The sequence below is a fragment of the Amblyomma mixtum genome, chromosome 9 (assembly GCF_055824585.1).
Source record: "Amblyomma mixtum isolate Tamu chromosome 9, ASM5582458v1, whole genome shotgun sequence".
Lineage (NCBI taxonomy): Eukaryota > Metazoa > Arthropoda > Arachnida > Ixodida > Ixodidae > Amblyomma > Amblyomma mixtum.
The window spans coordinates 65,812,679-65,884,209 of NC_143020.1; the positions used below are offsets into that span (position 1 = coordinate 65,812,679).

The following is a 71,531-nucleotide window of genomic DNA, read 5'->3' on the forward strand; positions in this document are numbered from 1 at the left end:
AGATGGTGCCACGCATTTTGTTTTTTTGTTCGTAACTCATTGGGAAAGGCCTTAATGCAGCCGAAGAATTACTAGCAAGCTATATGTTATTGAATGCAACAGTAATCTGCCTAGAATACAACAAGTTCGGCTTCCAGAATCAAGCTGACTGAGGCTGCATTCAAACTAACCACTGCACCTAGTCCGTCTCCTGCTTACAACAGTTACGGCTTTCCCTCATAATTTGGATGCTTGGGGAAGCATAATGGCGGACCTGCGCGCAACTGCAGGTACTATACAGTAACTCTAGCAAGACCGAATGCAAGCTACCATGGAGGAAGAAAAACTCCATGCAAGCTACCCCCTGATCAGCAGTCATGGAGGAAGACAGCAGTAAAGGAGTGAGCATGCCGAGAATACAAATAGGCGACCGTTGTGATCCATCGGCATTTAGCGACCTATGAATTTGGAAGTGTGCGTGCTGTGCCCGATAGCCTGCGAAACGATCGAACGCAAAAATTCAATAAAACTTTGGAGGACCGCCGAATAGCAAGAAATCACAAAAATGTAGATGGAGGAGGCTTACTATTACATGGCTTAACGTGAACAACACTTGCTTTCGCCATTTAACGAATTTCAAGCTCTATGGGACTTCCTCGGAAACCATGCAAGAACGGGAGCATCTATGACAGTGCCCATGTACACCATATCCTTGTCCTATATATAGTCGTACAGGTCAAAGCATTGTGAAAGAGAAAATTTATACAGTTTGCTGTGAACGGCTCCATCAGACAAATTTTTGTTTCCTTTTAGCAACTATGTTCTAAGCGTGTGAAATATTTCACGTGGTTTGAAGTTCAACGCAAAAGTGAGAATTTGTTTTTCAGTGAGGGCTAGTTGTTTCCCTTCATATCGCTTTTACCTGTACACATATTCTGGGTGAATTAAAAGAGCAGCATATATCAACCCCAGAAAGAAGAAACGTAACAGTATATTTAAAAGAATACTAAAACGATTCTTTCTTTGCAGTCGGAGAGCAGTGGTTAGCGTTCGCCAGCATCTGCTCTTTGGTCACCTCAAGCATCGACACCTCCTTCTTGGGGACGTTGATGACAATGGACACCTCTGGTGTACCTTCGCCTTTTTTCGGGGGAGACGCGGTGGCCCTCTGTGCTTTTCTCAGGAGCGATCTTTTGCCGGCCCAAAGCGTGTCGTGAAGCATCGCCTTCTCACCTCCTTTCTCCGCAGCCTTATGTCCAGCTCTCTTCGTCTGCGGAGTGGTGTCTCGCGCTTTAGAGCCTTCGACCTTCTCAGACTCCATTGGCGTCTTGAAGCCGGGACTGCCTTCAGTTACCTTCTCAGACATGGTCGGATCTTTGCTGCTCCTTGAGGCCCGCTCGCTCTTTCGTTCAACAGCGGTCGAGATTTGGGCTGGTCTAACTCTGCAACTGGCTCCGTCCAAGGTGTCCTGGTACGGCGGAGAGGATCCTTCAAATTGTTGCACTGTGTTGAAAGTACCTTCAGATGCAACAACAGGGCTTTCAGGACTAGATGCGATTCGCGACGATGGCTGGACACAGGAATCCGTAGCTGGCGACTTTTGTTGACTCTTCGTGCCGGTATCTGAAGTGATGTCACTCTTCTGTCCAGTCTGCTTGCAGCGCAAGTCCGGTCGGTCAGATTCCGAGTCTCCGTGTTGGTCTTCGGAAACAGCCCTGGTCGTGTCAGTGTCCTTTCCAGATGGTGTACCAGAGTCCGACGGAAACGTTGCTGTCCTCGGTGCCTTGTTGCGGCTGTCGTCCAGCTGTGTGCCTTCGGCTCCAGCAGCATTCTTGACGTCTGCGCCCGCAGTGGTGCGCCTCCGGACGGAGTCCGTGCCAGGCGCCGGACAAGAAACGTCCATCGCCGTAGTCATTGCGGTGTCTTCGCAGCTAAACAGATCCACCTTGGAGATCCTCCTCTGCAAGCTCTCGGTCACCGGTGGCCGCCGGAAGATTTCGTCCTCGTAGCAGGCCTTTAGAGGGGACGTGGCGTAGGAGGTCCCTCGTCCCGTCAGTGCCCCGACGGCGTCGGCAGAGGTCGGTGAGCTGCGTGTGCTTTCAGCCGATTGGAAGATTGTGCTGGGGATCACGGACTGCTTCGCGACGTTGGCGTCAACTTCGGCAGCCGGGGTGAGCACCCGGGGCCCACTGTCGGTGGCCCGGGGACCAGAAGGCATCGTCGTCGTCGTCGCCGTCGTCGGGATGGTGGAGAGGGAACTCTTGACGGCCCGCGAAGAGTCGATGGTGTCGGCGACGGTGGCGACCGACTTGACAGCCTGGATGCTCTTGTCGGAACCGAAGCGACTCCGAACGCACCAGCAGCACCATGAGACGGCGACGGCAACTATCGCAAAGCTTGCAACAACCACAATCAGGGCTAGCACCTTGCCAGCGGACATTGCCCGCTGCCGACGCCGCCGGCCTGGTTGGACCGGACTCTGTAGGGGAGACAAAAAATTGGTAGGGGTTGAACGTAGTTAAACCGAGTATATATGCGAAAACAAATGCTCATTATTCTTTAATTTTGAAGGGGCACTTTAGCACCGCCTTAAGGGTCCGACGCGATATCTCTGGTTGTCAATGCCCATATTCAGAGTTGGCCATTTTCTACTGAATATTCATAGACGGCAACGAGTCCTCATATCGCTACCAGCGCAGTGGCGCAGTGGCGCAGCGGTTAAGAGAAGCAGCTGGCGCGACGCTCCTCTGCTCGTACCCGAGTTACTTGGGCACAGATTACACATTACAAGTACACATTACAATTACACATTACACATACTACTGCGGCGAAACCGCTTACCCGACAGGAACTCCGCTATGAAACCGCTGCACCAGAATAGAGCGGAGATGTGAAGTAGGGGCGAGGCGACGTGTTTTATCCTAAAGTTCCGCTCCGCAGCAAGCGAAGGAAGGCCCCGAGCACTGCGCTCACCTTGTGCAATGGTCGGCTTTCCGAGCTCTTCACAGCAGCCGTGCTTCGCGGTCCGGCTTCGCTTCTTCTTCTGCCTCCTCTTACTAGGGTACGGTGCGGGTCATTGCCTTCGTCTTTCTCAGTAATCCCTCCATTTAATGTTAGCCATAGGTTTAAACTGAACAGCTGCTTGTTGCACGGATGGAAAAGTCGCTTTACCAAAGCCTCTCGAAAGACGTTTTTCATGTAGGCCTGACCCTTGGCGTCTATCAAACAACCATCAAGATGCTGCGAATGCAAGCGATAGCTGGTTGATTCAAAGGATCATCATCATAACCGTGAAACGATAGTTACTGAAGTTAAAAAAGCGAACTAGCAACCGGTATTTTAGTGCTCATCACTCCATGGCAAAACAATTTTTAAACTAGGTTCATTCCCGCTGAAGATATCGGCGATTGAAAATGATGCTCTTTCTCTTTCCCCCAAACTCTTAAACGCCGGCGCGCCAGAATAAAAAAAAAAAAACAGGTTGGAAGGACTCCTCGCCCCGTCCCGCCCACACCACTTGAGTACGCCTAATGAGAAGGCTTGCCCAGATTCCCCACTTTGATTTAAAGGGAAATGGGCGGCTTAGAACGCGCGGAGAGGTGTCGCCCTAATCGGTTGCGAGCAGAAATTAAAAACAAATTATTTGTAAAAAATAAGGCTCACGAAGAACTTTTAAATTTGATTCGTATACTCGGAAGGACCACCTCCAGGATTTATTGCATTAGAACATGAGCATCAAACTCGTTTGAGGGTCCCTTTAACACTGCCTCGCAGTTATGTCACTGAAAAAGGCAGTTAAACGTGATACTCCCTGAAATTTGCAGCATCTATCAGTGTCTGTCGCTGTCTAAACACAAAAAGTCGACCGAGTCGGCGTTGAACTGACGCTCAAAAGACTAAGTGCCACCATATTGGTTCGCGCATCTCTGGCAGTTTTGACTGGGCGGGCACGCACCAACCTTATGTCTCGTTGATGTCTCGGGATGTCTGGTCTTGTAATAGCAAGATTACATGCCGTTGGTGCTTTGCTGCGCTTCACCAATGTGCAACCTCGCATTCACGTAATCGACGCTTGCACACGTGCTGGTGTTCGTTAGGTTTTTCCAAATACGCTTATGGGAACTCTTCTCCGCCACTGCACCGAGCCATTGAGTGACGGGGCGCCAGAGAACCACGTGCCACACGATGCTGACGTCATAAAACCACACGGCTAGCCGGACAACCGGCGATCTCGACGTCCTACTAGAAATGACGCAAAGATTTAATTTAGCGTTGCGTGTGTTCTCAGTAACGCGTTCGCAGCCCTGCGCTTGGAAACACAAACAAGAAGTTTAAGTTTTCAAATTCTTATGGGAGGTTCCATGGGAAATTCTTCTCAGATAGTGGCGCCTTCGTAGTTTTGAGCACTATACCCAGACTCCCTACAGGTTGCGAACTCAAGTGAACCAAGAGGGACATAATACTTCAACTTAGTATCCAGAAGTTTATGCTCAGCCTTTTGCCTTCACTCTGCTTAAAAATCAGAATTCAATGTTACCATTTTACAGGGCGGCAAGCAACAGCAATTCTCTCGGTTGCAAACTACACCATGAGAGGTAATACGTAAGGGGCATCAAAACTTGAGTTGTACCATGAAGCTAGTACCATGAAGCATGTGATTACCTAATTTCCTTACTCTGTACGCCTGTCTGCCTTTCACTTAGTATTCTCAGCATGGTAGACTTGTATTGCATGCTTTTGAAAGAGCGGTCACACGCTGCCAATGAATTGTTTGTTTCCAAGCATGCCGTTCTTCTAGCTCACATTTTCGGGAAACTCGGGAAAATATTTAGAGGTACAGAAATTTTATTGCGCTACAGTATTAAGTAATGTAATACCCCCGATACAAGGGGGCCTTTAAGGTAAATAAACTGAACTGAACTGAACTGTTGAAGACATCCTGTGCCAACTTCTCCAACAGCTGGTCTGAGGCTAGGCCCAACACATTATGGGAAAGGGGTGCATGTAATAGGGAGTTTAACAGTAAAGGGGCAGAAGAAGAGATAACGCTTCATAGGTTTCATTTCATATGATACGGTTCGGGGCAATCGGGGCATACAGAATAGGGTCGGAGACGGCAGGGGAAAGAACAGGCAGAGGAAAGTAGTGTATTTAAGTGGAAGCACGGAAGAATGCTTAATTGGGGATGATGAGACAGTTCGAGGGAACTGGAAGCGACAACTTTTTGTATGTGACCTTCGATACTTCGCTATAACAGCGTCACATTTTATTCGCAAAATAGGCTGAGCCACGAGGGTTGTTGCGCTGCCAAAGTCCACCCCCCCCCCCCAAAAAAAAAATAATAATAAAAAATAAAAAACTGGAGGGGTCATTTAAGTTCCGCCTAATTAATGGAATGACCCGAGAGCGTCACTGGGTTCATGCCCATGTATGCGGAATTGTTAATTCGTTTTGCATTCATATATGCCCGGGAGTCCTCGCACCACTCCTGGCGCAGTGGTGCAGCGGTTAAGCCATGCGCCACTGCCCTGGGAGGGCAGGTGCTGCTGCCACCGGTGGGGCTTGTACGATCCAGGTTGCTCTTCCCGAGCAACCACTGACGACCATTCATTCATTTAACTGCCACCTGCCACGGCCGTCATTGTTCTCAAAATCCGGTGGGCAGGTTGTGATGACGCCCCAAAGTCACGTGCCCGACGCATTTATCAGTGACCACCGCAGAACCATTTAATGGCTGTGTTCTAGATTGTCAGGTCATGTGTGAATGACTGTCATGCGCATGGGTTCATCGCTATATAGCGTGTGCTTTTCGATCATGAATAAGAGTTGGAAGACTTGCACCTGTGTTGTCGTTTTCGATCATCTTTCACCTGACCTGTCCCATTGGCACAGTCCTACCTTGTATTCATATTAGAATTTTGTGACGACAGAAACTTTTGTATGTTTCGACTGGGAAGTGATCTTGTAAACACTTTATCTCCGTACTTTATTACGACTGTGAAGTACTTTCGCGACAGGCACATTTAGCAGCTGCGTTTCCATCTGTGCTTAACAGGACTCAACCATCACAAATTTCTTCTCTGCCCCTCATTTTGCCCGTCTTGTGCTTCTCCAATCACACATTTTCAGTACCGTTTACAACGCCATAACGGTTGCTGCAGTGAACTCGGAACATTTACTAGTACTTACGGCGGAAATGGGACGACCTTGAAATAACAAAAGTCCCATCCACAAACTTTGCTAAAAAAATTACCGATTTGAACCAGGGAATGGTTGAGTCTGGGAATTTCCTTTTTTCTTCCTGCTCGATGTATCGCTTATAGAGCTACCGCGTTGCAGGTGACCGCGAAGTACATGCTGCTGAAATGAGTTTGCAGAAGCTTCAAATTTTATTCACGAATGATATATATTTCAGTGCAACGTATATACGTGTGAGAGATTGGAAAAATGCCTGCGTGCAGACTGCACATTCACAAAAGTGTTTAAGGCATGAACAAGCCCGAAGGTCTAACGTCATATCCGAACAAAATCATTAATAAGCGAAATATAAAAGGGAAGCGGAAGACTGCAGTGAACAATTATGCACCTGCGCTACAAGGCACTATGCTGAACAAGATAGGAAGAAAATGCTGCATTTGCGACTTTTTGTGCGCTTTAAGCAAATGTCATAACCTTCACTTCATTCAAGCAATTCAATTTTTAAGCGTTCTAATTTTCATTTAAGCTATTTTGCACATAGGCAACAGGGGCTACCTTACGGCAACTAAAAGTGTCAAGACAGAAAAATGCTGCGTTACAAACAACAAATTTCTCGCATATCCCATCTGCGAGAAATCCGAACTACTTGATCTGAGAAGTATTCAATCGCAGAAAGTTTGAAGCAACTGGTTGTACACAGCTATAAATTAGCAGCTGCTTTCTCCTTTCTGGGCGATGTATACACACCTACTACATCATCGGAGGAGTGAAATTCGCCGTTCGTTCTCGCTACAGCACAGACCTGCTCACTCTCCAAGTAAAAGACGCGTTAGAGAACTACACACCGGCTAATACCTCTGAAATGTAGCAGCATTCAAAATACCTCCACGAAAAAAGCTTTGACACGAGTTGCGGAAAAGTCGAACCTAAAACAAATTTCGGCCATGCCACACACAAAGTTTGTCAAAAAAAATTTTCCGTACCCTAATATCGATATGTGAGCTCGCCTGAAGGCCCTTGCTAAGAGGGTAAACGAGGCGGACAAGGCATATCTTAGCATGAATCGGTGAAATAATGTGTCATTTCAGAGAGAAATGCACAATAAAATAGCGTCCGAGCGCTCTAGTTCGGTGGTTGCCCACAACAGCACGCCTGTGGCTACCACAGGAGAAAGAGTATTCACGCTTTAGCCACGTATCGAAATATTTCACCCAGGCAAATATTGTCGCCTAGGCGAATGTAGGCATGTCCCTCACGCATGATGTTTTGCGTCGCCTACAAAAATTGCCTTGAATCAGGGTTCAACTCGTCGAAACTACGTGAAAGGAGTTGAAAAACTTCCAGCAGTCATTCTGACATGCTGGGACGTCGTAGCGTGCTTGAATCACTATGCCACCGTAGCGGTGGCCGTAGTTCCTGCTTTGAGCCAGGTGAAGTTGGTCATCAGTCGATGGTGCGGGCGGCACTGGAAGGCACTCTTGAAGTCTTCCACGGACGGCATGGCGATGTTGCAGATAGCCCTCTGGAGAGCGAATAGCGATAAAAGACATTCAGCATAACCATGCCTCCTAGCAGATTAACTCGGTAGATGTTGAGGACGATCTAAAACATCATAAAAAAATGCCATGCTCCGAAGCGGGCGTTTTGCAACTCAGCCTGTCCTTAAAGGGCAACTGCACCACTTTTTGAGAATTTCACTACATTAAACGATTAAAACCTATACAGGCTGTAGGTAAAGCATGGGAAGTGTTTTTACACTAGCATTCAAAAAATAGTGACGTAATCGATTATTGAATTTTGCGCTCCTCTTCAATGCCCCGGAGAAATGCGGGGAAGTTCATTGTGACGTCATGGAAGGTATGATTTCAAATTACCGCTGCCGTCAACTACACCCTGCCATGCCTCTTTGGATGCGGCCAAACGACGCTCGGTGGGTTTTGACTTCGGTGCCTTTAGTATTTTTCCTTCAAAACAGTTGTTTATGCCTTGTAAATGTGCCGATACCTTCGATGACGTCATCATGTGCCCCCCACTTGACGTTGGGCGCTGCGGAGAAGCTTGAAGGCCGTCGCAATTTTAATCAGCGATTTCGTCACCATTTCAAATGCCAGCCCAAAATGACTTCATATGCTTTAACTACAAATTTCACACATTCGACCTTCTTAAGCTCGTCGATTTCTAAAAACCTAGGCAGCTGCCCCTTAAGTTCCACATCGCTAGCGTTCCACAATGGGAGAAAGACGGGTAGGGTAAGAGGATGCAAAACGAACACAATTAGGCGGCAACGGAAAGTAGACGCAGGAGAGGATGTAACGTTTTAGAAAACGAGGGACGCAGGACACTAGGAACGGGAACGGTACCGGGGAGTACGAATGCGAACAGGCTTGTCTAGAGCGCTCGAGCTGTGCCATGTGGAGCAACAAGCAGCGGTTCTCACGGGTAAAGCTTGCGCTAGCGCTCAGCCACATAACTATATGAACGATAAAGGCACAAGTACCAGGCCTCCTGTAGTCTACTTAGTATTATGCAATCTCTGGAGCTTAGCTCTTTCCTGTCTGGAACGGGCAGCCTTCTATCCTCCCTTTGCTTGGCCATCTTCTTCCTTGAAGGAGAGTATTCCCCTTCCACTATCTTGCTTGCTCCATCGCCGTAGAGCGCTGGTCTTGATAATACTAGACGAGCAGTTCTGTCTGCGGCTTCATTGCCTCGATCCCCAGTATGTGCTGGGGTCCATGTTATTCTAACATGTCCATCTAAAACTGCACCTTCTATTAGTTCAGCCGCTTTCTTGCCGGAGGCCTGCGTGCCGTGCCGGAGATGGTCGGAACGGGGGCTGGTTGAAACAATAAAGTTATTCTGAACTCTAAACACCAGGCCTACTGTCAAGCAGCTGCGCTATGATTTCACCTTATTTGACCCGCAGCACATGGCTCCAGCTCTAAAGACAAGCTTCGTCATGTCTCCTCTGGAGTGTTGTTCCAGGTCGTAACCGCTCATGACAACCCCATCATCACACTTCGAATCACGCGTTTTCTGCACTCTAGGTTACTGTAATGAGCTGATACAGGATCAAGTAAACTGTTTCTTCAAGCTGAACCCACAAAAGGGCAGAGATGATTTGCCTCATGATGGCGGTAAGTTCATAAAACAGCCACGAACAAGGCTACAGGAACGGCTTTACTAAGCCATTCCTTTGTTCATTGCCAATGATAGTTACTAGTCTCAAGCTTTGGTTATTGCCAATGATAGTAGAGTCACTAGTCTCAAGATTTTGTTATTGCCAATGATTGTATAGCTGCTAGACTCAAGCTTCAGTCATTGCCAATGATAGTATAGCCACTAGTCTCAATCTTTGGTCAAGGCCAGTGACAGTAGAGTCACTAGTCTCAAGCTTTGGTCATGGTCAACAATAGTAGGGTCACTGTCTCAAGCTTCGGTCATTGCCAATGATAGTATCACTAGTCTCAAGCTCTGGTCATTGCCAATGATAGTCTGAAGTTTTGATCATTGCCAATGATAGCAGAGTCACTAGTCTCAAGCTTTGATCATTGCCAATGATAGTAGTCACTAGTCTCAAGCTTTGATCATTGCTAATGATAGTAGAGTCACTAGTCTCAAGCTTTGGTCATGGCCAATGATAGACAGTCACCAGCGAGTCCTGGGAATCGCCACTCTCGCCACGAACCTGGACTTTGAGCGTGCGGCCCGTATCACCGCAGTGGATGAAGCAGTTGAGGAGGAAGTACAGCTGTTCAGCGGGGACGCCGCGGAAAGTCTGCCTCTCGGTGCTAGTGCCCATGGCTAGGGCTTCGGGCAAACGCGGAATGGTGCTGGCCAGCCGCGCTGCCCACCCGGAGGCCATCAGCTCCCGAGTCTCTCGCCGAGTCTGGTCCGGCAGGAAGCCGCTCGCGTTGGCCATGGTCTCGTAGCGCACCAGGTCGGAGACCAGCAGTTCCAAGTCATGGTAGACCGCTTTTGTGGGATCGTGCTGGAGGTCACATGTAGCAATCGTACCCGGTGAATCATCAGTGGCATTTTTCAGTTAAAAAAAAAATGTCGACACTGCCTCAGTGCTCGACCTAAGAGCGTTCGTTAGCTACGGGATTCAAGTGTTTACATCGGTGTGCTCAGCAAACCTGTAGAAGACAGGAACCAAACATCCGCGGATGTTTCCTTTCCGGAAACATCCCTCTAAGTAGGGTGCCTCGATGGCCAGGAACGCGGACATCAAGGCACCCTACCTCTTAAGACACAAGTAGCACCATCTGACTAAATGATTTTGCACTATTATTGCGATTTACAGCCACCTTCTCTATAACGATATAACGATATTGTGATGCACACAGTTAATAACAGTTAATAACGATATAACGTTAATAAATGGACTAAGCACATTCCATTATTCCATTATTCCATAACGATGGAATAAGCACATTAATTATATTGCGAATAAGGCAGCATCACGTTTGTGTTTTCTACGGCGGAATTTTAGCCATTTACCAAGTAACTTAAAAACACAGCTGTATTTCAGTCATGTACGCTCCATACTTGAATATGGATGTGTTAGCTGGGACCCACACACATCTGAATGCGTAGGAAAATTAGAGAAAATTCAGAATAGGGCTTTTAGATTTGTTCTTGGTAATTATAATCGGCAAGTTAGTATGACGGAAAGCAAACGAAAACTTAACTGGCAAGAGATGAAGGACCGTAGAAGGTACATCAGATTGAAATTTTTCCATGAGATTTATTATTCAAAAACTGGCATAAACCGCGAACAATATATCCAGGCACCTCATTATATATCAAAGCGACTGGACCACTGCTTGAAGGTCAGGGAATTTTCTTGCAAGGGTGACGTCTTGCGTTATTCTTTTTTTGTTAGAACTGTTCGGGACTGGAACAGTTTGCCATCGAGCATTGTATGTATTACATCTAATGAAGCATTTTTCTATGCACTGCAATAATTGTTTTATACCTATAATGAAGTCTGTACCCCCCTGCTGTAATGCCCTGCGGGGCGATGCAGGTAACTAATAAATAAATAAATAAATAAATAAATAAATAAATAAATAAATAAATAAATAAATAAATAAATAAATAAATAAATAAATAAAGATATAAAGATAACAGTTAATAACGATAACGATTAACGTTAACGTTAACGATTAACGAATAACGATAATAACAGTTAACAACGATATAACGATATTGTGATGCACATAGGGGAAACGTGTGCATCACAAGATGAATCGTTTGACACCACCCGGAACCCCCTGCGACAAACGGTTAGACCGTAATGGTAGCCTGAAGGTCCTCGGAATGAACGGCATGGGGACGTAAAGGTCGTCGTTGCGAATCCCACACATACTTTGGGCTTCATCTCAATTACTATTTTATCCTCAGGAACATGCCATCATCTGACACCACTTCGACCATTCTGCGTCAAATGGGCGACCCCCCAAATTTTATGCAGATGATGGTCCCAGAAACAGCGCTTGTGTTTTCTCCTTTCTTCGTCTGTGGCTGCATGCTTTGACGCTGCTCCTTTTCTTAGGTTCAAAAAGAAACCGATCAGTGACTCTAAAGACCGACAGCCTATGGCGCAATCTAACGAAGCGTGCAATGATATCTGAATCAACGTTACTAGAACAAACTCAGTCTCACAGCTCCGCCCGGAGACTCGAGAGCTGTCCCAAGTGGCGGTCGCGCGAACTAGTGGCGCTGCGATCGAGTCTTGCTCCCTCGTCGCTAGCCCTGCTGCGCCCTTTTTAAACGCGCGCTCGCGGCAGCCGCTTTGTGTCGTCTGCTTCGCAGTTAATTTTTGTTTGCATTTTGCGACATCGGGCCTCTTCATACCGACCTGCCTGGCACCGAGGTGCAGTAGCGGATATCGCAACGATGACTCAACGGTGGTGGTGTAAAACATTTATTTATACTATATACAGAGGTATTGCTTGGACCGTGCCTGAAGGGCCCGGCCCTCACAATCACTAGGAGGGATCCCTAGTCCGGGACCCCTGTGGCCTCCGCGGCGGCCCGGGCTCTTGTCACCAAGGCTCGTTGGTCCTGGAGAGTTGAGCAGCCGAGCAGGGCAGCCTCCCAGTCCTCTCGGGTGGGGTGGGGGTGGGGTGGGAAAGCCGGATTGGCAAGGCATGCCCACACCATGTGATACGTGTCCGCAAACACTGCCCCACAGTGTGGACACTCGCCCGAAAAGGCCGAATTGAAATATTTGAGCACTGCCGGGCACAGTACCGTGTTGGTGCAGAGGCGAAGTAGCCAACGCTCCTCTGCCTTATTGAGGCCTTTACAGGGAGGTGGGTATCGGCCGTGAGCGTTTTGATACAGGAGAGAGATCTCCCGAAAAGTAATAGCCGGATTAAAACCAGTAGCCGGATCAGGCGGCGAGAGAGGCGATGCCCGGTGGTTAAGCGCGCGGGCGGTAGTGTCCGCTACCTTATTTCCCTCTATCCCCGCATGTGCTGGGGCCCAGATGATGGTGCGCCGGGTTGGGAAATCCCGGTACTGACATCTGTGTAAAATTTGGAAAGCACGATCTGGAATTTGGCCCTGTTCAAAATTGCGGCAAGCTTCTCTTGAGTCGGTGATAATGACTCGGGACGCTGGATCCGCAGCTGCAAGTGCGATAGCAACTTCCTCCGCGAATGTAATGTTGGGGGCACGGAAGGTGAGGCCCTGAACTGGGTTGTTTTGGTGGACAACGGCAGCCATGTACCAACCCCCATGGTGTGGACTTGCCGCGTCCGTGTAAAATACCCCTGGTCGAGCACCATACTGCTTGGAAATGGCCTCCGCTCGCGCGAGGCGGCGGCCATCATGGGCGTCTTTTGTCATGTTATTGGGGAGGGGGCGAACCTTTAGTGCGAAGCGCCAGGCCTCGGGCATGGATACCCGCTTCTCCTCTTGGGTTGTGTAATTTATGTGGAGGCGGGTCAGTAGGCGGCTACCCGCACGTGTTTTGCTTAACCGCAACGGACCGTCATTTCTTCGGGCCGCCGAAAGATCACATCGAGTTTAAAAAATGGGAGCGTGCACTTCACAGAAAGGATCGCAAATTGACTTCGAAATGCAAAGTTTGTGATATGCATTTCGAAGAAGAAGACCTTCTAAAGCTCTATCGCCATGTAGTTCAAGGTAAGGAAGTGCTTTTGGAGAGAGGGAAATGGATGCTGGTTCCAGGAGCTCTCCCGAGGCTGTTTCCATCATTGCCGGCGCATATTTCGAAGCCGAAATGCACTACGCCGAAGAGAAAGCCTCCAATGGATCGCGTTGCCCAGTGTGTCGCGACAGCAGTGCTACGAGGTAACTTGGAGGATTCCGAGAGCGCATCAGTGCATTCCGAACCGGACAGCTACGCTGCAGAAAGTGATTTTAATCTTGACCGTCTGGAGTCCGCAGCATTACCGACAACGCAGTGGCAATTTGAATATTTTCGTGCTGACAAAACCGACGAAAGATGCGGCATATTTTACACTCGCCGTCTAGTGCAGGGGAACTTTCTTGTTGAGAAGACCATTGTGATTGATGAGCGGATATCATGTACTGTGAACGCGTATAGCAAGCTGCACAAGAAGGTCTCATATCACGTTAAGAGTGTTTCTGACGTAGAAGCTCTTTTGAAACAGGTCGATGAAAGGAAATTGTGTGAGCGAGCCACAAGTCAAAGCTCATGCGGAGATACGAGATATCACTTGAACTGCTCTGTCATAACGTCGCGGCGAGTTTGTCCTTATTGCTTAAGGCTGCGCAGACGAATTCGGGAAGTAAAAAATTGAGAAAAAATACAACATGTTTTAGACAACCTGGAGGAATCGGGTGTCCCTCCTTCGGGGTGCTCCGATCACCACGAAGAGGTGACAGCCAGAGTTGTGAAGTTTTATGTTGTGATGCGAATGCACTTCTATTGCAGAAAAAAAGAACCGCGACATGGAGCTTACAGAAAAAGTCAGAGTTACAAGGAAAAAGGCCAAGTTACTTTGATCGATTTCATTTCCTCCTTATGTGCAGGTTTGACCATCAATTTTGGTTTTAAATATTATTTCTGTGTATAGATTGTTTTGCATATGCGAATTATATTGCTTAAATGCTTCTGTCACATGTGCAATCATGCGACACATGTGACCCGTTATTATATAATAATGGGTGTCTAAAAAATGACTGATGGATTTTGAAAATCAATAAAAAAAGACGAAATGAGATAGAATTGTAAAATCAGGGAATTTCATCCCTTCAAAATTCAAATTTAGTTTACAGTTCCACCAACAAGTGGTGAGTATTTTCTTTGGAAACTGCGCCTCGTTTCAACAAAACTGTGTTCCAGACGGTGGAACTCTAACACAATAAACACCCACTGTTCAACGGAGTAAACAGTATTGGTACAGCGGAATTGAAATCTCAATAGCACACGCTATCAGCTTGACGGCAAACTACGGAATGACGAGCTCAAATATGCTCCGTTTTAGCTATACACGTTACAGATCGCCTGCAGCGCCACCTGTTGGTGGAAATGTAAACTAAATATGAATTTTGAAGGGATAAAATTTCATGATGTCCTAAGCGTAAGGCCGCAAACAATACAATTCTATCTCATTCCATTTTTTTTATTGATTTTCAAAATCCATCAGTCATTTTTGGGGCAGCCGTTGCATGCCCTTTGCGATGTTTATGTGTGCAATGTTTATATGTAAATAAGGATGTAATAAATTATATAGAGTTTGTTCTAGTAGCGTTGATCAGAATGTGGCGCCATCTAACGAAGAGTGCAACAGTACTTACCGAAAACCGTTCGTTGTAGAAGAAAACAAAACGCGCCAGAATGGCTAACTGCTTGCAGATCATGGTGCCTAGAATAGCCGCATGTACGGCCAGCGGATGCCTTGCGTCGTACAGCGGCGGTGTCGCGACGAAGTTCTGGACGATGACCTCTCTAGCCACAAGTATGCGGTACTCGTGAAAGCTGGAAATGCCCGGAGCGTGGAGTAGGACTGGCTCCGGCTTTCGCATGAGCTTCTTCAATGCATCGGCTCCACTGCTGAGGGCACCCAGGAACGCGTCGAAGAAGCCAGCGCTGGCGTCGACCCGTACGTAGGCATACGCCCTGTCCAGGAACTCCCAGGTGATGGTCATGTTGTAGGCGTTGGAGGAAACGCGCTGCGCGACGACGGAGAAAAGTCGGTGGAAAGCGGCGCCGTAAACGCGTTGCATATCGTTGGCGGCTAGCACCGATAGCCGCAGCATCCTCCACGTGTTAATCGGGTCTCGTTGGGTGTCGTGCTCGATCTTCCATTTGGCCAGTGGCATCAACAACTCCAGCGCTTCCAGGCACTTGTCGTAGTGGTGGATTAGCTCCGCGTTCCCCCAGCCTATATCGTCTAGCATGCTGGCCGTGAGATAGCGGGAGACGAAAGGTGACAGAACCCAAACCACGTACGCACCCAGGAATAGCTTGAAGCCCTCAGTGAATTTGGCGTTGCTGAGGTGAGTCGCGTTGAGCTCATCGAACAGTTTGGGCTGCATGTTTACGATCTCGTCATCGGGCCACCTCTGCGTGTCGTCCGGGAGATGGGCATTTATGGCTTGCCGGAGTTCGGGGTCGTTGAGCTTGTGGAAGGCGGGAACGTCGTAGGGGTCCCACAGAAGGTGCACCTGTCGGGCTATTCTCCGGTGTGCGACCGTCACCTCCTCGATCATGGTCGAGTACGACTGTCCGGTGCCCCCGACGATCTCCGCGCATCGCCTCAAGTAATCGTCGTGTCTGCCTCGGGCTATGAGCAGCTCGAAGTCCCGGATCCACTCGGTGCAGCGCTGGTCTAAGGTCGTGTAGATGGTGCTCTCGTACGTGCGCGTCGGATGGGGGCCGATGTAGAAGGCCCAGAACACGTGTATGCCAAAGTGAAGGGAGGACTTCACCAGGATGTGGAGGAGTGCTGCTCGCGTGGCCGTGGACTTCTGAGGCCAGGGAAGACCCAGCTCGAGCAGCACCTTGCGTAGGGACCACGTGTTCTTGTGGCCCCTCTGTTGTCAGAAATAAATTAAAGAGCAAAACAATGAGGCAGCGTATGAGTATCCAGCGTTAGTAATATGGAACGAATATTGCGTCATTAGCCATCTTCGCTCTATCCGGTAAAACTTTTTCCTTATATCCGGAAATCTACTTTTTGCAAGACGACAAATCGTGTGACACCACTTCGAATGCCCATGTCAATTAGTTTGGCCGTAATGGATTTGAAGTTTCAAGAAGTCACGGTTTGGGAAACCAAAGGTCGTCGGTGGAAATCCCTGTGATGGGCTACGCTTCGATTCGACTAGTGATCTTATGCTCCGCAACGCGCTGAATCGTTTGCTACCACTCCGAACATTGTACACTGATTATGTGGTCCACAATCTCTGCACCAATGGTGCCACCTACTAGTCCCACTAAATGACCTTGTGTTTCAAGTTAACGCGACCATGAGTTGTGATGGTGTTAGAGCCAACGCTCTGAAATTCTACGCGACAGGCTTCAGGCAAGCAGCTTGCGAACGCTAACGGCCGCGTGTCGTGTAAACGTTCGGATGCGCCAGTCGATCGCGCTGCTTGCATCATACTGTGGGTGCTGAAATTCCCTGGAAAGCGATTGCAAACTGGAAAGTGATTGCTAAGTTTTTTTCCAAGGTAACTGTACGTTTCAGCACCAGGCTTCGATTGAAAGCGGAGTAAAAATTCAACGTACTGTGCCCAATAGAATCGGTGGAATGTATTTTGCAAATTTTTGGCTAAGGGTAGTTCATTTGTGCAGCACTGCCCTTCCATAGCGACTAAAAATATTTCTGCACTGACCTAAACAAAAGTTCCTCGTAGGCTTCTTTGTAAAGGGTACAGGAAATATGATGATGAACGCCTTAATTCACCGGTGACCATAAGGCTGCTTACGTGTGGAGATGCGAAATCATTACTGTCCCTGGGTGCATTGCTTGCGCGTAATGTTTGTACATGCATTAAGATGCTTTTTTACGAGTTTGTGTTTGCGTGCTGGTCGAGCACTAGGGCCAAGTGTGGAAATAAAATCAAAGTTTTCCTATTTGTGCAAGCTTAGTGTTCCCTCTCAAACTGCAGTCACCCTTGCCCCTGCGTAACATAGTTGATGCCGTATAGACGACATTAAACGCCACCATGCCACCAGGATGAATTGGAATGACAAAAAAGACACTTTTACTAGCTGAGGCTGATATATTACATTAACCCTGCAGCATTAATGAGGTGTAGCAGGCGAATGACAGAAATAAGACTAATACAATAAGACAGCAATAAGACTAAGCAATAAGACAATAAGGCGAACGACAGCAGTAATAAATATATAACAAACTTTCAGTGCGTTCCGCTTGCTATTAGCTTACATGCTGGATTTTTCTTTAAAAGGACGGTTGGTGATTAGGGGGACCCGCCGCGGTGGCTCAGTGATTAGGTCGCTCGGCTGCTGAGCCGGAGTAGCCGGGTTCGAACCAGACTACGCGTTAGCATTAGTGCATGCGGGTGGCATGATGCATCCCATCAATCACTGTGGGACACTTCCCTCTCCACTCGTCTGACCCAATACAGCAATCAGAGCGCACCACGTCGTACCGCTTCGTCCTCCTCCCGACCCCTCAACTGTGATTGGTGTCAGTGGTTTTTCTCCCACCGCACGTCGCGCCCCACAAACTGACCATACATTCTCTGTTCCGTGTGCCTTCTCTCTCCCTCCTTTCTTCGTTCTCTCACTCTCTCCCCTAAGGCTCTCTCACCGGGCTGTTTTCTGCTCCCCACCCGATCAGGAACCCAATCCTAATGCGATCTATACCTTTAAAGATTTTACAACGTATTATCAAGACAGTCATCTCCTTTACCCGCGCCCATGTAAAGGCCTCAAGAAGGCGGATGGGCGGCTCCTTCTCCGCGTTCTCTGCAACACATTGCTGTGCCCGGCTGAACTAAATATTTTGACTCCTTCTTTAGCTGCAGCTGCCCGCACTGTAGTGCGGTGTCTTCAGACACCTATCACATGGTGTGGGCCTGCCCCTCCAACCCGGCTATTCCCCCATCCCCAAGCCAACCCGGGAGGACTGGGAGGCGATCCTGCTCGGCTGCCGTAACTTACAGGCCCAACAAGCCTTAGTCGGGCGCGTCCGGGCGGCTGGCACCGCCACTGGGGTCTCAAACTAGGTACCTCCACCTAGAGTTTGTAAGGATCGGTCCCTTACGTGCTGATCCAAGCATACCCCTGTCCCTTTGCAGCCTAATAATTTTTTTCACCACCCACCCCCGAGTGTTCACACGCCACCACGCCGGGCAAATTTCTCGCTAGCGCAATAAAAAAAGACGGTTATCTCACCCGACTGAGACACTTCAGCAGCATGGCCGAGGCCTTGTCCCGAACCTTGACCGAGCGCTTGGGCACCGGGCGCAGCAGCAGGTTCTTGAAGACGTGGCCTTCGAAGGCGCTCTTGTACTTGTCCAGCGGCGATCTGTAGCGGCGCTTCAGGCTCGTGTCCCAGCGTCCGCAGACATGCCTGCATACGAGTGACGGGACGGGCCAAGACTCACACCCTGCATACGTTTCGCTGAATCGATGAACGTGTAGCGGTTCACTGTCATGCAGCTTACAGAGAAGACCTACCAGACGGAAACTGCTTCAAACTTGTGCCTCGAGATACTAATCCGTACTGCGGCATCACAGTTAATTACATAATGGGCTATTGCCAAATGCTTTGAAGCTCGTCAACTCACACTAGTATTCCGTTCACAGCCCTCGTCTTTGCTTGCTTTCCGTTTCATCTTTTGTGCCGGAGGCTTGTCTTTTCAGTCATCCCCCCATCCGGCCTCTTTCTCTATCGCTATCGATCGGACCCTTCCTGTCCAAACTGCCCCTGTATCTATGCGGACCTGGCCCACTGCCTCTTCTATTGCCCAGCTGCTCAGCAGTCGGGTTCCTACCCTCCACCTTCTCTATCCATCACCACCTGGCTCGACTGGCTTGGCGCTGAAAGGGAGGAAGAACAGCGACTTGTGGTCACCCAGGCGGTCGACATGCTCGACCTGTAAATTGTGGCCGAATAAAGGTCTACTACTACTACTTTTTTCAATAAGGTTTATAGACTGTCTATTGACAAATTCTAAAGAATGGTCTGTAAGCAATACAAATCCTATACATAGACGGATTACAGACAATCTGTAGATTTACAGCTATGCATTTTAGTACACGTTTTTCTATAGACAGTCTATAGACTACGAATTGACCAAAATAAGTATCTACAGGAAGGCAATATAGTCTATAAAAAGTCTATAGACTGTATACAGACCATTTTTACATGGGATTAAGTTGTCAGATTACGCACCTGTCTTTACCGCAGCTGTACCTTACCTAGGACCTTATTACTTAAGGAAGAAGAACTGCCGATTGATTAGAGATATTTCGAATCCCTTGTGCTACATATTGCCACATTCCTGGACATTCTCGTGGCGCCGTCTCCTGGCCGAACTGTCTTAACCGCCATCCTGGCTAGCCTTAGCCATGGTGGCGGGCGGGGCTTCTTCGTCGTCTCTTCTTCGGGTTCCGCTCGGGAGTTCGCTGCTACCTGGCGCTGTTCAGTAAAACGTGACCTGGCTGTCCCGACTGTATAGCCGTGACAATATAAAACCAAATAACCTCGCACTGCATCGGTAGGATGCATATATGCGGGGCCCTCAAGAAAGCTCCGACAACAAGCATCCGTAGGGATGGGCAGGAAATAATAAGGTACGTTAAAGAAATCAGTTACGAAAAAAACCGGCTCATTTTGTTATGCGCCATACTGCGTTACAAACGGACAATTTGTGGTGCTTGAAGGTCCCTTCGGAGATGCGGTACAAAACACACCTAAGGATCTTCCAAATACTTTCAAGTCATGAGGTGCTTCTAGTTTCGAATTGCGGCAAGGCCCTTATTTCTTAACTTTTCATTCTGTTTTCATTTCATTTCGTCCTGACGTCAATCGGGACAGAATCAACAGGCTGGAAAGCAAACGATGATTCACACAGGCATGGCCATGATGCAGACTGCAGTCTGTTTTCGGTGCCGCCGCGCTATAGCCACCCTACAGTCGCAGTATGCAATCCGGCAAGAAACGGGACAAGGTTCCGCCAGTTAGTCACATAACCAACGCATAGTTTCTCTCCTGAGATGGAATTAACACCGATAATGCTCGTCAGACATGTCAAGCATCCCAAGCAGCGCAGCTAATCGGCCAAATACTGGAAATATATTGGTAGAGGCCAGTTCTACAAAGGACCACAATAAAACCATTCATTTGAAATACTGAGTCGATTATGTTGCCTGGGATGTTGTCCTGTTCCTTCGTCGGCGCAGATCACAGTACAGTACAGTACAGTACAGAGTACAGTATGTGCATTTGTGTAAGGCATCATCATCATCATCACCATCAGCCTGACTACGCCCACTGCAGGGCAAAGGCCTCTCCCGTGTCTCTCCAGTTAATCCCGTTCTTTGCCAGTTGCGGCCCCTGTGTCCCCGCAAACTTCTTAATCTCATCCGCCCAACTAACTTTCTGCCCTTCCCTGCTACGTTTGCCTTCTCTTGGAACCACTCCGTTACCCTTAAGGACTAGCAGTTATCTTGCCTTCGCATTACATACCCTGCCCAAGCTCATTTCTTCCTCTTGATTTCGACTAGGATGTCATTAACCCGCATTTGTTCCCCCCCCCCCCCCCACTCCGCCCTCTTCCGATCTCTTTATGTTGCACCTATCATTTTGCTTTCCATAGCTCGCTGCGTTGTCCTCAACTTAAGCTTAACCCGCCTTGTTAGCCTCCACGTTTCTGCCCCATATATCGGTGAGTATCGGTAAGATACAGCTGTTGTATACTTTTGTATGTTGTAAGGCATCATAGGCGTGCTTTACCACGACTAGTGTTACATCACCTCCATAGCATGCGTCACACATCTCCATGAATACTAGCTCCCGTTCACCCCGCGACCTGTGGCCAGGGGTAGGAATCTTCCATATGCGCCATTCTGCGGCAAATACAGACGTCAGCGCCATATTCCTCCCATAGCGGCCGGATGGAAGTCAACTGGAGCGTCATATCGTCGTCATGACAACGGTATCCAGCAGAAAAAGAGTTCATCCCTGAGCGTGATTCGAACCACCGCTGTCAAAAACAGAGCAACTTCGTATCCTGGTCGCTTAGTCAATTCGACCGTGGCCGGAGCCTCATCGCACTACGTGCGTATGCAGGAATCATTCAAATTTAAGCATTCCAAGCATCAGTTTACCTCCGGTTCGCCAGGTGCGCTGAAGTAGTTGAAACCGAAACTAGGCGGAGTTTCCGACCCTTGCTGTGGCCTCTGGAGGCGATGCCCAAACCTTCCCATGGAGAGTGCTGTGGACGTAACCAAAAACTTCAAGGTCACTGCGGCGACCCAAATTGGAGCAATGCGACAGCAAAACGTCTACACACTATATCGACGTCCGTGGCTGTTCTGTCGTCCATGTACTATACTGACGTTCATTTCGATTTTGAAGTCTAAGCGTGTTTTTTCGCGTTGTTTCACGTTTAGTTAATTCCCCAATTACACCTCATGAACCGAATTTTTCCCACGGCAGCATTTTATCACACACACTGTTTGCCACAATCACTCTTTCAGACATTTATCTTCAGAGAAAGACGTAATCATGCGGACAAAATTCGCGGAAAAAAATTTGCGGTCAAGTTTTGCGGGCACATTTTGTGTACAATTTTTTCTGACGCCCCAGAGTTAAGTAATGCTTTCGCATTAATAAGAACAGAATAAGAATCGGGCTCACTGGTAGAAGTCGTCGCACGGGTGCACGCTGGTGTCGCGGGAGCGTTCCAGGTCTTCGTCTAGCGAGAAGTGGCGCCTCTTCAAGTCCTCCACTCGCTGCAGCAGCAGCGCCGGGGCCGCCAAGAGCGTCGCTGACGTCACGAGGACACCGGCGAGCACGAAGAAAGAGTAGCGCACGCAGGACGCGGCGTGGGACTTGTCCACGGGAGGCGCCCGAGGGATGGCCCTCACCACCGACTCCTGCTGGGTAGCACGACAGTGTCGACGTGGAGGCGGCCAAGGCATATGCACGGCACTCGCGTCACGCCGCATGGCAGGCCCCGGATGGAATCTCAAGGTGTCCGCGTGCCACCGGTTCGGCTAGCACTGCTCCGTTAGGCTTATGCTCTCAAGAGGACCGAAGAAAGCGAGGGTCCGAACCGGCCGCCGTACAACGCTTCTTCTTCTCCTCATGCTCTCGTGCACTCGCGAAGCGCTTGACACCAGTAAAGGCGCCATCTGCAGCTCGTAAAGCGGGATAGTTGTTGTTCTTGTAGCCTTTGACAGAATGGCACATACCCACACTGGGGGATCGGCGAGGAATCGGGAGGTAAAGGTTGGCATTCACCTGTACGTAGTAAAGGCTAAAGAAAAGCACACGGGAGAGGAACACCAGGCGAGTCTACCACAAGAAGGGCAGGGAAAGGATGAAAAAAAAATAATAATCATTTTGTTTGCGCCAAGGCTTTTCACGACCGAGCAAAAGAGGAGGACGAGCGATGAATGAGGTAGAGTCCATGCTAATATTTTCTTTTCGTTTTTTTTACTTTTTATTTTTTTATTATTATTATTTTTATTTTTTATTTTTTTATTTGTTTCCATTTTTCTGATTATCAAACTTTTAATTTATTATTATTATTATTATTTTTTCTGTCTCTCTTTCAGTCAATACAAAATTGAACCATTCCAGATGTTGCATTCAAATTTGCACATAATGCCGTCCTCCCATCTTCGATCTCCCTGCTAACCGGTCCCCTTTCGTTGCGTCGTCCAATCTGTCAGCCTATACCCTATTAATACTCCTTTTCCTCTAAAACTGCTAATCTTTCCAACAGTTCACCGCCTGTGTCTTGGCCACTCCCCCGTAGTGGGTATGTGCCATTCTACTTGAGGCCAACCAACCAACCAATATGCTTCACTCTCCAAGTCAGACTTCTCGGAGAAGGTAATTAATATGGAGAGGAAAACGGAAAAAAATTTGCAGGAGGCACTTAAGCTCCACCTTAAAGGTATGACGCGAGAGCTTCAGGTGGTGAACGCCTGTATGAAACATCGCTTAACCAAGCCATAAAATTGTGCCTGCGTGGCATATAAGGAGCATGTATGACTCGGACTGAAACGGAGCTGTGTCACGGTATTGTGGACGGCTTGATGTTTCATTGGTGTCGAAGTTATATTTAATCGGGCCAACCTGCCCACCACTGCACTCTCCGTAAGTTCGGAGGGGGAGGAGCGACAAACTTCTCCACCCCGCGTGCCAAAGATGAGGTTGGACTGCTGACTGGATATAGGAGCCACGCCTGATTAGCCGTTGACCGCGTCGCGACATGCTTGCGAACAACCGGCGCCGTGGCCACCTCGCCCGCAAGAGAAAAAGAAACGCAAGGCATGCACGAACTTTGTGACAAGCAGGAGGGTTCGATTCCCCTCAGCATTTCATCTCAGTTGAGAAGCTCGAGTTGGAAACTTCTCCCAAATCGGCCATGTCACGTGACTTCGCACAACCCTACGACCAATCTCTGCCCGGCCAAGTCAGCTGCCAGCTAGCCCTTGCCAGAGCCATGCTAGTGATTTTTCGCTCACAGCGTCGACGTCGACAACATCTACACCGGGTTTTCTGGAAAAAGGGGGCGCTTTTAGCGCTGTCGCCTTAATATTTTGATAGAGTGACACATAGAACCAACTTTCAACAAGAAGCCGCACCTATGGCTGTAGGGAAATATTGCGAATCCATGCCCAATAGGTGCTGGCGGAGTGAATCACCCCAGGAGGGTGTTTAAGGGAGGCGTAGCGCGAAATAAGACAGAGACGAGAGAGACACAAGACACAGGACCAGCGCTGGTCCTGTGTCTTGTGTTTCTCTCGTCCCTGTCTTATTTCGCGCTACGCCTCCCTTAAACATGCTTTACCAACTGGCTCAGAACACCACTATGCCCAGGAAGGCGTGTTTGGTGGTGTGCGATGTGCGCTGAGAGCGGAACAGCTTAGTTGGACAATCATCCGCCGAAATCAGGACACCCTCAATAACCGTTTCCATTCGCATGTCTCTTCCAAATCTGCTTGAACATTGCATTCGCTCTGTGTAGAAACTAAATGAGATTTCTGAGCTACTTTGGTTCAGGAGAAGTGACCGCGGCCTGTTATTTTTCTTGAAGCTGGAAGGGTGGCGGTTGAGTGAATCGCTACAGTAAAGGTTTGTTTGCATTATCATGCAACGGGAGCCAGAAGTGGGTAACACTGGCACAAGACAAACCGAATTCAATACCACCGCGCTTTCTGTCCTACGTGACTTTGCTTTCGAGCACAAGTCCTCTACATGTTTTGTTTTCGAAAGGGGGACCTGGACTAGAATATCAGGAAGGTACAATTAGCTCAGGTTAATCGTTGTCAAAAACGTGAGAATAAATGCCTTCGTGATTTATTTATTTTCTATTTTTGATAAAACCACTGCACAATGCATTTCGCTCGGAACCGAGGTATCATATGCAAAGTATATTTCATGGCCGATAATGAAGAACTGCTCCACCTGAAAAAAAAACAAACAAAAAAACAAAGTGACAGCCCTTGGACCTAGACAGAGTGAGAGAGGGAATGAGAAAGAGAGAATTTGATTACAAGAAAGGCGGAGAAGCTAGCTAGACGAAATGTGATTCCATGGTGCTATCGTTATAATTAATTCGCTATTCTATTTTACTCCATTTTTGTTGTTTCGCTTGTCTGTCTTACACTTAATAAACCAGCCCCCCCCCCCCCCTATTCGATAACTACGTCGAAGTCTAAAATGGAAGGCTCAAGAACTTACGAACGAACAACTCGAGCAGTCGGGAGGCCTGACGGCACTACAACACTACAAGATTCCCTGGCACAAACTATTCAAAACTGGAGAAAACACTTAAGCTCCGCCTTAAGGGTATGTACGCAATATCGTCAACGGTTAATTGCAATATATGCAGAAGGTCATTCTTCACTTTACATTCATAGGTCCTGGTAGTCCCCATACCACTCCTGGCGCCACGGTGGCTCAGTGGTTAAGGCGTTCGTCTATGGAGCCGGAGTACCCGGGTTCGAACCCGACCGCGGCGGCCGCGTTTCGATGGAGGCGAAACGCAAAGGCTCCCGTGTGCTATGGGATGTCAGTACACGTTAAAGATCCCCAGGTGGTAGAAATTATTCCGGAGACCTCCACTGCGGCGCCTTTTTCTCTCTTTCTTCTTTCACTCCCACCCTCCTCCCTTCTCTTACGGCGTGGTTCAGGTGTCCGCCGAGATGTGAGACAATTACTCCACAAAATTTCCACAAAAATTAATTTTCCAATTTTAAACTGTCAGTGGGACAGCGATTAAGCGATGCGCCACTGCCCTGCAATGGCAGGTGCTGCAACCAGTAGGGCTTGTGCGAACCAGGTTGCCCTTCCCGAGCAATCACTTACGGCCAATCATTGGCTGCCACCTGCCACGGTTGTCAGTGTGGAAATAATCCGGTGGGGAGGTGGTGGTGACTCCACAAGGTCACGTGACATAGGTGGTCCCCCTAGGTGGGTTGCTCTGACCACTCCGATTGCGAGACTTTTAACGGTCGCCGACGCCGGACATTTTTTTTTCACTCTCGAATTGAAATGACTCATGGGAGGATACTAATGAAACCGAGCAGTCCAAACAGCTGACGTACGCTAACGTACGCTTTGTAGTATAAAATAGGATTATTTGACCAGAAAGACTGACCTACCATCTCAGAAATAACAGTCAGTGTTTTACTGGGAGCAAGTGAAGGGTATCAAAAGCATTAAAAAGAAATTGGTAAATTGGCTTTCGAGGTAAGGAAATGGCGCGGTATCTGTCTCGCATATCTCGGTGGACACCCGAAACGCGCCGTTAGGAAAGGGAGGAAGGTGGGGGTGAAAGAAGAAAGAGGTGCCGTAGTGGAGGTCTCCGGATAATTTCGACCACCTGGGGAACTTTTACGTGCACTGACATTGCACAGCACACGGGCGGCTTTTGCGTTTCGCCTCCATCGAAACACGGCCACCGCGGCGGGGTTCGAACCGGGGAGCTCCAGCTCTAGCCGAGCGCCCTAGCCACTGAGAAACCGCGGCGGGTTTGGGTTCCCTACGTGACTTTGGCAGTCTGTTACGCTTCAGAACTGGCGCTTATTTTTTATTCCTCTTACGAGGGAGTTGAACCCCTGCAAGAACGCAATGAGACTCTGCGACAGCGGTTGTGGTATTTTCATTTCGTGATATATGGACACCTGAAAACATGCATACTTATAGAGCACTATTTTTATCTTCCCACACGTACGCGTTCATCGGCAAGCAGTCATCTTCAGACCGCCGCTACAGGCGCGTGGGGCAATCTCCGCTGGATCTTTCCTCGGGCGGGGGGCGTTTCCGCAGCTGCTGTCACAAACGAGCGCCAAATGGCTACGATTACGATATACCCTTCATCCGGTTCTCGACAAGCGCCCTCCGTGTTATTCCCGTTGCAAAACCCTTTCCGGCTGCGCACTGCTCTCGCCATATCCTTCTTCGTTGGCATCGGCGACAACACGAAAGGAGCATCGCCTGAAGGCTGCTGGCTCTTGAGCAGATTGAACCCTGGAAGCCCGCTGGATGAACGTAACGCACGTGCCTGCTCAAGCGACGGGTAAAGACCACCAAAGCACTGAAAACCGCAATCTGCAGCATCAGTCCTGACGTCACTGCACCGGAACGAGCATCTCCTGAACACTGTTTGCTTTTGTGCAGGTTAGTGGTCGTAAAAACTTTTCTAAATCGTTTATCGTGATTTTAGCAGTCGCAACTGCCGAGCTGTTTACAGTTGTGTACATCCTTGTTCGCCGAAAGGAAACCCACACCAAGGGAGAAAGACCTTGAAAAGTTGAAGGAAGAGATAGACAAGAGTTCGCTCAGTTAAAAATCAAAAGCTTCAGCAAGAAACGAAGACTACTTGAGCATCTTTTAAAAGGGATAAAAGAAGTGAAATCTGCGAGCTACGCAATGAGCAAAAAAAATGGCTGGTGTTTACGTGGCTTGAACCGATTTATACCAGCAAGAGCTCTGTTAAGCATGATGTTCACTGTCTCAAATGAAATGTCAAGGTCAAGGTCGATGGCAGTAGTCAAGGTCAAAGGTCAAGGTCATGAGCCCAATGGTCGCAGTCATATGATGTCGTGGTCAAACTACCATAGATTGGGCCATACCACCACGCAGTTAAGTTCGGTTTGACCTTGTGAGGCATTCAAAGTCATTGTCTCATCCACATCGAAAATCGGAAGTTGTACCCCGAGGAATAGCGCCCTCGCTCTGAAAGAGTTTAACCGAAAGCCTTGAATATGCACATGCTGACCATGAAACGCTGAAAGAGTGACCTTCCAGTAAAGTTCGAAAAAAAGATGCCAGTCTTAGCACTGAAAAAGATAACATTCAAGTAAAATTTGCAAGACTAGGATAACAAAATAAAGAGCTTGAAAAACGAACAGCTCAGTTTGAACAATACCTTAGGAACGTGAACCTAGAAATACAAGGCGTTACGTAGCAAATAGAGGAAAACACACCGGCTATCCTTTCTAAAAACAGTCATCCAATTTAAGTCCGTGTAAAGCGCGATAGAGTATACTCGCAAAAGCCAAGAACATTTACCTCACAAACAGAGACATAAGATTTGATGACTCCAAGCAAGAATACATTAATGAACTCTTTTGCCCCTTTCTAAAGAGGCTACTAATCCTAGCCAAGCAAAAGAAAAAGGAACAAAAGTGAAAGTTTGTGTGGGTTCGTGATGGTAAAATCATGGCTGCAAACATGAAACGGCTAAAGCTCTTCGTGTAGAAATTGAATGTGACATCGGAAAGATTCAAAAAGCACATCTTTCAAGGAGTCCAATTTCATTCTTCAGAATGGCATGACAATCTCTCAGGTTAACAATCTCGCGATATCTGGAAACATGAGAGGTCAGATGTGTTTCAGTTTTAACATTAGATCATGCCCTAATAAAGAAGATATGTTCACTACTATTGTGAAAATCTTTACATTTTCTTTTGATTTACTCATGACAATAGCAACATGATCTGCAGCAAAATGTGATGTTAAAACGGACACAAATTTTAATACATTCTTTTATCCGATGGGGAATGCGGGGTGGAGAAGTGCAATTGATCAATTAAAGAGTTAAAGAATGCAATTAAGGAACATTACGGAATGCATTCACTATGACTTCCTTCAGCAATTCACATGATTAACGACTGCATTGAATCTCTTGCAGTTGTTAGTGAGCCCTACATTTTCACTGTTTTTTTATGGGTCGCCACATGCAAGTGTGAATTGTTTTATTGGTTATATTGAAACAATGCTAGAATTTACAAACGAGAACAACTACACATTATTACAAGGGGGTGAGTTAAATATAGACTTGCTTAACTCATCCCGCTCTAAAAACTTTCTTCAAACAGTGCTCTCCTCGCGTGGCTTTAGAAACATGATTCAGACTACTACAAGCATAATAAATTATTCTATGCTAATGAATCTATTTGTAACAAATTTACTTGAACACGATATCACAGCAGGAACACTTTCATCAAATATGAGCGACCGCTTAGCGATACTTCTGCTTAGCAGAACGACAGCTAAGCGTACCCAAACGATATCTCTTCCAAGCTGGAAAATTCAAAACTCCAGTGAGACCACAGTAACTACTCTTCAGTCTAGACTGATACAAACACATTGGAGCTAAGTCCGCAAGTCATCATAAGTTGATGATGCACATAACTTTTATGTAAAGTACTGGAAAGTGAAAGTGAGGTCTATGATGCGTTTAGTTCTTTTCGTAATAGCATAGCGTGTGCCATTAACAATCATCAACTAAGGCCTATTAAATGCACACTTGACTTGCTTGTACCAGAGATACATCTACAATATAGCTCTCTCCAGAGATGTATTTCCAGCAAAGATGCAAATTTCTAAACTGATAACTTACGTGGTAATAACAGCTCTGTGGCATATAACATGACAACATGCCTTCGTTAGTAATGACTGACATCGCCTTACATACTGCGCGTGCACTTTTACTTGATCATTTTTCTTTTTACCCTTAATTTTTTTTTTATTTACCTTAAAAAACACATGCCTACCCCTTTAACCAAGTCGAACGAATGTGCTTTGATGGCCAAGGAGTAGCGTGTCTTGACTGGTGACCAAAGGGCCACAGGTTTGATTCCAATCTAATTACCTCAATTTTCTTTCAAGTCGAATTAATTTTGTAACAAGGAACCCATGTGGGCTAGTTGGTGTACATCAGACATAACTTCACCAGCGAAAGAACGACACACGAGGAGAAGAAGAACACAGGACAACGCTGGACTAACAACTGAAGTTTAATCGGGAAACGGCCAACCTAAGTCACCAGAAGACGCATGCGTATCAGACACACCAAACAAAACAAACAGATACATAAGTGGCAGATCACCGAGGAGATGATACACGCTCCAACACTGGCAAACAACAAAATACAGATAATATGCCTATCAATCTTGCACGAGCACACTTCTGCTTAGGAAATTAGCTTCCTTGCTAGTGAGATGCAGGGACGGTGCACTGATGCATGTGTCACTGCCTTGCAGCCTAATATGTAATGCCTCAAGGATTTCCCTCTCCTCCCTGTTTTTCCCTTTTTCCGATAACAGAAATGTTGTTAAAACTTGGAACACATTTTTTACAACTCCTGCAGTGACGTGGGAGAGTATTTTGATCTGACGAATTTTTCAGAGAATTATTATGTTCGCGTGCCCGGTCATTCACACATCTGCCAGTTTGGCCCGTGTAGACTCGACCACATGACAGGGGTATCTTGTAAACGACCCGAGTCGAACAAGCAACGAACCTGTTATGCATGCTAACAAGTTCGTTGCTTGTTCGACACGGGTCGTTTACAAGATACCCCTGTCATGTGGTCGAGTCTACACGGGCCAAACTGGCAGATGTGTGAATGACCGGGCACGCGAACATAATAATTCTCTGAAAAATTCGTCAGATCAAAATACTCTCCCACGTCACTGCAGGAGTTGTAAAAAATGTGTTCCAAGTTTTAACAACATTTCTGTTATCGGAAAAAGGGAAAAACAGGGAGGAGAGGGAAATCCTTGAGGCATTACATATTAGGCTGCAAGGCAGTGACACATGCATCAGTGCACCGTCCCTGCATCTCACTAGCAAGGAAGCTAATTTCCTAAGCAGAAGTGTGCTCGTGCAAGATTGATAGGCATATTATCTGTATTTTGTTGTTTGCCAGTGTTGGAGCGTGTATCATCTCCTCGGGGATCTGCCACTTATGTATCTGTTTGTTTTGTTTGGTGTGTCTGATACGCATGCGTCTTCTGGTGACCTAGGTTGGCCGTTTCCCGATTAAACTTCAGTTGTTAGTCCAGCGTTGTCCTGTGTTCTTCTTCTCCTCGTGTGTCGTTCTTTCGCTGGTGAAGTTATGTCCAATTAATTTCTTCTACATTCTTACATGCCATAATGACGTTTGAGTCACATTGAGATCTCATGATCACCATTTGCGTAATGATTTAATCACTCAATTCCGCAGCTCCACTTCTGACGTCAGTCTCGCCGCTGGGGCTCAGTGGTTATGGCGCTCGGCTAATGGCCCGAAAAACGCGGGTTCGATCCCGGTCGCGGCGGCTGAATTTCGATGGGGGCGAAATTCTAGAGACCCGTGTACTGTGCGATGTCAAAGAACCACAGGTGGCCGAAACCTCTGGATCCCTTCACTACGGCGTCCCTCATAGCCTGAGTTGCTTTGGGACGTTAAACCGCAGTAAACCAAACCAAACTTGTGACGTCATGACTCTCTCGCGACCAATCCGTATTTCCTCAACACGCGAACGCCAACTAAGACGCCGTCTTCTGTGGTGGACGGCAGCCTTAACGCGATAGCGATGGGCATTTTAAGTTGAAGCCGCCATATTCTACTTACGAGGGGGTACCCAAAAGAAACCGGACTAAATTTTTTGGTCGGCAAAGCTTCTGTGGTACCACGTTTTGCCACTAGGAGCGCATAGAACGAACATTCCAGAGTCAGTAAGCCGAGTGCCGTCGTTGAAGGAGGTCAGACTAGTTTAGGCAGAGTTTTAGAGTGACGACTGTTTTGTGTGAATGTCGTTTTTGCAATGGCTGATTTTCGGGAACAGCGTGCGCCGGTGAAATTCTGATTTTTGCTCGGAAAAAGTTCAATGGAAACTCTTGAAATATTAAGAAAGACGTACAAGGACGATGCTATGGGGACAACTCAAGTGTTCCTGAATCGAATCCTGAATCAAAGCAACAATCATTCCAATGGAAAACTTCAAATTCACCTCGCCTCAAGAAAGCTCGTCAGGTGAAACCAACCTCAAAACAATGCTGATTTGTTTCTTCGGCGTGAGAGGAGTCGTCCATTGAGAATTTGTTCCGCAGGGTCAGACAGTTAGCCAGGCTTTCTACTTGGATGTTTTGAAAAGATTGGGCAACAGTGTGCAGTGGAAGGGGCCAGATTTGTGGCGGTCGGGTGACTGGTTTTTTCCATCATGGCAATGCCCCTGCTCACACAGCCCTGTCTCTACGACAATTTTGGACCAAAAATGGCATGACCCCTATTCCTCAACCCTCATACTCTCCCGACCTTGCCCCGTGCTACTTTCTTTGTTTCCTAGAATGAAAAAATAGGTGAATGGAAAGCGTTTCCCTGATGTTTCTGAGGTGAAGAAAAAAACGACGGAGGCACTGTCAAGCATCACAAAAGATAAATTTAAACAATGTTTTGAAAAATGGAATGAAAGATTCGACAAGCGGATCATTGCAAGTGGGGAATACTTTGAAGGAGATTGAAGGTCTGTGCTTAAAATGGGAACAAATAAGTTCAAACAAAATTAAGTCCGGTTTCTTTTGGGTACCCCCTCGTACCTTTTACGGTATGTAGTGATGTAATACTAAGGCTGTGAAGGAAAAGAAAATAGCGCTTACAGCATGCGTGGCCATTCTCGGTGGCGGTAATGAAAGTCATTACCTGTCGCGAAAAGTGCGCATTTAAAGGGACACTGCATAAGTTTTAGACATCAAGGGTCGAATGTGTGAAACTTGCAGGTAAATCATGCGAAGTCATTTTGGGCTAGCACTTGAAATAGTGAAGTATTCGCCGATTAAAATCCGGACGCCCTTCAAGCTTCTCCGCAGCGCTCAACGCCAAGCGGCGGATGCATGATGACGTCATCGAAGGTATCGGTAAATTTCCAACACACAAACGCCTGCTTTGAAGGAAAAACCAATACCACCGAAGGCAAACCCTGTCGAGAGTTGTTTGACAGCGTCTAACGAGTCAGGGCAGGGTGTGGCTGACGACAGCGGTAATTTGAAATCATACCTTCCGTGACGTCACGCTGAAGTTTCCTGCACTATTCCAGTGCATTGAGGAGAAGCGCAAACTTCAATCGTCGATTACGTCACTATTTTAAATGCTAATGCATAAACAGTTGGAATGATTTACCTATAGCTCATATAGATTTGAATCCTTGAATGTCGACAAATTTTCAAAAATGTGGTGCGGTTGCCCTTTAAGTGCAGGAATCCGGTTAACGTTGATCAGCACTTGGCAGCAGCGACTGTCCACGAGGACAAACTCGCTGGATTCAGCGGTGTCGTTATCTTGCAGCTCGCCGTGTGCTGCTGCATTGTCGGTCAATGCTACGACGTTGTGCAGCCATTATAAAGTGAGGCGCGTCTATCTACGCATCCTTATCGCGGGCGTTTCACGATTCTCATCGACAGGTGCTAAGAACCACCGGAGCGACACATCGCGACCACTGGGCGTTGTCTTCACACGTGGTGGCCGTTGCGGCAGAAGTGGACACGTCTGGAATTCCACGCTTGTGTCTTTCAGGTTAGTGCCCCTTCATTTATTCCTCTCTATTTATTGGATCATATCTGTCATCAACTAGATTTCTTTCTTATGGTTTTCATCGACCTAATATTTTACAGATTTAATCCAGTTTAATCTCGCATGTGCAAAACCATTGCAATGCCGTTGGGCATGCAAGTGTACTGTTATAAGTGGGAGCACTCAGTAGATGTATAGCGAGCGCGAATTCTTTTTCACCTTTGCGCTCCCTACGCTCCCTAAGCCAGAAGCGCGATTGAGGGCATGTTCGGAAGGACTGAAAGTTTTCTGTGGGCCAATTAGCACATGGACCGCCTCATGAAAGAAGCTCGACAGAAGTGCTAAAGCAAAAAGAAAACTACAGAGAGTGTTTACTACATTCGAATCGAAGCGAAAGCACGGATTTGTGCTGCGTAGAAGACGACGGTGAGCAGGCAGTGCTGCGGGACGGAGCAGGTGGAAGTTGATGAAGACGACGCTCTCCAATGCACGGCGCGAGAGTGTGGTGCAGTGTAACACGTGGCGTGCTGGCTGTGGCGACAGCCTAGTGGTCTCGCTGAGCGGCCCTTAATGGATATCTGTTTGAACAGCCGCGGGTTCGACTCCCAGTCATGGATATTGATTCAATTTCTCTTTTTCACGGTTTGACTTCTAACTCAACTGAAGGTCAAATTTACACGGTCCGCGATTGAAGCCCGAGGTCCCGTAGTGAAGCTTCCGCTTCAAAAGCCACCATGGTGGCTCAGTTATGGTGCTGAGTTGCCAACCCGAAAGACCCGGGTTCGATTCCGACCGCGATGGTCGCATTTCGATGGAGGCGAAACGCTAGAGGCCAGCCCGTGTACTGTGCGATGTCATTGCATGTTAAAGAACCCCTCTGCGGTCGAAATTATCTGGAGCCCTTCACTACGGCGCCCCTCGAAGCCTGAGTCGCTTTGAGACTTCAAACCCCATAAACCGTAAAGCATAGCAGCAACGAAGTTGATGCACATTGCTCGCAATTCATATACAATGCACTCAAGTCACTCTTATGAATCTTTTCACCGTTTATTGCTTGACTGAACACGCGTGCGTGTTGGACTGTGCTGCACATGCGCAGTATGCCTGTGTGAAATCCGCCAATCAGAATGCTGCTGCTACAGCCGAGTGGAAATATGGTAGCGCCAAAAAAAGATGAAGGCCACACGCGCACAATAAATAACAGTAAATGCCAAATATCTTAAGTTTGCGCACGTCGTAATTTTCGGAGTTGGTGCCACGATTACTGATTTAATGTCGTTACATGTGCAGTCATGAGATTTATGAGCGTGAACACGGGAACGCGTGTCACTGTACCAACAGCGCAGTCTAGCGTGCAACGCGAGCGACATCCCGTGCGTGATTCAAACCGATGCACTCCCAGTCAGCGCACGCCGGCCGCCTGCTGCAACTCATTGTGGCAAGTGATAACAAAGGTTTTGTACGCAATTGACTGCCCCGTCACGTTGGCATGCATGCTGAAAGCGATAATATGATGTCGCTTTCGAGCCGCGAAAACAGGACGCCTTCCGTTGCGAAACGAATTCCGGGATCTCGGACGATTTTGTTCCCGACCGACAGAAGCGAGAAGTGAAAAAAAAAAAGGCACATCGGCGTTCTGGGTTGCTCCGGCAGCTTCCTCGAAAAAACAAAACACCTAATTTTGACAGTTCGGCTTCACTACATGTTTCCGGGCGGGCGCGGCATTCTTGCGAGTGCGCCTTTTTGTCTAGGAAACATCGCCACGTATAAAAGAGTGTACTGTGCGATGTCAGTGCACGTTAAAGAACCCCAGGTGGTCGAAATCTCTGGAGCCCTCCTCTACGGCGTCCCTCATAGCCAGAATCGCTTTGAGACGTTAAACCCCCACAAACTATACACCATAAAAGAGAGCGACCCCGGCATATTACACAGTGAAACAATGCCACAAACTACAATACAGCGGGCAGCGGGAGCGCTCGGTAAACTGCCGTAGCTGCAAGAGTTTTAAGCGTGACGTCACTCAGACACAGCATTGAACCAAAATGCCTGCATGGAGCAGCAAGATTTTGCATTTACAGTGGGGATGTTTTACGATGCGCTGGGTGGTAGCATTCGATGTGGCCCGTTGGACTTAGACCACAAAGCCAGACCTTTGAGCTGACATGAAACTCACAAATGGCTGATGAGCTTTTTCCATGGTTCAATGAACCTCATTCATTTGATTAATAATAAATACAGGAACGGTATCTCAAGCCTCTCAACTCCAACTCCCTCTCCCACACAGTTCTAATTTTTTGTCTGGTATTTTACAGCTGTATCTTTGTTTCTACAACAAGCATCCCATATGTTATCACGACTCCACTCATCACACAGATTTCTTCCTTGTGGGCTAAAACTCTCTTCAGTGGTTATGTATAAGTTTTCTACAGTTTTTCCTGACTTCTTTTTTTCACAAAAAGCCACATACATTCGCGGTACCACCACCAGGCTAGACGTATATCTCTAAGTGGAATTTCACGGCGAGTGGGGACGCCTGGAAGCTTGGTAAAAGCAAAGTCACAGATGATCAATGGGATCCATGCTACAGAGTATGGGCCAGCATCAGTGTTCCCCCGTCGGTGGAGGGTGGTTGATCCAGACTATCAATCACGTGACGCATCCTACCCCGTCTCCACTTTTCCATTTCCATGTCGTAACCCCTCGCCACTTTCCCCACCCCTCGACTCTGATTGGCGACAGCGGTTTCCTTCTCGCCACCCATCGCCTCCGGCCGATTCACCCTCTACCACTTCCTCATGCCCTCTCCATTCTATTTCCCTTTCCCCATCTGCAGTTTGCCTCCTCTCTCCCGAGGCACTCCGGACACTTCTAGAGCTAATCAAGGTTCGAATGCTAACGCCTTAAAAAAAAAAACAGCCGGTGGGGATTCCGAAAAATCAGTCTCGAGTCGTAAAAATGGCACGTGCTTGGTCATTTACGTCGTCTGCGAAGAAACGCAGCGCGTTCCCTGACTAAAGTGAACAGATCGTGAGCACAGAGCAGCCAAGAATAGGAGCGATAATTTTGCCATCCGACTTGCTGCTTACACAAGGCACCCTTACTGCTGGTTCCTTCTATCTGTTCAGTAAACACAGGAGCGCATGTTTAGATGGCCGCATCGTGCCGAAGAAGATGCGGTTGGACAGTATGAACACCCGCGCGGATGTTTGTTTTCCGATGCAGAGCAACCAGACAGGGAGAGACGAACGTGGATAGGAAAAAGCTCGAAAAGAGCTAGCACTGTATTCGTTGCCGTTGTTTTTTCCTTGTTTTGGCAGATGCCGCGGGGGCTATGTGGAAACACGACAAGCATGCATAACATGAGAAAGAGGCAAGTGGAAAGGAGGAAAGCTTGAAAAGAGCTAACGCTGTACTCGCTGTCATTGTTTTTTTTCCTTGTTTTGTCAGATGCCACGGGGGCTAGGAAAAACTGTTGAAACACGGCAGGGATGCATAACATAGGGCGGGCTTGCCCGATCAGCTGGTCAAAGCAAAGTTTCTTGCAAATGGTTGTTTTTTTTCTGGGGCCCATTCTAGGTCCTCAGTTCGCTGACCGCGGCGTTGTTTGGCGTATAAGGAGGCCCTGGTGCATCGAGGCGTTCAGAGTTTTGAGACTCGCGACGACGGAGTAGGTTCCTGGGCTCGGGCTGCTACTTCAGACCCTGATCATGAAGGATCTCAACGGAAAGGTGGCGCTTGTGACTGGTGCTGCTTCAGGTTTTGGAAAGGCTATCGTGGACCTCCTCCTTGAAAAAGGATGCAAGGTAAGCTGATTGGTTTTAACAGTAAGACCGATTTTGCCCCAGCTTAGCATTTTTGACAATTCGTAGTCAATGAAGTGCTGCCCGCCAAGCGACTAGACAGAACATCTTCCATTCCATGCTTTGAGACCTCTGCGGTTGCGCTTGCATAACAGAAACCTACTTTGTTACAACCCGTGCACATACGGTTCTTTTGTACAGTGATATCAAAATCACGCCACACTTATGGCCTGATGAGGTTGGCAGTTTGTGTGCTCACTGTTCTGATAAGTACTTATCTCTGAAAGGGCTCTGACAAAACGGCCACTCAGACAAGTTTGCGAAGACAGTTACGTTATCTAAACAAACGGCTTTTCCTCTGCAGCCGATGAAGCTCAGTTTTTGTGTCTTTCCAATTCAGATAAGCCCCGCCGCGGTGGCTCAGTGGTTACGGCGCTCGGCTGCTGGCCCGAAAGACGCGGTTTCGATCTCGGCCGCGGCGGCTGAATTTCGATGAAGGCGAAATTCTAGAGGCCCGTGTGCTGTGCGATGTCAGTGCACGTTAAAGAACCCCAGGTGGTCGAAATTTCCGCAGCCCTTCACTACGGCGTCCCTCATAGCCTGAGTTGCTTTGAGACATTAAACACCAATAACCAAACCAAACCAGTTCAGGTAACTTCTACTTTTCTCTTGAATATGCAATCTGCCTCTCGGGTATATTCATACATAGACAGCAGATGAGGTCGATGCCACTTTTCGCAAACAAGTACCCACAGGCAACAGCACAAAGAAAAATCCAGAAACTTATTAGCACCTACATATTTTGCCTGCTTTCCTAAGATCACTGAGATTTTTAAAATATATGATTCTTCCTTACGAATAGTGTTTTGCGCAGATCTGGCGAGGAGATAGCGATAAAAATAGTTTATATGTTTGTCCATTATCGCATCTGGAATAGCGTCGCAGGAGTTAGCACGGCGTGAACTCACTATAAACCTACAACGCAGTGATTTTTTTTTACAGGTGCAGCTAAGTAGAGGATCCGCTTTGTTATGAACATCATTTCCGATAGTGTAGTAAGCTGTAACACGTTACTACTGCATTCAATTTTCGAAAAAGGGGGAAGATATCTTTTGTGGATGCTCACTAGAAAGTACCCTGCGTTAGCGCAACGTTCAATGCTTGTCGTTTTAAACCAGCGCAGAAAAACCACAAACCGTTATCACATATCCGCTCTGTCTTCTGTCTCATCCTTACCCTATGGACACAGCTACTGACTTAGGCTCAACGAGGTTGGAAAAGCGCTCAAGAATGTTCTGCCCTCTTTCAGTGCACACTGCAAAAAAAAAAAAAAAATGGCCAGCTGCCGTTTTATTTACCGTTAACATAGCAATCACTATTCAGGATGCCTATTGATTTTTTTCGCGCAAGCGTATTGTGTACACTGACAATGTACTCAGCCAAGCTTCGGCTACTTAGAAAGCTCCAGATGCTTACAACAGCTGATGTTTATCCTGCCTACGCCAGCTGGGGGATTCAACGCCAGTTTAAATGGCGTAAACAGCGCTCGTTGATTTCCTTACTAAATGCCGTTGTTCCTTGTTTCAAAAACCCAGCGGGGGCACTGTCTGCCTTTGGCTATTGATCTGTTCCCGATTCCCTAATTCCTTCAGCGATTAATTTTGAACATTTTAAATCTTGACGGAAAAAGGCCACAGGTTCGAGCGCAATTTTCTCAGATGGATGAGAACAAAAAAAACATAACATGCTCCTATCCTTTATTATTCACTAATTAGACCTAAACTTGAATATGCATGCGTTGTTTGGGTCCCGTTTACTAAACAAAATATAAAATGTCCTGAAAGGGTACAAAGGAAAGCTGTGCGATTTATCCACTCAGAATTCTCTCGCTATGATTCTTCCTCACAAATATTGAGTTATAATGGCATTGAGCTTCTTGAGTAGCGAAAGACAAATCTTCGATTGCCTTTCCTTTCCATGCTTTTTAATGGAGATTTAGCAATAAACCCTTCATCCTATCTGGTTCGTTCAACCTCCAGGCTTACTCGACACGATCATCCGAATTCACTAACCCTTCATTTTTTGCACGGACGGATGTATTCAAGTACTCATTTTTTCCCCGAACTATAACAGATGGGAATGATTCGTTGTTTCCTTTTTCCGTTGCCTGATGCATTGTTTATTGTATTATTCGTTTTACCACACTGCTTGGGCCTGAAGAAGGTCTGCAGTATGGAGTAAATAAAATAAGATAGCATTCTCCATCTGGGGGCAGCGTAAGGCCTGCCGCGTACATGATAGCTTTCACAATCAATGTTCTAAGGGCAGCATGTCCGTAGCCAAAATGGGGTCGAATGTATCTGTTAACAAAACTAGACTATTCTTTCACAGAGAAGTGAAAGTGAGTGAATTGTGGATTTTGTTCTAGAAGTTTTTGTCTTTAAAAGCATCCTGTGAAGCCATTTTTAGGGTTCTATTAAAAAGTCCTGCACACGCTATTCAGCACTTAAGCCAAGAAGTTTTTGCACTACTTCGTAGAATGCATACTTGCGTTATAACACGGATAATTGGAAAAGTTGGCAACCAGACATTTCGAAAATGTACAGCTCGAATTTACCAGGCATTAAAGAAAAACAAATAGCTATGCCTTCCCCGTTTTTCTTTAGCCTATGTATAGAAAGTGGTGCAGGCATCCACAAAAGATATATATGCAGAGAGCTAAACCCTTTTGATGTATGCGTATTTTTTTATTTCCTCATAATTGGTGCTCCTAGGCGTCATCTTTTAATAAGCAGCAAGCCGTAATGGGTAACGTGCAATAGAGCACACTCTAAGGCCCTTTTATCCGTTTCTTTAAATATCTCATGTCTGCCCGCCTCCAAACACTCACGCAAAGTCTCGCTCAAAGTCTCGCTCACACTCTTGCTCAAAGTCTCGCTCACACTCTTGCTCAAAGTCTCGCTCACACACTTGCTCAAAGTCTCGCTCACACACTCGCCCACACACTCGCCCACACACTCGCCCACACACTCCCCCACGTACTCACCCACACACTCGCCCACACACACTCGCCCACACACACTCGTCCACACACCTCGTCCACACACCTCGTCCACACACACTCGTCCACACACACTCGTCCACACACACTCGTCCACACACACTCGTCCACACACACTCGTCCACACACACTCGTCCACACACACTCGTCCACACACACTCGTCCACACACACTCGTCCACACACACTCGTCCACACACACTCGTCCACACACACTCGTCCACACACACTCGTCCACACACCTCGTCCACACACACTCGTCCACACACACTCGTCCACACACACTCGTCCACACACACTCGTCCACACACACTCGTCCACACACACTCGTCCACACACACTCGTCCACACACACTCGTCCACACACACTCGCCCACGCACTCGCCCACGCACTCGCCCACGCACTCTCCTAACACTCGCCCAAAAACTCGCGCTAACACGCACATCCCTACAACATTCGTGCTTCCTGAAATGTATTCTTTACTAAAACCTTTCCCGCGAACTGTTTTTAAAGGCTGCACTTTTGGACATGGACTACGTGGTGGGCAAGCAGACGACTGCTGAGTTCCAGGACAAGTATGGAAAGGAAAGCTGCATCTTCTTTAGGTGCGACGTCACGGACGACCAGGAGCTTGAGGGTGAGATTTTTTTCCTCCAACCAAAGAATTAAAAAAATATAACGCATGCACGCGTAATAAAAATATGATGCATGGGCACTGCTTTCGCCACTGTTTTTATACTATGCATACGCTCCCATGAGACTAAAATATTCTTTAGACCGGTATAAAACAACTCTTACTAAATGTACAGTCTTTGTCAAAAGTAACCAGGCTCCATGGTTTGCTTCTCATTCGTATAACAGAGCCCTCACGGCTTCCCTAAAGATCAAAAAGTTCTTTGAAGGTGAGGACGGGGGAATTTCTTACCATACAGAGATTTAGAGCTTGAGGGCTGCCATAATAGCTTTACTACACGACTGAGAAGTAAACCGTGCAGCCTGGTTACTTTTGACAAAGACTGTACCATTTCTTGCAGAAACGTAATGAAGTCCCAAGTTACTACGGCCTCAGCCCTCCTATATACATATTAATAACTTACCCTTAAGTCTCGTAACTTCGGTTATTCGTTATCCACATCATGCAGTCTTCAATCACGCGACACCAACTGGCCCAATATACCAGTATGTCAAGCACAAGACTAAGAGGGTGGAATCGCTGTCATCTCTTAGTTGAGACTGCCTTTCACGTCTGTGGCAATGGAGGTACGACGGCATTAATCGATAAGCAATGTAGTGAATAACCATTTCGATGAGTCGGAATCGGCCCTGAAAGCTTATGCTTCGAAGCGTATTAATGTATAACAAGCGCCTGCCTCATCGGCAAAGCTACCGTAGCCCTCCACAGGAAAGTGATAAAATCCCGGCCGGGAAAAGTGTCAGGCCGGTCGACATAATCTCCTCAGCACTATTCAACGGGCGTTTAGAGGTGGGTTTCACTGAAGCGGATTTCGATAAGTTTCAGGTAAAAGTTAAAAGAAAATACCTGATTGCTATTCTATTCACTGATGACATCTCCTTGCTAGGTATCTCGGGGACGAATTGTACACCACGATTAAGTATCTAGAAAGGCAAACCGAACAGTGGTATAAAAATAATATTAAGAAATCTAAAGTAATGTTCAGTAGTATCAAAAGAGCACAACATTTCCGATAGGTAACGAGGCATATTGGATGTTGTCAGGGAATACAACTACTGAAAGCAAGTAATAACCGCTGTTCCGGACCAAAAGAGTTAAATAATTGTTTAGAGTAAGGATTGGATGGAGCGCATTTCGAAGGCACTCTCATTCCATGAATAACCGCTTACCAGCATCTCCAAGGAAGGGAGTGTACTACATTTACACCTTGCCAGTACTCGATTCAGGGCCGGAAACTGGGAGGCTATCAACAAGGGCTTAAAGTTTGGTTTAGGACAGCGCAACGGGCTATTGAAAGGAGAATGACAGGTGTAGCGTGGACTGGCCAGTGAGCAGAATGGGTAAAGGCACGGACATGTGGGCACGGGTAGTGCTGGACATATAATGCGAATGAAAGATAACAGGTGACGCTTTAGGGTGGCTGAATGGATTCCGAGGGAAGTCTAGCTTTGCAGAAGGCTGCAGACAGGCGGGGTGAAGAAAGATAAGTCTGCTGGAATCGGTCTGTCGCAGCTGGCATAGGAGAGATTTAATTGGTGGGTATGTGCCTTTGTCCTGCAGTTGATGTAATTGGGCTGATTGTGCTGCTGATAATGAAGGAATCGATTTAGAGTCTGTAATTTGTTTCGCTCCAAATGTGCTTCATGAGAAACTTAATTTTTTATGAGAATCCATGCTGACCTTCTTCTGTTTCCCTCGACAAAACGAATAAGAAGCTTCAATTTGACTTATGCTCAACTCCCGTTTGATTAAGATGGAAGACGCGAGCAGTGTTAGAGGTGAAATATATCAGTGTAGTTAATTATCATAATCATGTCGAGGAACAAAGGGCTTTCATTTCAGACACATTCCATGCTACTTTGCATCGAACTTATCAACTGTATAACAAACGTAACAGTGCGAGGAAGACAAAACAAAAAATGAGGCACATTATGAGACACAAACCGGCGCTTGTGTTTGTCTCATTATTACTCTTTGTCCCGGTTCCTCATGCTGTTTCATTCGGTATGCCACGCCAACTAGTCCGAAATCACGTTCTTGCAAACTTTATTGACTTTGCCATCCAGACGTTATGTACGTTAATATTCTCTTCCTCCAAGGGATTAAAGTTCCTGGGCCCGTGGAACTGTAGTTTGAAAAGAATGATTTGTACGAGAGACGGGGATTGACCAGAATTCTTTTTTTTTTTTGACGGAATAGGTTACTTATAAAGTTCTAAGAATATACAGGCTTTTGAAAGTGGTGTTTGTGATGCTTCCTTCATATTTCATAATGAGGTTTAATTTGTGAGAGTGCTGTAAGGGATTCATATTAGGAGAAGCAAATAGTTCCTTTTTATGGGCGTAAAAAATAGAGCATTTGCTAAGTGACACATTTCGGTAATTAGCGCAATTTGTTTGCTACTTTGAGTTTGGTCAGTCCAGATAAGGCTGCATTCTAATTATTGCATCCTTATCTGGACCACAGTGCTATTTAATAAATATGCATTATTATCCACCTCTATTGACTACATCACTGAGTATCAACAAAACATAGTCACTTCAATCAAAACGGTTATCTCTTTAGAATGACAGTAGTTATATAGAACACAGTTATCACACTTCTTTGAAAAAGTAGTTACCATCACGAAAAAACCCTTAAAAATGAAGTGCGTGCGTGAAATGAAAGTGTAAGCAGGGAATATTTGTACCATATAAACCTCATTATGAGGACCAGTTTTTGTAGTTGACGATTTTTGGAGGTTGTATATAGATAACACATGTATTATTTACTTACAGGTACTGTCAGCTCTCATTTCAGAGGGATTACGGAGGGGCAAATAAAACAAAATTATATACAAGAATAAAGAGCCAATACAAAGAAATATATACACCCACTTGAATATTCTGCACGTACATTATACAATATATAACACAATATACGTACATAAATTCTTACGATAATGTTTGTTTCCCTTGTCACCTCCACTATTTGTTCTTGACGCGCACCTCACATATATGCTTCCATCCTCAAGCATCATGAATATGTTGGATCATAAGTTTGCGAATAAAAATATCAACCGTTTTCGATGGGGCTTTCAGTTACTAAATTTTCACGTACTAAATATATGTGTATTCTGGTCGCACCTTGAAAGCAAACTCTGGATTCGTTCGATCATCTGGAGTTACGTTAACATGCATCGAAATCACGGCGCACAAATCTATTGCCCCTCTTCGAAATACTGCTCTCAAGGCCATGTACTGAAATTGTGACCTCATGGTCAGCACCGAAACGCCTTCGGCACAGAACAACTCATCAAAGCATGTTTTATTGTATAAAAAAAATACGGCGCAATTTTTGCACCACTCACAGAATTTCGAAGGTTTTGATAAAGAACCATGCATTTTATAAGTATCGGGGGAAAAAAACACAGCCCTAATATTAACAGCTTTTCGGCTCTGTAAGTGCATCAGACCCCTTTGACCGTTGCGAAATCTCAACTCCTGATACCATATTTTGCCTTCTTTCCACACAGATTGCTTCTGCAAAACCAGAGCTCACTTTCGTGCTCTAGACATCGTGGTCAACAATGCTGGCATTGAGGGAGAGGCAAAGTGGAAGAAGATCTTCGCAATCAATATGGTGAGTTTTCATGAACATCTAATTGTTGCCCACGAAAAGAAAACAAGCGATGATTAGCAAAGCCACAAAAAGGGAACCGTGAAATGAAAGGCTGGGAGATGGGCCTGGATGCCAGTTGGCTGCCGTGCTTCACACAAAGATGGGATAAAAATGCGGAAAGCAAGCAACAAGTAAATCAGTGACAGTTTCATAAGGAAGAGAAAATAGCCGCTTCCCTTCCACCCTGTGCTTTTTTTGTAAAGTTTAACGACGTGCGACTACTTTTTTTTGATGATGCATACCTCGGCGTTGCATACCTCGGCGTGAGCTCATATGTGCTAATGCTCTACGGCGTAATAAGCCGCCGCGCTGGTTAAGTGGTTATGCCACTCGGCCGCTGACCCGAAAGACGCGGGTTCGATCCCGTCAGAGGGGGTCGAATTTCGATGGAGGCGAAATTCTAACGTGTGCGATGTCAGTACTCGTTAAAGAACCCCAGGTGGTCGAAATTTCCGGAGCCTTTTACCACGGCGTCCCTCATAGTCTGAGTAACTTTGGGACGTTAAACCCCCATAAACCAGACCAAGCTCTACGGCGTAATGCACCAGAACCAAGCTTCCGGTCTTTAATACCGTACGTTATTGCTCTATCGACGCTCCAAGAAAAAGCGTTGTGCGTTGGGAGTGTTTATCCCAACATGTTTACCACCTCGTGCCATGAGCCGACACTGTTATTCTCAAAGGGAAAGGGGGGGGGGGTAGGCGAGGAAGCACGGACGGCTTCGGGCCCAGTGCCGCCTCTCTTTACTCACCATCGCGTGCCTCCAGACACAGCAGTAAAGCCCTGAGCCACCCACCCATTTGTATTCTCAGTGGAGTGCGTAGGGGAAGTACTCAGGCTGCCGGGAATAGCCCAGCTGAATGGGCTCATGCGTGAGCCCCGTACGGTGGAGTTGTAACGTTGTGCCTCTGCTTGGGATCAGCGCTGTCGGTTAGTTTACATAAGGTTATCTGGTAGAGTTCTACATTTTTTTGTTCCAATGCACGGCAGTTATCGGAAGCGTACGTGGTGGCGCATGATCAGCTTCGTTAACGTACTATTTTTAGGGGTGTAGCTGATGGTTACGGGGAAATACAAAACGATAAATAAAACGCCAGAGGAGCTAGCTACTTGAAGAACAGTAAACTGTGCCTGTGCTCAACATCGTTACGTTCCGTTGACTAAAACCCATCGTTGTCTGACGGTATATCTTCGTTTGAATTTGCAACATCAGTTTTCGATATCAGATGGAGCAAAGAACTCAGCCGTTTGGCGGCATTGTGGCCTTGGTTATGTAGCGAGAGCTACACTACGCCAGCTCTTCGAGCCTTCAGCGTGGCACCCCTTGAGCTCCGTGGCATTGAGCCGGTTGGTCACGTGGTGCGGAGCCACTGCTGCTGCCGGCGGTGCGGCGCGCCGGCGAAACCGAGCTGCAACAGCTGTGCGCATGCGCCGTGTCGAATGGGGGAGGAGTGGAGAGGAGGAGAGTGGAGAGGTGTCGCAGCGGTATAAGTAGGCGGTTCGGCGGAGCACTCGCTTTACTCCAGATTTAACCAGAGCCAAATTTTTCGAACTGTGTAACCCTAATTCTTTACGTCAGTCTTAAGGTCACCGTAATCTTTGTACCTGTCCGTTTGCAGTGAATAAACGATTAGGAAATCGCTAATGAACACCCGCTGATTTTGAGGAGCGTATTCACGAATGAACATTTATTTTTGGCCTTCTTTGAAAATATCCATCAGTCAATGCTCCTCTCACAAGCTACTCTGGTGGTAATGACCCAACGCTTTCTGACCTCTGGTCGGGTTGCCGAAAGCAATAGTGTGACCCATCTAACCAGTGAAAGTGTAATACGCATTATACGACTAGTGGGCTCAGTCAAGAATACGCTTGCTGTGGTAATGGGATCGAGGCGAGTCTGGCCTACGTGGCGGTGAAAGTGGATGGAGAGGGTGGATGAAGGGGGATCGGAACATTTGACGTGCTTTAGGACGTTTTTAATGATAACGCGACCTCTTCGTGATGATATACCTCGCGTGATGACGCGGGCGCTTCGTAATTATTTGCCCAAACACATAGAAGTTAAAGCGAATGACTCTACCAGTATGATCAGGCAGCCTGAACAACTTCCCTTGTTAAAAAAAAAGTGTTAGGCCTAACCGGCACCTTCTTTGCCACACAGTAATATTCATGCAGCTCAGTCGCGAAGCCATGTGTTGTTAGAGCTTAGCGAAAATAACTATTTACAGGATTTGATTCATGCTACATGTGGTGCTTTCGTGATACCTGGCAGATGTTCCCTTGTGCGCTGACACCTTCGTGCTACAGTTGTGGACAATGAAATCAAGTCTTTACTCAATCCAAACATTGCAGCAAGCTGTCTTCTGTGGTATACTGCTCGGCTTGAAGTACATGGGGACGGACAACGGGCAGAAAGGTGGACACATCATCAACGTTGCCTCCATCGCAGGTGAGACAGATATATGGGTCTTAAAATATCAACTATAATTGTAGCTGTGTTCCAGTGTAAAGGAAATCAAATTTTAGCGATTGACCGCACGTTTACTTCCCAAATTTGCACAATTTCGTAAAAGACTAAACTGCGACAAAGCGTGAGAAAAAAATGCCGCCACCGTCTGGAAGACGTTGAAGTAACGAGCAACTTCGCCAGTGCGACAGAGGCAGTCAAAGTGGTGCGGAAAACGCTTTCGCCTCTACGCACTTTAGACAGTCAAAGTGCCCTCTGAATTTTTTTTCTGAACAACTTGGGTCGAACAAGTTTTTCGACTTTTTGGAGGGCCATTTTTCCTTAAGGCGGTAGGTGCCCGGTCGCCACGTTGTATGAAATTGTGAGCTGCCGAGTGCTGACGACATGGTCGTCATGTTAAGCCTAACCATAAGTAAATATTTACCTAATTAGACAATATTGGTGTCCAACATGTCCTACTCATCCATACCGTTACGAATATCCATAAGTTCATGACGTTATCGGTTAGTTAATTATAAGAAATTAAATATAAGCATAACCATAACTAAATATTAACTTGATTAGTTAATTTTTGTGTCTAAACCTGTTCTACTAATATTGGAGGATTCCAAATATCTAATTATTTTTATGATACCTCATTAATTACTGAGTTACAGATGAAACAGTGATGTGACTAGTTAATTATGACGTCACAAAATGAGTGACGTCACCAATCACCAATTCGATATACTAATGACGTCACCAATCAATGACCAATTGGGTTGCATATCGATTTACTATGTGTTGCTATATTGAGTTGCTATATCGATTTATTATGCTATACCGATATACTGAATTAAAGTAAAAAGCCCTTCACGCAGTCATGCAAGGCATATCTCGGGGAACACATGTTTGAGTTAGTTCTCTTGTTTCTTGTTTATAGATAGGCTGACGTGCTCCTAGAGCTTGCAGCCTCCTTGGTAGTTTCTTCGGATGTCAGATATGTACGATTTCCTCGTTGAAGAGTTAACATGTCGGCTTTCTTTTGCTGTAGCTTCTAATTTCATTTCATTTCATTTATTTACCTTAAAGGGAAACTGCATAGGTTTTAGAAATCAACGAGCTTAAGAGGGTCGAATGTGTGAAACCTGCAGGTAAAGCATGCGAAGTCTTTTTGGGCTAGCACTTGAAATAGGGAAGTAATCGCCGAATTAAATCCGGACGCCATTCCAGCTTTTCCGCAGCGCACAACGCCAAGTGGGGGGCGCATGATGACGTCATCGAAGGTATGGGTACATCTCCAACGCACAAACGCGTGCTTTGAAGGAAAAAAACCAACGCCACCGAAGGCGAACCCTGCCGAGAGTTGTTTGGCAGCGTCTAACGCGTCAGGGCAGGGTGTGGCTGACGACAGCGGTAATTTGAAATCATACCTTCCATGACGTCACGCTGAGTTTCCCTGCACTTCTCCGGTGCATTCAGGAGAAGCGCAAAATTCAATCGTCGATTACGTCACTATTTTAAATGCTAGTGAAAAAACACTTGGCATGCTTTACCTGCAGCCTATAAAGATCTGTATCCTTGAATGTCGCGAAATTCTCAAAAAAGTGCTGCAGTTGCCCTTTAAAGGCCCCTTTCGGGGGAATTACATAAGGGGTGGGGTAATCAAAAATTGTTACATTTTTTCACGATGACATATGAAGTTCAATGTTGGCGTTGAAGAGTGATGGGCAGGTGATAGCAGCAGCGGAGTGGGAGAGGCCGTTCCAGTCTGACGCGGCTCGTGGAAAGAAGGAGGTGGAAAAGGTTACGGTACGGGCACGTGGACGAGTAACTTGAAGGGGGTGAACAGTGCGACGTGATATGCGCGGCGGAGGTGCGCAGATGTATGGTTCATGATCGAGTGAGCTGTAATAAAATTTATGAAAAAGAGATAGGGTTGCGACGCGACGACGGCAAGAAAGACTTAGTAAGTTGGACAGTGATTTCAGGGATGACACACTGACTTGTATGAATATTGGGAGTGAATGAAACGAGCGGTGCGATTTTGCACGGCTTCAAGTGCATCGATTAGATATGCTTGATGGGGGCTCCAAATGGGGGATGCGTATTCTAGTTTTGGTCTTACCAATAATGTGTAAGCGAGTAATTTGACCTCTTTTGTTGCGTGACGTAAATGGCGCTTCAGATATCCAAGGGTTCTGTTTGCAGATGAAATAACGTTAGTAAAATGATACTTTCGCCCGCCTTATCTGTTGCTCGAAACCCGGACACTTGTCCAGGCTTGCTGGTTATGGAGCCCATCCCTGCCTACAATACATCGAAGACCGCTGTGGTGGCCATGACTCGGGCTTTCGGGGTAAGTACAAACAAAGGCGTGTTTGTCACTCATCGAGCAACCGAACAATCCGGTGCGCTTGATGTCTGACTATCGGGCGTAAACTAGAATATCAAGTTCATTGGCGGTTCGATGCTTTTATTTTTTGTTTTGGTGGTTGTGGTGATGAATTAAAATTCATTACTCATTATTTGATCAACGCCAGTTATTTTCCAGAAGAGTCAGCCAGAAATATTACTACAATTTTTAAAACTATTAGCGTGAAATAGTAAATGTGCATATTCGTGCAGCATTTTTCTCTTCTTTGTGTCTTCACCATCCAACTTACTTGTAGTACCAGCTGTAGTGTTGGCGACAGTGAGCTGTAATTTTCTCCAGGCCTTATCGCCTGAAAATCTAATTATTTTATTTTTCTACTTGTGTATCGCATCAGATAACTAACCAAAGGACGTTAAAAACAGTACTGTGTACTGTTACATGTTTGGCAACAAATTCGTGCGCTTTCACTCGTGTTTACTATCCGCTATAGCTTTTAAGAAATGAATCATCGTCAGCAGTAGCAGCAGCCTGACTACGCCCACTGCAGGGCAAAGACCTCTCCCTTGTCTCTACGATTAACCCTGTGATTTGCCAGTTGCGGCCACCGTATCCCCGCTGGCTTCTTAATCTCATCCGCCCACCTAACTTTCTGCCGCCCCATGCTACGCTTGCCTTCTTTTGGAATCCACTCCGTTGCCCTTAAGGACTACCGGTTGTCTTGCCTTCAAATTACATCCCCTGCCCAAGTCTATTTGTTATTCGATTTCCGCTAGGATGTCATTAACCCGTGTTTGTTCCCACTCTCGCTCTGCCCGCTTCCGGTCTCTTAACGTTACAGCTATCATTTATCTTTCCACAGCCCGCTGCGTTGTCCTTAACTTAAGCTGAATCCTTTTCGTTAGCCGCCACGTTTCTGCCCATTAGGTTAGTACCAGTAAGATACAGCTGTTGTACACTTTTCTCTTGATTGATATTGGTAAGCTACCATTCATGATCTGAGAGAACCAGCCAAATGCATTCCACCCCTTTCTTATACTTCTAGCTGTTTCGCTCTTGTGACTCGGAACTGCGGTCACTGGCTGCCCTAAGTAGACGTATCCCCTTACGACTTCTAGCGCTTCGCTACCAATCGTAAACAGCTGTTCTTTTTAAAGAAGGACTATTGACCACTACTTTCGTTTTCTGCATATTATTTTTAGACTCACCGTTCTGCTCTGCCAGTCTAAGTCATTGATTCTGCTTTGCAATGCTTCTCTGGAGTTTCTTAATTTTATAGCCAAGGTATTGGCGGCACATTAGTTTGGGAGAAACATCTTTTGAAGTCGTTCCAATTTTTCAAACAGGCTGGCTTAAGCGTTGTAGTGAATTGAAACTTTGCACCAGAGAATACATTGCAGTTTTTTTCGTGCCTAATGTGACTGAAACACTTCTTACACGTCATAGCCATCGTTCGGTTGATGAAACCGAAACGGGAATAGCACCAGGAAGAAATTCAATTATGAATTGCACAGCGGGTGTGCGTATACCAATGCAATCGCATCATTCGAAAGAAAACGTGGAAGCATACTTTTGACGTCGAAACTGCTTTCAAGATATCGCTTTAAAGAAACTGCTGCTCGAACAGATGACTGGCTGATGATGATGCAGGCTTGATTCCCCAATAAAAAAAATAGCGCACTTTTGTGTAACAGTGCGCCCGATTTCAAAAAATTGCGAGGACACTTTGGCAACTAATGTGTTGAGAGGCGAAAGCCAAGGAGACTATGCCGTGACGCCTTCCGGTGGATGTGACGTCAGACCGGTCCCGTGCCTCTATCGATACCCACATTACACATCTTTCAAGAATCTTATGTGTTAATTACGCTTAATTACACATTTTTCCATCTAATTTGACACGAATCCGACGTTTTTCCGACCATTCTGTAGCAATTTTCACTATGCCGTAACAACTTCCGGTGGATGTGACGTCACACCGTTCCTGTGCCTATATCGATACCCAAATTATACATCTTTCGAGAATCTTGTGTTAATTACGCTTAATTGCACATTTTTTCCATCTAATTTGACACAAATCCGACGCTCTTCCGACCATTCTGTGGCGGCAATTTTCACTATGCCGTGACGACTTTCGATGGATGCGACGTCCAACCTTTCCCCTGGTTATACCGACGTCCGCGCTATTTCGACGCAGTTTTGACATTTCTGACTGTAATTAATATGCTAATTAATCTAGTCATCAAGCGTGGCTTCTAGGTTCATGTTTTTCCTCCTCTATCTGAAGCAACCATTCGTTTTCTTCTATCTTTTTTAGTTGCCGACTTAACACAAGCCAAACGCTACCAAAGATGTGAAACCCTCTGCTAACGGACGAAAGTATGAGCCATTAAAAAGGCTTTCGCCTTAAAATATATTGAAAACGAAAGACTGTGGGATCCAGCTGTTTTTCGCTAATGTTTTTCAGCCTGAAATGCTCCTGTATTGCTCCCTCTACTCCGAAGGATTGTAGATGAGCTAAGAAACTGGAAGTTGTAATGTTCCTCTCTTTCTTTCTTGTGGCTCAGAGTGACCTGTACTTCAAGCGCCACGGCGTCAAAGTGAACTGCATCTGCCCCGACCCGATGAACACGCCCTTGTGGTGGGGCATATCCTCATTCTGCAAAACGAAGGAGGAGTGCACGACCGTGGCCATGGAATACGACAAACGCGTCTTGCCGTACGTCCCGCGTCATTTCCTGCTTGTCTTACGTCATTTCCTTCTCTACAGAGAGGACACCGCAAAACAGCCCTTGTAGCCAGTAACACAGAACAAAGAAGAATATGGCGCTGATCACAGGTGCTGTCAAAAGCAAATGGAAAGGCGCATTAGCGATAAAATTTTATTTCATCGCCCTTATTTTATGCATCTTTGAATATATATATATATATATATATATATATATATATATATATATATATGCAGTCTAATTACGATTGGGCGAATTACTCAATGCACCCATAAATCTCAACTGTTACTGTCTGAATTCTGCGTAATTTTTTTTTCAGACAGATCGCCTCCCATTGACTTTTGACGGCGGCTGCATGTTTTTCTTTTTTGTTTGTTTCCTCGCGCTGTTTTTTTTTAAAAATATCTATGCAAAATCGACCTACTCCGAATATCCATTCTGGGAGTGGAAAAACTGAAAGATGTGCTGTTTATAAGATCCAAAGGCCTGCGGAATCAGCGTTCGCGTTTTGTGTTGGTGGTGAAGCACTGACTATAGGCTCTAAATTTAATGTATTTCCTTCAACCTCCGGTATTTGAACCGCGTAAGTAAATATTTGACAACCTTTTAAACACTCATGATTTATGCAGTGTTTTTGCAACCGAATATATATGAGCGTATATTGGGCACAGGAAATATGTTGCGAAGTTTTCCTCATCCAGAAGAACATTTAGGATGGACTAAAGCCGAGTATCATTCCTCGTGTGAATAAGAACGCTTCGAATTGAAAAAGCTGTTGCTCTTAGTTTGCCTAATTTGGCGCAAAGAAAGCTCGAAAATCAGCAACGTTCCGATTAAAGATCAGTTAGTTGTGGTCGTTATCCTTCTTTCATGCTATTTGAAAGTTCCAAACAATGTACAGTAAATTCTACTGAGTGAGAGTATCAGATGTTCACCTTCTATTGCCTTTTCTGCCCTTTGTTTCAGTGTTGAGCACGTTGCCAAAGGCATTGTGAAGATTTTGGAAGACGACAAAAATGGCTCCGCCCTGATGGCCCTTCACGGCGAGGAGCTCAAGTACTTCGAATTTCAGAAGTGATTAAGCTAGTCATGCCGTTGTATGCAGCCGCACTGGATCGCTATGTATAGCTTGCCAACGGTACTGTAAATTCTTGAACAGCGACGCGCAACACGAACTCAGAGCCGAATAAAAGTTGGAAAGAGTTTTTTTTGTTTCCAGCTGTCTAAAAGCTAGTATTGAGACGACGAAAAAGCAAAGAATACTGCGTGGTCTCTGTGCAAGGTAAGGTCGACAGTAACTTTCGTTGAAGCACGGAAGTGGACACTAGCTTGGCTTGATGTTGACTCGTAGTTTTGAGCTCACATGAAGTGTACGTAACGCGGAAACAAAGCGAAACTATCTAGAACCCCGTAAACGTTGCAAATGTGGTTGATAGTTGACGCCTCGTGCTCTCATCAGAGAACCGCTAAGAAAAACATTTTGCGCGATGATAGAATTCCTTTTTGCTGATTAGTTTTGAATACTGTGCAGCCCTGCCAGCCCTGCCCAATGAACCAAAGTTTGTGTTCTGGGACCAAAGTTCAAACACTGAAAAATTGTAAGGTACGTGGAAGTATTGAAAGTAATGATCCATTCCTCCGACGTGTAGAAAAACCTTTATATTAAAGTTTTTCCATCGATCGCACCGAACAGTTAAGATGGCCGTAGAAAACCAATGGCAAAGCTTTTGGCTGTAGCAAAAACTTCATATAAAGATAATGCAAGGCCCCAAACGGAAGGTCCGCGGATATATTTATTGATTTATACATACTTATAATCCCATCTGGGATTGTTGCAGGAGGGCGTTACATGGTAAATTACAGCGACTGAAAAAAATACATTAGTTGGTAAGCAATATAAATTTAAAACCATGAATGGCACGGGTAAAGCAGAACTACATGAGGTAATTAATCTAGTACTAAAAATATCGAGCATAGTTAAAAAAGGACACAATAATGCATCGTTGGGTTACATCTTGTAAAAAAAACAAAAGAACAGACATGACGTTCCTTGAGACACTGTACAATAAAACTATGGAAATTCAATAAAATGCTCTCGCTGAGATACAAAAAATATATTCTTAGTGTATAATCGCACAGTTGGAGAACAAAGTTAAAACACGAATAACCGCACACTACCAAAAGTGCAATATCTGGAACAAAGGAACATTTGCTAACTACGTGTTTTGCTCGCAATTGTAGCGGTAAAAATGTTTAGTGACAAGTTGTTAGCAACTGAAGGATGTAAACACTTCCATTCTCTAGTTGTTGGTGGCAAAAATGAATGTTTAAAGCAGTCAGTATGGAAATGATATTTGTTAAGTGTATGGGAATGTTTATGGCGCGTTGGTCTTGCTTCAGGGAAAGAAATATAGTTTGCTATGCCTAGTTTTAAGTGGTGGTGAATTGTTTGGTACATGAGCTTAAGCCGCGCGAGTTTAAAACAATTTTCAGTTTTGGTATTCCAACTCGCTTCGTTATTTCAGGTGTTGAATCGGTTATTTTGTATTTGTTAATACAAGCCTGACTGCTTTCTTTTCGACTGCATAGAGCTTAGTTAAATTTCCATTAGTATAAGGGAACCAAAGAACCCTATCATATTCGAGAACAGATGTAACCAAAGTGTCCTAAGCTAATAGTTTAGTTTGAGGAGGGGCTAGTCGAGGTGTCGTCTGATATAAAATAGTCGTTTTAGGGCTGTTGAGGTAATCCCATCTATGTGTGCATTCCATCTCATGTCATGGGTTACAAGTGGTCCGAATTATTTATGGTAAGTGACTGTAGGGATGGGTATGTCATTATTGTATAAAAATTCAGATCTATGCTTTCTTCTTTGTTATAGTGAAATGATACAATATACAAACAGATGGCGTTCATGGACTTTTTCCTGCTGAAAAATGGCGTTGTCCAGAATTTGTGGGTATATTTTGGTTTCCGAGGTGATGCGAAAAGCATTCAGAGTCGTACCGATGCATTGCATAAGAAATGTGGTTGTATATGCTGTCCTCGAGAGAAGTCCTAGCAATCAGTTGAGTTTGATTTTAGAGATTCTTAGGGCGAAAAGTATCGTGCAAGTAATTATTTGCACATTTGTTCTCCAAGGTCGGGCGCGTAAACACGCAAATATTGGGCAGGCTCTCTAATACATACATTCTTCAAAATGAGCTAAGATGAAATTTAAAACTTCTTCACTTTAGTATCGTTTGCAGCTCTGCAATATTTTGATCTCTGGGGCCCTTTATGTTTTGAGGGCGTGACGTTGTGGAGACTCCGGCTGTGAGACCTCAATCGTGATTGACGAATTGCGGGCCCATGATACTGGAAATCACGGAGGTAAAGGTAGTCCAGGACAATAGTGGAATTCATTCACACCTACTTTTCTTAGATTAGGCAGGGCACACTCATTGTGCTGAAACGTGTTTTGGTGTGCAGCGGATCTAGTGTATTTGGGCACAGGTCAAACGCACACTATAGATATCCATTGCATCGGGCCACTAACACGCTGACACGCCTGGCGAATTCTCGCAGGTCACAATAATACCCTTGCACCAGTGCGCAGAGTTTCTCATGCACGGTAAAGGCTGCCTGTTCTAGATGGGCACTTCAACTATTGACTAACAAGTGTGTCTTGGTAGCGAATGGATTTTTAGAATGTATTAGCATGTGAGCATGATTCTGTCCGAAGTGATGGTTCTTAGGCATCTACATAAAGACTGTTTATGGGTGACGTCCTATACGCACAATTGTTTGTTTGAAAAGTTTATTCGACCATATTTACAATATGCCCCCGGGGAGAGGAAAAAGGAAGCAGACAAAGCATGCCTCCTGAAGAGGCCTACACCCCGGCTAACACACCAAGACACAGGTGACTAAACGGCAAAGGACATATGCAATAATAAAAAAAAACACTTTACAAGAAAAGAACATCATACTTTAGGGTAGAAGACAGTCCTAAAATATTAAAAAGAGGAAAGACCAAAGACGAAAACCTAAATTATGCCGCTGCGGTGGCTCAGTCGTTATGGGGCTCGGCTGCAGACCCGAAATACACCGGTGTGATACCGGCCGCGGTGGCTGAATTTCGATGGAGGCGAAATTGTAGAGGCCCGTGTACTGTGCAATGTCAGTGCACGTTAAAGTACCCCAAGTGGTGGAAATCTCCGGAGCCCTTCACTACGGCGTCTCTCATAGCCTGAGTCTCTTTTGGCGTTAAACCCCATAAACTAAAAATGTACGTTGTGAAGTTAAAAAAATAAATAATCTAGATATCTAAAATTGGAATGACATGATAAAAAGCGTTAAACAGCTATCGCTAAAAGCACTTGCAGAAATGGTTAATAAACTGTTAGTCCCGAGTGAAGAAGAGGGGAAAGCTTCAGGGTGCTTGTCAACGTTTCGACAAGAGGACTTCGAAACGATGGCAAGCACCCTGAGGCATCGCGCTCCCTTGTTCACTTTGTGATTATCAAGGACCATCTGCCCACCATCTCTCTACCATGTGCAATAAACTGATAGGGTGGTTGTCTCCGTCGAACTGAATCATGGCAGCAGTTCCCACTTTAGCTGAAGCTGGTCACCCACCACATATCCATGACTGATCATGTTTTTTAGGTTTAAGGAAGGAGCGGGATAGTAACACGGATTGTTTGACTTGGAAGGCCTTTGCATAAAGCTCAAATTACAAGATTCCCTAACTTCTAATGCGAGTTCATCGTGCCCATTCGGATGTACGGCCGTCATCTTAATTTTTTGCTCGAATGGCCACTGGACATAGTCATCCATATCACCCTTGTGTAACTGAATCCCAATATGAAACGCTACTGTGTCAGAGATTTTCTTGACGCACACTCCGGGGGTGACGCAGTAGCCGCGTAGATATACTCGATCACTATCGTAGGAGTCAAAGCCGTCCTTGTACGCACTCTCAGAAAGGGAGTTTACATCTCTCACGAAAAACTCGTGACAGGACGCATCTAATTCCAGCTGTCTTTGCGATTGGTTAGAACTGTCCGACATTACATCAGTATTTTCCTTAGCTTCCTTTTTGGTTGGCTCAGTGGGGAGTCCAATTCGCGGGAACATCTCGCGGTTTTCGCTTGAGATATTTGCCGACCACGATTGATTATCTTCATTGGACCTGCAGGCGTTCCCCGAGAGCTCATTTAATAAAGTAAGCTTTGAAAGTAGACTGTCTTTTCCTTCTTCAGTAGCCGAGACCAATTCACGCATACCTTTCTTCAATATATCGTGGTTTTTTTTAATGGTGTCTGCTAACTCTTTCCTCAGTTGTTTCTTCAACGCGCGGTTTTCCTCAGTGGGACATTCACTAACTTTTTCCTCATTAATACATGTATTGTTGGATGCAGCCTCAAGCGTTTCTCCAACAACACCGACAGTCTGACTAGGTTGCTCTTCCACGGTTTCTGCGAAGTCATTAACGCTATGGGACAGTTCAACGAGTCTTTCACAGTGTACTTCTGCATCGCTACTTAAGCGTCGGAAAAATGCCTTCATGTCTTCAGCCACGCCCTCCAGCATCCCTTTCAATGACGTCAAAATCACTTTCTCGTCTACGGAACGTGACTCTCCTTCCAGTTGCGATGCAGGAGATATCGTCGTTGTGCCGCACCCCGATTTCAGGTGCGCGCAGACATCTTTGCAAAGTACCGTTTCCGAGCACACGGGGCAACAGGTTGAGTGGTGCTCACATTCACTCTGAAAGTGCGTCCATATCTCGGCAGCCATCATCACGTGCCCGCAACCGTTTTCTTCGTTCGAGCATTTCACCTGTAAAAACAGAAACAATGTTATTTTTGATGGATCCGTCATAATTGCGTCTAAATACCTGCCCTGTCTATAGTCCCTTTAAGAAAAAACTTCTTAGACAGTCTGGCTACGAATAGTGACTAAAAATCAACAGTAAGTTCACTAGACGCTGCTGTGCTTCGACAAGTTCTTCCTACATAATGTAGGCAACAGTAAAGTTAGTTTTTTGAGGTTTAACTTTCCAAAGCGACGCAGGCTATGAGGGACTCCGTAGTGAAGACTACGGATGTTTTCGACCCCCTGGGGTTCTTTAACGTGCACTGACATCGCACAATAGACGGGTCTCTAGCATTTCGTCTCCATCAAAATGAGACCGCCAAGGCCGGGATCGAACCCGCGTCTTTCAGGTCAGCAGCCGAGCACCGTAACCACTGAGCCACCGCGGTGGCTATAGGCAACTGTAATAAAAATGCAACTCAAACCAGGAGGCTATTAGAGCTTTTACAAACTTGGCCATCAACCTTTTTGCGCGACTGATCTACGCATGATCCAAATCCTAGCAGTGAAGGTAGGAAATAGTCTTTGCAATGTTACTTTGTACCGCTCCATGAAAAACTTGTGGAAAACAATGAAAATGGTGTCGCTGCTACCATGTGTCAGAAGTGAAGTGTACTGGGTCTATTATAAATTAGTGAAGGTGCTTATTATAGCTAATGAAGTGCGTGCCCACTGGGTGGAGCCAAAAGCCCTGGGAACCATGTTTCCAGCGAATACCGCATCACGATGGGTAGACGCGATAGACAAAGCTACCGCGAACCGCAGCTGTCGGTCAACTAAGCAATGCAGAACGAGCGATGTCGACACGGAAAAGTACTGGGCGATAAGTAAGAGGGAGGAAGGCTCAAGCAACAAAACGGCTCATCGCCCACACCGACAGTTTTGTTCCGTTATGGGAATTGTTCACTGCTCGGCGAATTTCAATGGTGAAATTTGCCGAAAAGTGAAGTTTTGCGTAGCTTCAGAACAGCCCCAAATCTTTTTAAATTGACGTAGGTTTGTAGCTGCTGGAGGAAAAGTAGCTTGAAATGGCGGCCCTTGCGTCTATTTTAAGGAGTATTCGATTCCTGTAGGCAAAATCCCTGCCTACCGACTAGAGGCCATAGGCGTGTTCCTTTCGTTCCGCTCACAGCTGTGCTCATGCGGAAGCTCTGGCGTCAGTGCATGTTTTAGCTGCTAATTTTGATATCTGTTTCTCGCTTTTAACTCACGCTTTTTTTATGCGAAGCATATTGCTAGAGCTACCACTCACGCCGTCGCCGTGGGACCCCTAGCCGTCACGCCACGTGACACCGTGACGTCACACCACGTGACATCGGATGAGAGAGCCGGCCTCCACCTCGCGCCGTCGCCGTGGGACCCCTAGCCGTCACGCCACGTGACACCGTGACGTCACACCACGTGACATCGGATGAGAGAGCCGGCCTCCACCTCGCGCCGTCGCCGTGGGATGCTTCGCATTCCCAAGGCTTAGCCAAGCTGAGCCTCAGCAATTTTTTTCTTTTGCGAACACTTCACGTATATGCTAAAGTAGTGTTTAGTGCTGCTTAGACGTGCACAATTTCCACAAGAAGGTGCCAATGAAGGTGAAAGCGACCAGGCGGACTATTTTCTTTCAGAGCGTTGTTCAACTTCAGCTAGTAGAGGACTTAAAAGGAGCATATGCTTTTTCCGCCAGCGCACGCCCATATGTATCTATTATTCCATCAATGTTCCCCACTCTGACAGCAAACGGTCATATTGTTACTCATCTCGAACCCCTTTTTTATGCAAAGCATATTACAATAGGTAACCCAAGCCCTTCGTGACGGTTACACGCCGTGCACACCACGTGACACAATGACGTCACGACAGATGAGAGACGGGGCTCCAACTCGTGCCGTCGCTGCGGTTGCACGCCGTGCAGACCACGTGGCATGGTGACGTCACACCACGTGACGCAATGACGTCCCGACAGATGAGAGACGGGGCTCCAACTTGTGCCGTCGCTGCGGTTGCACGCCGTGCAGACCACGTGGTATGGTGACGTCACACCACGTGACACAATGACGTCACGACAGATGAGAGACGGGGCTCCAACTTGTGCCGTCGCTGCGGTTGCACGCCGTGCAGACCACGTGGTATGTAGACGTCACACCACGTGACACAATGACGTCACGACAGAGAGACGGGGCTCCAACTTGTGCCGTCGCTGCGGTTGCACGCCGTGTGAATCACGTGGTATGGTGACGTCACACTCCGCGCATTTCGAACGCGCGTTCACACTCGGTGTAGGTGAAACGCTCGCTCCACCGGGCAGGCGGACGCGGCTTCCGTGGCAATCCACGCGCTCACCCAACGCGCGTCTCGGGGTTAGTCGGCGTTCCGCTGTAGCCATGCCGTTGTCTTCCCCCACGACGAAGGCTTCTAGTGGTTGTATTAAAATGACCAAGTATTCAACCAAGGAAAGCCATGTATTACCAAACCTAGCCATCAATATGCTTCGCATCTGACTAGGCTTAACCTTAGCTAAGCCTCAGCCAATTGTTTCTTTCTTTCTCCGGCTCTGTTTTATATCTGCATTTATTCAATGCCCATTGTTATCTGATGTCTTTTTGTGTTCTTTCTATTGCTCTTAAGTTTTGCTGTTTTATGCCTTTTTGTTAAATTATGCCCGCTAACTATTGTATAACTTATTCATTGCCGCAAATTACACTAATAGGTTTTAACTTGATTGTATACTTTTATTTCAGCTCCCCTGCCAAACTTATGCACTTTCCTTATGTATTCCTGATGGGAGGTCCCCCAGACAGTTTTCACTTTGGGACCTCCTACTGCACTAACATTTTTATGAAACTTACAACTCATTTGTATTTAGTTTTAATAAACCTTCAATGTGGAATATTTTCTTCACCGTCGTAATATTTGGAGCATTCTTTAATGCGCAAGCATTGTATGGGTATGTTTGCATGAGCTTGTCCGCACGATAAATCTGAACGAATGGGTTAACGAAAAAGAAGAGTACAATCGGATAGAGCATCAAAAAATCTTGTGCGGGAAACCGGGGGGCGGGGGGGTGGTTGAGGTGGATCAATCAGCTGCATCCACAAAGTGGGTGGAGCTGGAGCAAAAGTGGCGCCAAATTTGAAAGCGCTGGAAGTGTGGGCGGAGCACCGAGAAAAATTCGAAAACGAAGCGTGGCGCGAAGTTTGAAAACTCACATGGGCAATTGATGAAAGTTAATTACGTAAGACAATTAATTGTGGTATCGATAAGGTATTGATAAGTGATCGACTTCCGGTTTGAAGGTCTCGACTTCTGGTCACGATTGTCAGTTGACGTGAAAGTGCGGAAGTGTTACGTCGACCTCTTGGCGTGACGTCATAAAGTCTGACGTCATGCTCACACAGTTCTCCAATCCGGGGGCCGCAGTGATCTCCAATGTTTTTTCGCAGTTCGGGTGAGTAAATGTTTTCGTCCACAGGGAAAGATGTTTTCTGGCAAGCTATGCAAGGCTTTTAGAGGAATTCTGGGCAGCTGGATGATATTTCCGTGCCCCTCCGTAGTGTCTACGGGCAGCTCAAGCAGTAAGCTTGGAGGAGCTCTCTCGGAGGCCACAGAAGTTGCTGGTTGCCGTTTTTTGGTAGTGCTTAAGCGCTGACTTCAGCAGCACTTCAGCGACTTTTGTTACGGAAAAGGGCGAAGTTATTGTTTCGCCTTTCCACCTGTAAGCATGACTAGATATATACTCAATGTCTCAGTGAACACCTTCTAAAATTTCTAACACAATACGGACGACACTTTCTGTACAAGCCATACTAATTATGCAGCTAATTAACTAAAGTTCATTTTTTATTATGATAGTTCGGTGGTTAGTGGTAATGAAAAGTTCGGAGGTATTGAAAAGGCGATGTCAAATTTTGAATCGACGAACAAACAATTTGCTAAAGCTCTTTATCGCGAAAAAATCGAATGGTCTTCTTGTGCACAAAACCGAAACTTCGCCGCCTGCACGTTCCGACAATATCGAGAAACGTAAATTCGGAAGGAGTCTAAAACAAAACAACTACAAAAGCAAGACGATACGCTCAGCGGGGAGGTCACATTGCACGAACGCAACTAAAGCTTTTTCTTTTTCGGTGTGCAATAGGTTGCAGTTAAAACAAAATTCAAAATCTCGGTTTCCTTCTTGGTTAGCATCCTCACGCAATGCGGATGATTTTACGTCAATCTGTTTAGAAGTAAACATTCCAGCTGTCGATGGTGACTGGTTATCAGAAAATGATAGTCGAGGAATCAGAGAAAGGAAACGAAGACAGAACTGCCATATTTGACGACAGATGGCGGAACTACCGTTAGAAAATGAAGCGAATGCACACGAAAGCTTCTCTTTGGCTCGCGCGTGTGAAGTTACTGCACGCAACCGTTTGATGCAGACCAATCGGGGCGAATGGAAAGGGAGTGTATCTTCGTTAATCGCGTATCTCGAAAGCACTACCTCAGAGCACTATCGGCGGTATCTGCCCATCGGAATAACGTAGGGCATCAAAGCAGTAAATCAGTATGGCCGGCGAAGTTTTTACATACGGGCGCAGTTGCTGGAATTCTGTAGGGATGTTTCCCATTTTTAACAATGTTTGCGCGATCACTGTAATCCTCCCCCTTAGGGTAGAAAAAGGAGTTTTCACTCACTGGAAATATAAATCCATTTACATTCAAACGGTATGCGTTGTTAATAGCACAAATCGGTAGGAGTGGAGTAAGCAAAAAACGTTTTACATTAAATGATACTTTCATTCTTCTTGCGTGGGTGGAGGACGCGTTTGGGAAAAAACTACTGTACCCAAAAAAAAAAGAGGGCCGCTTCTGCAACATGTAAACGAAATGTCAAACTCGCTACGTTGCCAGCTGTTTTTGGCTCTAGTGAATTTGTTTAGAACGACGCAATAAAACAGACCGAAACTCAAAAAATGACTCCTATTAGAGGCTCAATATCATCCTAATTGACAAAATACACGTGCCTCTCCGCGGTGGCTCAGTGGTTATGGTGCTCGGCTACTGACCCAAAAGACGCGGGTTTGATCCCGGCCGCGGCGATTAAATTTCGATGGAGGCGAAATTCTAGAGGCCCGTGTGCTGTGCGATGTCAGTGCGCGTTAAAGAACCCCAGGTGGTCGAAATTTGCGGAGCCCTTCACTACGGCGTCTCTCATAGCCTCAGTCGACTTGGGACGTTAAGCCCCATAAATCAAACCACACCAGAATACACGCACATTTCACAAATTTGTGGGACGCACATATTTCGCTCAATGCTAAATTTTTTTTTGCCTGCAGTCTGTAGTTCTTTAGTTTTCGTAAAAGATGATGAAATGTCCTTAGCGGCTTACTTTGCTTTTGTGCTGCAAGCAGGTGACGGTAAGGGAAATGAAGCAGCTGCCTTCCTCTTTCCTCCGGGCATTGCTCACCTCTGTGTTGAGCAGCTCCTCAAGCGGGAAGTCCTTCCAGTCGACGTCCTGTTCCTCGAACCGGCGTCCGTCACGGGGACAGGTAGTACGTGAGCCGTCCTGAGTACTCTGCTCGTAGCAAGCCTCGCACAACACATGCACGCAGGGTAACAGTGCTGTCCTCCTGCGCACTAGTCCGCAAACGCCGCATACCCTGTACTCTTGAAGAGGTTTCGCGAAGACCAGGGGCCTCCAGTCGAGCTCCGCTGAGTATCCAACCAGCGTGTATTGCGTACTTCTCGGAGGCATCGTTGATCGCGTTCTGTTAGTTCACTGAAGGCTGCTCTAACAGCCGTGCTGCAGCGACAAAGTTCACCGCTTATGTTTCTTAACACACACCGTCATCAAGGATGCAGTCACTGTGGTATTCTGCGTGTGCTTCTTGCTTGTCGGAATTGCTTTGTCCGGGAAAAGAAGTGCGCATTATGCTATAGCGCAGTGCCTTTCCTTCTAGCGACACTCACTTACAGATAAGAAAAGCCGGCGCCATTTGTTACAGAAAAAAAAAAAGGGTAACTGTCTACCTTCACTCCTAAGCGCAATCTCTTGTTATCATCTGCGCCAGCGCGTGCATTATAAGTGCTACTCACAGTAACGCTTCTTAAGGACCGGCTAGGGTCGATTTTTGACTTCGGTTGTACTAGGAACTTCGCTGAAAAAAAAAAGCCATAGATACCGAAAGGAAGAGTGACGAGGGCGTTTTTTTTTCTTTTCCGGTTTTTACGGCATTGTTTCAAGAACTGTGAGGAAGAGTCGACCCAACGAGTAGCGAACGACAAAGAATGTGACCGGAAAAATACTGCGCCAAATAAGCGTGCAGCTTATCGAGATCGGTCCAGAGATTGCGGCTATCAACGTTCAGGACCCGTTTTAGAATGCATTATCAGCGTCAATTGAAATGCGAACAGCGAAGCGCATGACCATAGGTGCAGTTTATGCCGTCTGCCAGTCGCCATCGGAGATGGGCACGCTCATCCGGTTTACATAAGCTATGCCACACTCATACTTCCTTAGAGTTACTGTATAAGTACACCTAGAGTTGAGCGTAGGTCTGCCGAGCTGCCGCAGAAAACATGCAAGTTATGTGGCAAAGCCGCAGAGCGAAACAGGCTTTCCGAGTGTTTCGCTCGGAATAATTACATAAATCAGCGCTGTCTACGGTAAGATACGGGGTATAATTAGCTAAGGTAATCGTTCAGTGACATCCCCATCCGAGTTGCGCCGGACAGCTTCTCTTGCAAACTCGAAGTTTGGTTTTGACGCATAACTTGGATGCTTTCTGCGGCAACTCGACAGACCTGCGCGCAACTCCAAATACTTATACAGTAGGTCAAATGTTTAGGAAAATCCCCCAATGTGGAGTAGATTTGTAATAAGTGAGTAATTACTTGCCTACACCCAAGACAGCCATACGGCTGTCTCAGAAACTTCGTAGTTGAAGAAAAATTCGTCCTGGTCCAGGGTTCGAACCAGGTACCACCACTTCACCTGAGGAGTCTCTCTACCAACTGAGCTAACCGGGCCGGCAAGCTCATGGTTGTTCCAGAGCGAATTGATCAATAAATCGAAGTCGAAACACAGCTGACGAAAATTTCTGGCCAGGAAAAAGTGAATTAAGAGTAAAGTAGAGCGTAGGCTACTCGAATTCTGGATGTCTTAGTTTCTGTGCACACGATGAGAAGACCGGCATTCTATGGTAGCAGACAGGAAACATACCATAGCAGCGAGCTATAGTGCTGGAGGCACGAAATAAAAGAAAAATAATGTCATTTGTGCGTGCGATTTGATTGCTTGGGAGCCGAGAAATTAGCTTCAAGTCAACCCACATCCGTATCACGCCTGTGCCTGGTGCACAGATGCACAGATGTGTTGTAGTCGAATACGACGCAGGGCAAGAGGGCGTTTTAGGGCTCGCGTTCGACGTCTACGTGCAGGGTCTTCCATTCCTAGCTTGAATACGCGATCAGCATGGCTGCGCTGTTCAGAGCTCCGGTGTGCCTCAAAGCGCAGTGGCAGATGATGAGAAGCAGCCTGTTTTCTGCTTTGTTTTCTGTTACAGGCGAGCAGCTGCGACGAGAGATTTTCGCCTCTACCTGTGTTTGGCTAAGTGCCGCCCTAAGAATTGAGAATTTGCAATTAGAATTTAGTCAACCACTTTACTTGACAACATTATTGCCTTGCCGCTTTTTATTTTTTATTTACCTTATAGGCTATATTTAAAAAAATTGTGGCCTGCTTTTATTTGGGCCTACTAAATTAAACAAAGCAACATTGACTAAGTCGTCTGAGGTCATACCCCTTTCTGCATGCCACACCTGTGCCACACCTCTGCCGTTTCCCCCCCGGGTGTGCTCACCTTGTGGTCACGCGAATGCCGCACAATTTCTTTTTTTATTTTTTTTTATTTTTTCCTTTTTAATTTTACTATGTAAGCTCACATTTTTTTTCTTATATTTTTTTTCTTTTTTTTTACATTCCTTCCAATACTTCCCCTCAACCAGGGGTGGGTGCACTATAGCTGGGTGCGAAGAAAAAGCGCTACTTTAAAGGTTTTCTTTTACCTATTTCACTTTTTTTTCGAGGTTTCTTCCTTGCTCTGTTCATTTTCCTTTTTTTTTGTTGTCTGCTCCCTCTGTTGGAGGGTCATATTTTATTTTATTTTTTTGCTCTCGCGGCCAGGAGAAGGAACAAGTTTTCGCATTTTTCTACGAAAGTGTTTGCACGGCCACGCACCTGTCGAGCACCTCCCAACTGGACACGACTGTCAATAAGCAAGCCTGTGGTGCTGTGGTGTGCAGTCGCCGAGGGAATAACGCGTTTCGATAGCCTGCCAACAGGCTTACTTCGCGACGACGTCATCAATCCTGCTACGCCGTGCAGCAACCGGGTTGCGCCCGCATCGCCTGCACGTACGACCCGCAGGCAACGGACCTGGACCTAGGATAACGACCTCCCGTGGCCCCCCGGCCATGGAGCCCCACCAGGAGGCCCGCGGCCGCGGAATGCGCAAGCCTAGGACTGTGCCGGACGGACCTCGTTCGCAGAGCGCACGCCGCGACCGGTCTATCGATTCATCTCCGCTGCTAGAGAGATGGATAGAGTGCGTGCAACGCGCAACACAGCGCGCTGCCCTGACTCCGGAGACGGCGAAGGCAACGCTACGCACCTTGGCCCTTCCGCCACGTGCTGCTGCGATGGCGGCGCGCGCGGACCAACACGTGGGAGCCGCCATTGCCAGCCCGGTCCTGCAGCCACCACTCGGCGGCGGCTACATTCCAGAAGCGGTGGAAGCAGCTGTAGAAGAGCCGGAGGGGGACGACGCCATGGATCAAAGCACCCATCGCAAGCGGCGCCGTTCCACCCACTCTGAAGAGGGGGAGGGGAACAAAGGCAGCGGGGGCGAGGAATCTGCTGCTAAGCGCGAAGCGCTGCAGCTAACTGCACCTGTCTCACCTCCCCCTCCGCATCCTGAGGGAGCGACCACAGGACAAAGAGCCAGGGAGGTGACAGCCGACAATGGCGTGTCTGCCAGTGCTGGCTGCTTTCCCCCTGCTCTCGCCGGAACGCAAGCCCCCACCCTGAGGGACCAGCTGCCGGTGACGACATCGGCTGACGCGGCGCAGAAGCCAGCAAACCCAGCACGTGACCCAGAGGCCGCAGCTGCGGCTCTCAGACGGAGCGCGGCGCACGCTGCCAGCGTGCCTGACAGCAACGAACGCCACGCCCCCCTGGCATCCTCATGCTCACTGGAGACCGCCAGCCTGATCCCCTGGCGCCAGGCTTCAACCCGAGCACAGCGAAGGCGTAAGGCTGCCCTGCAGAGAGCTGCTGCTGCTGTGGCGGTCCATGAGGAGCTCCACTGGACAGTCCTGTTCCGGCCAGCGGAACGCGGCGTGGCCATAAGCAGGGAACAGGGCTGGGAGATTGCTGAGGAGCTGGGCCCGTGCCCTGGCGTGCTGGCGGTTCGCGTTAACACGCGGCGGAACGTCGTGGCGGTGGACACCGGCTGCGCAGCTACCTTCGGCTCGCTTCTGGCCACGACTGTCATCCGTGGCCTGGCTGTGTGCGCCAGGGAGCCAGCTCCTCGCAACCAGTCCAGTGGGCTCGTGTTCGGCGTGGACGCGCGCCGCTCAGCGGACCAGCTGCTTGCCGCAGTGGAGTCGGCGGTGGCAGTGACGTCGGCGTCGCTGTCGGGAAGCACGCTGCTTCTCCGATTTGCGGCGCCGATCCCGCCGCCGCATGTGTTCATTTACAGGCGGCGCCTCGCTGTCCGGCCCTGCCGCCCGCGCCCACTGCAGTGTTCCCGCTGTTCCAGCCTGGGCCATGCAACCGAGGCCTGCAGAGCTGCTGCCCGCTGTGCCCGCTGCGGTGCGCCACACGACACTGGAGCGTGCACAAGCGGAAAATCGCGCTGCTCAAATTGCGGCGGTCGACACCCTGCCACGGACCCTTCATGCCCCCACTGGCAACGAGAGAGGCATGTCGCCACGATTTTGGCTTCGTCAGAGGTGCCTCTCTCACGATGGGCCGTGCGCGCGGTTGTACGCGAAGAAACGGCTCCGCAGGCTGCACAGCAGCAACCAAGCAAGCGCAGCTATGCGCAGGTTGCGGGCCACAGCAAGCAGCAGCAGCAGCCTTCTCAGCAGGTCCGGCCTCAGAAGCAGCGGAGGCAGCATCCCAAGCAGCAGGCCGGTTCCCGCACCGCACCAGTGAGGCCCGCACCGACTACCTCCGGTGGCTCCCCTCTGGACGCACGCGACGCCTTAATCGAGCGCCTGCAGGCCGCGCTGCGAGCACTAAGCGTGCTCCTGCCAGAGGGCTCCGAGGGTCGCCGCATCTGTGAGGAAGCGACAGGCCCTCCTGCACTAAACAGCCAACAACATGGCTAGTCGCCGGGCAGTACCCCGCATTCCCACAGTCCTGCAATGGAACGTCCGCTCCCTTGCAGCGCGATACGCTGAGCTCCGCTCACGCATAACATCCGAACAACCAGAGGTGATGGCGCTGCAGGAAACTTATGTCCGGCTGCGGGATGGGGAGCCCCAAAGGCGGCTGCCCGGCTACATCGGTTACCATTCACCAACGAAGTGTGAGGAGGAGTCATGTGCATCGATCCCCTGCGGCGACCCAGCCCATCGACCCGGGAAATCGCGGGCCTCCATTTATGTGCGACGCGACGTCCAGCACGCGCTCGTCGGCACGGCGGCGGCGACGAGTGACGTTCAGGATTGCGTGGCAGTGACAGTGCGCGTCGGGGGTGTTGACACATCAGTGGCCAGTGTTTATGTGCGCCCAGCTGTGGCGTGGAACGCGCTGTGTTTTCGTGCAGTATCGTCGTGTTGTGCCCCGCGCCAGCTCATAGTTGGAGACTTCAACGCCCATCATTGTGCGTGGGGCAGTGCGCGCAACGACCGGCGCGGCGACGACCTGCATGACACAGCAACGCAGCTGGGACTCACTCCTCTCAACACTGGCCAGCCCACCTTCCGACGGCGTGGATCGTCAGGCTCCTGCATCGACGTTGCGTTCGCGTCCAGCGGCATCGAGGCGACCTGGCGTCGTGCACCATCACTCTGGGGCTCGGATCACTTCTCCATCACCATAGAGCCCACTGCTAAAGAGGCGCGCCCCATGCGTACGTACGCAATCGTGAATTGGGGCCGCTTCCGCCAAGAGGTGAACGCCGCCGCTGCGTCCGGCGCCGATTACTTCACCAGTCTTGTCCGGAGCGCCCTCGCAGCCACGCGTCGCGCAGAGGTGCGGGCAGGTCAGCCAACACCCGACAATAAGCTGCTCGATCTGCGCGACAAAAGGGACAAGGCGGAGCGCAGGGCGCGACGGACGGACAAGCCAGAAGACTGGACGGTCTACAATCGGCTGGACGCAGCGGCAAGGCGTCACTCCAACAAGCTTTATCGACGGCAGTGGGCTTCTCTCTGCAACACGATGGAGAAGGATCGCAGCTCGCGGCGGCTCTTCACCACCCTGCGGCGCATCACTACACCTCAGGCGAACCCTCAGCCCCTGGCCGCTCTCGCCATCTCGAGCGGCCAAACAAACCAACAGCTGGCTGAGCAGTTCGCTGACCGATTTGCGCCACAGCGTCCCGCGAGCAGTGCAGTGACGACATCGGGCCCCAGTTTTGATGCCAGGTACTCTTCCCCCGCCCCGGATGACGGCCCGTGCAACGCGCTCTTCACAGCGGCGGAACTGAACGACGCGCTGCACCACTGCACCCGCCGCTCATCGCCCGGGCCAGACGGGGTTACGTACCAGATGCTGCGCAACCTGGAAGCGGAACAACGTCAAGTCCTCCTGCGGCAGCTCAACCTGGTGTGGGAACGCGGGGTGCTACCTGAGGAGTGGCGCACAGCGGTCGTCTGCCCGATACCGAAGCCAGGCCGCCCACCCACGGAGCTCAGCGGATACCGGCCAGTGGCGCTAACGTCGGCGGCATGCAAGCTGATGGAGCATATGGCGCTCCGACGCCTGCATGCGCGGGCCGCGGAGGCAGACTTGTTCGACGAGCGTCAGACAGGGTTTCGCGGGATGCGCTGCGCGGCAGATTCAATCGCGGACGTTGTCTCAGCACTCGAGCACGCCGTGGCGGCGCGGCAGGTAGCACTGCTCTTGCTGCTCGACGTGTCGAGTGCGTTTGACAACGTCCACCGTGCGGTAATTCTCGCGAGGCTGGAAGAGGCGGGCGTGGCCGGTCGTCTGTTGCGTTATGTGCAGGGGTTCCTCAACGCGCGCACTATTCGCGTGCGCGTGGGAGCGGCTCTCTCTCAGCCCCGCCCGGTGGATCTAGGCGTGCCGCAGGGGTCGGTGTTGTCCCCGTTCCTCTTCAATGTGGCGATGTCGGCGGTGCCGGGCTGTCTGCCCACAGGCAACCGGCACCGCGTGTACATCTCCATATACGCGGACGACATCGCTCTGTGGTGCTTGGGACCTCCGGGCGAGGCTTCCCGCGTGAGAGACTGCCTCCAGGGGTCCCTTGACGCTATCGGCGACCGGTTGCGGGGCCTCGGCCTGGCGCTTTGCGCGGAGAAGACTGCAGCCATGGCCTGCGCAGCTCGCAGATGCGCCCGCCTGGCGCCGCTGACGTTGGCTGGGACGCCGCTGCCGTGGAAGAGCTCCGTGCGGTACCTCGGCCTGGAAATCGACCAGCGCCTCTCCTTCCGCCCCGCGGCGACCAGGGCCTGCCAGCAGATGAAGAGGACTACAGCCGCTGTGCACAAGCTCACCGCCCGGGGCCAGGGGATTTCTCAGCAGGCTGCGCTGCGCCTCTACAACGCCGCAGCCTTAGGGGCGATACTCTACGCGCTGCCCCTCGTCACGGTGCGCAAACCATCATGGAAGGCACTGGAGGTGCAGCATCGCAAAGCGCTGCGGACCTGCCTCGGTCTACCCGGAAACTCGCAATGCGAGGCGACACTGGCCGAGGCGGGCGCGTGGCCGCTGCAGCTACAGGCCACGCAGCGCTCGCTGCACAACATTGACCGCCTTCACCGCGCACCAGACGGCGCGGAACTCCTGCAGCGCCTTCGTCACTACCCGCGCTCAAGAATGGGCGCGGCACTGCAGGAGTATGACCAGCTGACGCGCGCCACGCCCCCCTACGGCCTCTGCTCCCCCTGGCCCCTCACGACGGAGGTACAGCGAGAGATCGTCGGCATCGCGGGAAAACGCAGCACACCACTATGTGCAGTGCAGCAGCTAGCCGGAGCCGTCATCTACGAGCAACTGCGCGACCATCTGCTTGTGTTCACTGACGGCTCCGTGGTGAGCGAAAACTGCTCGCTCGCCGCAGCGGCCCCCATCCCCGCCCTGCAGCTGCACCGCCAGCAAAGAGTGGCTTACCTGGGCTCTTCGACCACGGCGGAGCTACTGGGTCTTCGCCTGGGCTTGGACCTGGTGCTCACCCTTACTCCGCCGCCACCCAGGTGTGCTCTGCTGTGTGATTCCCGTGCCGCCCTCAGCCGCCTGCAGACTCCCGCCCGTGGCACCCCGTTGCTGTGCACGTTACGCGAGCGCATTGAGCGCCTCGCGGAGCGCAGATGCAGTATTCGCGTGCAGTGGGTGCCCGGTCACTGCGGCATCCGCGGCAACGAGCAAGCCGACGAGCTCGCCACCGCCGCACATCAGCTTCCTCCCAGCGACGAGCCGCTCGCCCTGGAAGACGTGCGTGCGGTGATCTACGACCACCTCCGTCAGCAACACCCGGACCCTCGCATCGCGCGAGG

At 47.8% G+C, this 71,531-nt stretch overlaps 3 protein-coding genes across 3 annotated transcripts; 1 reads left to right on the forward strand and 2 right to left on the reverse strand.

Moving 5' to 3' along the window:
* Window positions 1-985: 985 nt before the first annotated feature.
* On the reverse strand, window positions 986-2,419 carry LOC149329410 (uncharacterized). Its single transcript, XM_089559827.1, has one exon. It carries the CDS (start codon window positions 2,417-2,419, stop codon window positions 986-988), a length of 1,434 nt encoding a protein of 477 aa, XP_089415953.1.
* A 5,145-nt stretch (window positions 2,420-7,564) lies between these two features.
* Window positions 7,565-22,333, reverse strand: LOC149329411 (uncharacterized). Its single transcript, XM_089562210.1, has 5 exons — window positions 22,023-22,333; window positions 18,551-18,728; window positions 14,977-16,215; window positions 9,863-10,165; window positions 7,565-7,699 (listed from the first exon to the last, which is right to left on the reverse strand). The coding sequence occupies exons 1-5, from the start codon at window positions 22,331-22,333 to the stop codon at window positions 7,565-7,567; spliced, it is 2,166 nt and encodes a 721-aa protein (XP_089418336.1).
* Window positions 22,334-26,777: 4,444 nt separating this feature from the next.
* LOC149329412 (15-hydroxyprostaglandin dehydrogenase [NAD(+)]-like) lies at window positions 26,778-53,149 on the forward strand. The gene is made up of 9 exons (XM_089562211.1): window positions 26,778-27,023; window positions 33,075-33,186; window positions 36,760-36,986; window positions 40,558-40,681; window positions 44,253-44,359; window positions 46,751-46,847; window positions 49,127-49,203; window positions 51,783-51,934; window positions 52,911-53,149. Exons 3-9 carry the CDS (start codon window positions 36,891-36,893, stop codon window positions 53,020-53,022), a joined length of 765 nt encoding a protein of 254 aa, XP_089418337.1. The 5' UTR covers window positions 26,778-27,023; window positions 33,075-33,186; window positions 36,760-36,890; the 3' UTR covers window positions 53,023-53,149.
* Window positions 53,150-71,531: the final 18,382 nt, after the last annotated feature.

Bases quoted from the DNA above. Each gene is read 5' to 3' on its own strand.
- LOC149329410 (XM_089559827.1), bottom strand. From the start codon at position 2,419: ATGTCCGCTGGCAAGGTGCTAGCCCTGATTGTGGTTGTTGCAAGCTTT.
- LOC149329411 (XM_089562210.1), bottom strand. From the start codon at position 22,333: ATGCGGCGTGACGCGAGTGCCGTGCATATGCCTTGGCCGCCTCCACGT. The intron at 18,729-22,022 runs GTGAGCCCGATT...ACTCGTATGCAG, and splicing joins CCGTGCGACGACTTCTACCA to GCATGTCTGCGGACGCTGGG. The intron at 10,166-14,976 runs GTAAGTACTGTT...TGTGACCTCCAG, and splicing joins TCTACAACGAACGGTTTTCG to CACGATCCCACAAAAGCGGT.
- LOC149329412 (XM_089562211.1), top strand. From the start codon at position 36,891: ATGAAGGATCTCAACGGAAAGGTGGCGCTTGTGACTGGTGCTGCTTCA. The intron at 36,987-40,557 runs GTAAGCTGATTG...CTGTTTTTAAAG, and splicing joins TCCTTGAAAAAGGATGCAAG to GCTGCACTTTTGGACATGGA. The intron at 51,935-52,910 runs GTACGTCCCGCG...CCTTTGTTTCAG, and splicing joins TACGACAAACGCGTCTTGCC to TGTTGAGCACGTTGCCAAAG.